The sequence below is a fragment of the Vulpes vulpes genome, chromosome 13, assembly GCF_048418805.1.
Source record: "Vulpes vulpes isolate BD-2025 chromosome 13, VulVul3, whole genome shotgun sequence".
NCBI classification, from domain to species: Eukaryota; Metazoa; Chordata; class Mammalia; order Carnivora; family Canidae; genus Vulpes; species Vulpes vulpes.
The window spans coordinates 47625552-47686499 of NC_132792.1; the positions used below are offsets into that span (position 1 = coordinate 47625552).

The following is a 60948-nucleotide window of genomic DNA, read 5'->3' on the forward strand; positions in this document are numbered from 1 at the left end:
GCTGAGTGAAGTAAGTCAATCGGAGAAGGACAAACATTATATGGTCTCATTCATCTGGGGAATATAAAAATTGGTGAAAGGGAATAAAGGGGAAAGGAGAGAAAATGAGTGAAAATATCAGTGAGGGAGACAGAACATGAAAGACTCCTAAGTCTGGGAAACGGACTAGGGGTGGTGGAAGGGGATGTGGGCGGGGGGATGGCGTGACTGGGTGACGGGCACTGAGGGGGGCACTTCACGGGATGAGCACTGGGTGTTATTCTATATGTTGGCAAATTGAACACCAATAAAAAATAAATTTATAAAAACAATAAAATAAAACATTTGTAAGCAAAACAAAACAAAATAATGACAATGGCCGGAGCCACACACACACCCCAAAAAAAGTAATTGGAAAAAAAAAAAAAGTAATTGAGCTGTTATTCATTAAAGGCTTACCATGGCCAGTGTCTGAACTAAGACGTTTACCCACATTCAGCTATGGGATCCCCGGAATTCTTTGAGGAAGATATTTTAATTGCCCCCTGAGGCTTTAGAGAAGCTAAATAACCAGCCCCAGGTCACACAGCTAATAGGGACTTAATAATAGCTTAATAGGGACTTACTAATAGGGAAAGGATGTCCCCCCATCCTTCCCCAGCTTGGCTCCACAGGCCCATTCATCCTATCCTCTTCCTGACTCTCACCTCTGCAGGCTGCAGCTTGAGGACTGAGGGAACCCACCTGATTTTTGATTCTTGGTCCAGAAGTTCTGCTGCCCTTTGGTCCCTGCTGAGAGGAAGGTGTTCAGTCCATGTCGACTTGGAGGCATGGTAGGCTTGCTGTCCTAGGGCTGGAAGCTCAGCTGAACTGACTGCAGCCCTGGAGTGGTGGGTGTTCTGGGCTCAGAGTGAAAAATAAAGAGAATTCTGTGACCTGCCAGGATTATAAGTACTGTCCATGCTGTCCAAGGGTTTGAGTTGGGTCAATTTGAATTTTCAAATTGAACTGGGCAGTGTTGTTTATGGACAAACTAATGCAAAAAGCTTCTTAGTGGTCATGAGCCTTCCATAAAAGATGTAAGGGTGGCTGTTCAACTATCATCTTCCACTGTCTCTTGCCATCCACACAGCAGCTGCATAATGTAGTAACTGCAAGTCCCAGGAGGTACCTCTTTGGGTAACCACTGTATTGTTTAGGAACCACTAAATACAGATAAACTTGAACTATTCTTCGTTAGGCCTGACCTAAATACCCCATAGTGCAGCCTGCACCTCCTTCTGCCTCTATAAATTCTTAATGAGGTTAGAATGCAACAGAAGAAAATTTTATACAACAGTAAGTACAATCAACTTTATGCTCCTCGGGATGCCTGGGTGGCTCAGCAGTTGAGCATCTATCTGCCTTTGGCTAAGGTCCTGATCACAGGGTCCTGGGATTGAGCTCTGCATCAGCCGCCCTGCATCAGGCTCCTTGCTCAGTGGGGAATCTGCTTCTCCCTCTCCCCCTGCTCCTGTGCTTTCTCTCTCTCTCAAATAAATAAAATATTTTTAAAAACTGGATTAGGGGGGATCCCTGGATGGCTCAGATCTCAGGATGGTGCCTGCCTTTGGCCCAGGGCATGGTCCTGGGGTCCCAGGATCAAGTCCCACATTAGGCTCCCTGCATGGAGCCTGCTTCTCTCTCTGCCTGTGTCCCTGCCTCTCTCTCTCTCTCTCTCTCTCTGTGTGTGTCTCTCATGAATAAATAAGTAAAATCTTTAAAAAATAAAATAAAAAACTGGATTAATTTATGTTGATATAATTAGTGGCCAAACTTTTAGTAAAAGTTCTATCTATATTCACTTCACTACACAAAACAATATACATATATGTATGTATTTATATACAAACATATAATGAAGTACTGATATCCAAAATGTACAAAAAAATTCTTGAAACTCAACAATAAAAAAACAGTCTGATGAAAACAAAATGACCCCAAGACTTTAACAGACATCTTACCAGAGAACATATACGGATTGCAAGTATGCACATGAAAGATGCTCCACATCATATGTCATCAGGAAAATAGAAATAAAGACAATAATGCAATACTACTACATACTTCTGGGAATAGTGAAAATCCAGAACACTGACAAACATCAAATTCTGCCAAGGCTGCAGAACAACAGGAACTCTCATTCATTTATGTTGGGAATGCAAAATGGGGCAGCTACTTTAGAAGATAGTTTGGCAGTTTCTTATACACTAAACATATTCCTACCATATGATCCAGCTATCACACTACTCAGTATGTACTCAAATGAGTTGAAAACTTATGTCCACATAAAAATCTGCTCATGGATGCTTCTAGCAGCTTTATTTAGGATTGCCAAAACTTGAAAGCAACCAAAATGTCCTTCAGTAGGTGAATGGATAATTAGACTATGAATGTTATTTAGTACTGATAAGAAATGAGCTATCAAGCCATGAAAAGACATAGAGAAAACTTAAATTCCATATTGGTAAGTGAAAGAAGCCAGTCTGAAAAGACTACATACTGTATGATCCCAACTATATGACATACTGAAAATGGCAAAACTGTGGAGACAGTACAGAGATCAATTGTTGCCAAGAAGAGAGGGAAGCAGTAGATGGAACACAGAGGATTTTTAGGGCAATGAAAATACTCTGTATGAGGGGCACCTGGGTGGCTCAGTGAGTTAAGCACCCAACTCTTGATTTCAACTCAGGTCATGATCTCAGTGTTGTGAGATGGAGCTCTGCATTAGGCTCCGTGCTGGGCATGGAGCCTGCTTAAGATTCTCTCTCTGCTCCTTCCCACACCTCCTCCCTCTATAAAAACAAAATAAAACCAAACAAAACTCTGTATGATATTACAATGATGAATACATGCCATTATACATTTGCCCAAACCTATAGAATATAAAACACCAAGAATGAACCTAAGGTAAACCATGAACTTTAGATGATAAGGATGTGCCAATTGAAGTTCATCATTTGTAATAAACATAGCCTCTGATGGATCAAGTTGATAATGGAGGAGGCTAAGCATTGTTGGGAGCAGAGATTAGAGATTATACGGGAACTTTCTGTAACCTTCCTCTCGATTTTGTTGTGAACCCAAAATTGCTCTAATAAACTGTCTCTTTATTTTTTAAAAAGATTGTATTTGACAAAATTGCTCTAATAGTCTTTTTCTTTTATTTTTTTAAAAAAGAGTTTATTTATTTATTTTGACAAAGAGAGAGATCACACGCAGGGGGAGCAACAGAAGGAGAGGGAGAAGTAGACTTTCCATTGAGCAGGGAACCCAATACGGGGCTCAATCTCAGGACTCTGGGATCATGACCTAAGCCAAAAGCAGATGTTTAACTGACTGAGCCACCCAGATGTCCCATAAACAGTCTTTTTTTAAAAAGAGCAAAATAAATCCACAAGATACTAATGGAGTCGTGTAACACACACACATACACACACACACACACACAGAGGAGGTAGCATGTAGGAGGTCTCACTACCAAATTTGGGACATTTTGGCATCAAAAAGAATAATAATAGTAATAGATTCCACTCCCCCAAAATATCCATGAGTCCATAGTAACTGAAAGAAAGAGAACGAAGAAAATGCTTCTTTATGAGAAAATGCAAGCTACTAAGTACAGATAAAGTGATAGAATTGTAAAATAATCCTTTTTGTAAGCCCAGTGTAATATTTTAGGCAAGCATCCGCAATGGGAGCTAAAACTTCTGGGTCAATAGGATAGTGACTCAGCCTGGGATTAAGAGACAAAATACATGTAATAAGCAAACATAATGTGTGACCCTCAATCAGATCCTAGATTGGAAAAAAAAATTCTTTGGAGAGCATATAGGTGATATTATTGAATTGATGTTAATTTTCATAGGTATGGTGATGACACTGGCAATACTTTAGGAGATGAACGCCAAAGCCATAGGGCTGAAGTACCTTCGTGTCTGCAACTGACTCTCAGAGGCCTCAGTCAATAATTTGTGAATCTTGCTGAAGGATGTTTGGGTGCTCATGTTACTACACTCACAATTTTTTGTAGGTTTTAATTTTTTCCAAAAAAAATCTGGGGTGACAGAAATCTTCTACTTCCTCCAGTCAGTGAACCATTAGCTTGCTAAATAACCTTTTATAGGGGCACCTGGGTGGCTCAGTTGGTTGAGCATCTGCCTTCGGCTCAGGTCATGATCCTAGGGTCCTGGGATTGAGCCCCATGTTGGGCTCCTTGCTCAGCAGGGAATCTGCTTCTCCCTCTCTCCCTGCCTCTCCCCCTGCTTGTGTTCTCTCTCTCTCTCTCTCTCTCTCTCTCTCTCTCTCTCTCTCTCATAAATAAATAAATAAAATATTTAGAAGAAAATAAACCTTTTATAACTAGGTGTGGGTTTTCTCCTTAACAAAGAGCCTCTGTCTCCAGGTTCATAACCATGAAGTGTAAACAAGTAGAGGAAGATTAACACTCACCAGAGGACCCAGAAATCCTGACCGGACATATGATCATACTCTCCACTTCACTCTTGATTCAAACAGATCTAGTTTAAGCTTCCTTTGTAACCAAGCATGCTTAAGTCACTCTTATTATAAATAAATAAATCTTTAAAAAAAGGAGAGTCCTCTTCAGTGATCACTTTGATCAGACACTGTGTGTCATGAGCAGCCCTTGTACATTATAACTCTTAGCCATAGGAAGATTTCATTTAGGATGGTAACATATTAAGAAAATACCAAAGTATGAGTTAATATTGTTCTATTAGGGCATATATACAGACTTTTCCTCTGAGATGCACATTTTTTAAGGATCCCTTTTTTTTTTTTAATTATTTATTTATTTATGATAGTCACAGAGAGAGAGAGAGGCAGAGACATAGGCAGAGGGAGAAGCAGGCTCCATGCACCGGGAGCCCGACGTGGGATTCGATCCCGGGTCTCCAGGATCACGCCCTGGGCCAAAGGCAGGCGCCAAACCGCTGCGCCACCCAGGGAAGGATCCCTTTTTTTTTTACGATTTATTTATTTGACAGAGAGAAGAGAGCACATAAGCAGGAAGAGCAGGGAGCCCAATATCCCAGGGAGTCCTGGGATCATGACCTGCACTGAAGGTAGATGCTCAACCAACTGAGCAACCCAGGCACCCCCAAAAGATTCTTTTTAGAAACTCTGAATGTGAAACCAAGTGGCTATTATATCTGACTTTTCTTGAGCAGTAAACTGAGATGAGCAAGGTTTTTCAGTTACCTAGAGAGGCAGGCCACACAGCTGGGGACAGAGCACCAATCTGCAGAGTTCCAAGTCCAAGGCTCTCCAGTCTGTGCCCATTTCCTTCATTCAAGTCCTCGGATTTGCACACCTGGAACTTATTAACCACAGGAACGTCTTATCATTTGATATCTTATGGAGAGTGTTGGTTTTATGGAGTTGACACTATATGGGGGTTTCGATTTCCTTAATTTCCCACTCCTAAGGTTATCCTAAGGTTAGGATTGCATAATGCCATCTCCTATAGGGGTTACAGGATTGGCCCAGGTGACCCAGGTTTCATGCCAAGATGGGACTACTCAGACCAGAACTGAAAAAGTAGCTTCAATGAAACACCTCTCAAGCTACTTTGCAGATTATAACTTTCAAAAATGGGAGCTAAACATTTTGTCCCATATTGTCAGACAAGAACCTACATTGCCAAAACCCTACCTCCTATATTTTTGGTCTTTTGTTTAATCTCATACAGTCTTCTAACAGGAATTTATCACACCCTATTTTATAGTGTTTCACATCTTATTTGAGCATATCATAAAAGTAGATAAAGCAGGAAAGATAAAAAGAGAGAGCTGAGATTGTTTAAAAGGAAATACATTTGTATAGATATCAGATCAATGTTGAAAAGTATAGACAGGGGTGCCTGGGTGGCCCAGGCAGTTAAGCATCTGCCTTCAGTTCAGGTCATGATCCCCGGGTCCTGGAATGGAGCCCCCAGTCAAGCTCGCTCCTCGGTGGGGGGCCTGCTTCTCCCTTTCCCTCTGCCTGCCTGCTGTTCCCCCCACTTGTGTTTTCTCTCTCTCTCTCTTTCTCTCTGTCAAATAAATAAATAAATCTTTTTTAAAAAGAAGAAGAGAAGAAAAGCCTAGATAATTCAGGGCAAAATAGATCAACTGTCAAAAGAATTAGTTGTTATTAGCTTGGAATAAGCTAATTTGGAAATAAGTCAATTTCACTCTATTGCTGTCAACTCTTTGAAATATAATGACAGAATTAGATGTGTTAACAGGCATTCTGTCATTGGCACTTATAAGGTTTACCTACCTTCTTCTGTCGTTTAGGGAAGGGTGGTTTGTTCTCTCAACAGCAATACCCCAATCCCCATCTCACCATCAAGCTAGGTTTGATAGACCTCCATTCCAAGAAGTTCTCTACCTGGGGATCCCTGGGTGGCTCAGCTGTTTGGCACCCCCTTTGGCCCAGGGTGTGATCCTGGGGTCCCGGGATCGAGTCCCACATCGGGCTCCCTGCATGGAGCTTGCTTCTCCCTCTGCCTGTCTCTCACGAATAAATAAATAAAACCTTTAAAAAAAAAAAAAGAAGTTCTCTACCTGCATACCATTTTGCCACCAAAGATTTGATGCATTAGCCCAACCTAGCAAAACCCCCAACTCACACCAGACATGTACCATCATATCTTTTATAACCTGTGTTACCAACTCTTCTTCCTCTTGATCATTGCCATCAGCATAGTAATATGTTTCTCTCTGTGTGTGTGTGTGTGTGTGTGTGTGTGTGTGTGTGTGTGTGTGTGTAAAAGAGATTTAGTATAAGGGATTGGCTCACACAGTTACAGAAACTGACAAGTCCTGAGATTTACAAGATGAGTTGGCAAGCTGGAAACTTGGGAGAGCCAATGGTGCAGTGTCAGTCTGAAGGCTGGCAGGCTCAAGAACCTGGAAGAGCCAATGTTTAAGGTCAAGTCTGAGGGCAGGAAAAAGCCCATGTCCCAGTTCAGAAGCAGTCAAGTGGGAGGAATTCTGCTTTACTCTGGTTAGCCTTTTTATTCTATTCAGACCTTCAACTGGTTGAATAAGGCCCACCCGCATTAAGGAGAGCAATCTGCTTTACTCTGTCTGCTCGTTTAAATGCTCATTTCATTCAAAAAACACCCTCACAGGGACGCCTGGGTGGCTTGGCGGTTAAGCGCATCTGCCTTTGGGCTCAGGGAGTGATACTGGAGTACTGGGATCGAGTCCTTCATCGGGCTCCTTGTGGGGAGCCTGCTTCTCCCTCTGCTCATATCTCTGCCTCTCTCCGTGTCTCTCATGAATAAATAAATAAAATCTTAAAAAGAGGAAAGAAAAACACCCTCACAGATATACCCAGATAATGGCTGACCAAGTATCTGAGCATCCTGTGGCCCATAATCAAGTTGAGACATAACATCAGCCCTCATGCCAACCTTTAAATTTTAGGGGTTTGGGACTTTCTACTAGGATCTCTTCTGTCTACATACTCTCATCTTAGGTAACTCCACTGTCTGTGGACATAGTCTATCTAGTTTAGAAATCTATTCCAGCACTATCCAAGAGAAATATAACATGAGTCACAAATGCAAGCTATATATATAACTTTAAATTTTCAACCAGTTACATTAAAAATAAGTGTTAAAGTTTTGAATTTTTTTAAGATTTTATTTATTTATTCATGAGAGACACACACACACAGAGGCAGAGAGATAGGCAGAGGGAAAAGCAGGCTCCATGCAGAGAGCCCGATGTGGGACTCAATCCCTGGACCCTGGGATCACACCCTGAGCTGAAGGCAGGGGCTCAACTACTAAGCCACTCAGGCATCCCTGAAATTTGTTGTAATGATTTATTTAACTACATATACCCAATATATTACTGTTTTAATATGAATCTATAAAAAAACATTAATGGGTGTGTGATTTATCAATGCATTCTCTCTCAGCTCTAAATTCACCATATATTATCTTCTCTCTGATAATGGAGCTTCAAGAATGTCTTCTTTGCAGCAAGCACAATGCTAACCTTTTCTCAGTAGAAGGATGTTACTGGAGAGGGACTGGTTTCCTGGTTCTGGCGTGCTGCATTTTGTTTTCTTCTTGCTCCTGCTGGGCTTCTGGCAGAGATGTGTGGGCCGACATGCAGGGATACTGTGGCTCAGCCTCATACCAAGAGTGTGCGGCCCTAGCCCCAACCCAGTAATCCTCTCCTCATAACTCTCCAAGAAACCACCACACATACCAGCTCTCATGCCGCCCTGATGGAAAGTAGATGCCTCAACGCCCTCTACACACCTGCCCACCAGCCTCAGTCAGCCTGCACATGGATGCTGTTTTCCGTAGTGCTTCTGACACAGGCACTGCCCTCTGGGTTTTGTATCACCCTGCTGGACAGGAGGTTCCCAGTGCTCTGAGTCTCTTTGCATACCAGACTTGGCCCACTGTAGTGGGTGTCTCCTGCTCACCTGGCAACCATGGACCAGCTCTGGCGTGGACCACCGCATGAACTTCTCTGCCATCTGGTGGGCTGCTACTATGCTCCTCCAGTGATCTGAATCCCAACCTTGCGGGGGAAGCCAACTTCCAAGTTCATCCTTCCTTGGAAACTCTCCCTTAGCCTAAGGATATTCTTTATAGTTCTTTTAACATCTTAGTGCTTGTTATAGTTAACAATTCTTTTTGTCAACTTTCCATGTTCAAACTATTGTAGGATTTTTGTCTCCTGGTTGGACCTTAACTGATACAATTATACCTTTCACTTTTTTTTTTTTTATCTTACTAGGTCTTCTAAATCTGATGCATAATTTACTCTTCTGAATATCTCAGTTCAGGGGCATCTGGGTGGTTCAGTAGTTGAGCATCTGCCTTTGGCTCAGGGCATGATCCTGGTGTCCTGGGATTGAGTCCCACATCAGGCTCCCCGTAGGGAACCTACTTCTCCTTCTGCCTATGTCTCTGCCTCTCTCTGTGTGTCTTTCATGAATAAATAAATAAAATCTTTTTTTTTTAAAGAATATATCAGTTCAGGCTAGCCCATTACAAATGATTGATAGCCACATGTGGTGAGAGGCTACTATATTGGGCAGCATATCTCTGGGTCCACTGGATTGCATCTATCTGCTGCAATTTATAGTACCTAAAATAGAATTATTTATTTCCTCCCCATCAGTTTCCTTCCCACAGTTTCCTCTATCTTATTAAATGGTGCCACCATCCACCAAATTGCACAAGTCAGAAACTTAATAATGATACCAATTCCGGCTATTCTCTTTCTCCCTTCCCCTCTAAATTTTGTCTATTTTAGCCCTTAACCAGTTGATAAGACAAAAGAAAACTAAACTATAAACATGAAACAAAACTCAAAAGATGAGTAATTTTTAAGAAGACCTCATGTTATTTCTTCCTAATCAAAATCTCAGCTTCTTAAAATGTATCAAGACTCCGTGTCAATAAAGATGTGGTGAATTTGGCATGCTAAAACATTATTGGTAGAATTATAAAATATATAGTCTTTCTGAAAACAATTTGGTAATTTAAATCAAGTATTTTAAGTGTTCATAACCTTTAGATCTCTTTCCTAGGCATGCTCTCCAAGAAAATATTAGGAGATCCTCTCACAGGTTTATGTACAAAGATGTTCACTACATGTGTATCATATCTCAAAATAACAAAACCTTCATTTTTTAAAAGATTTTATTTATTAATTCATGAGAGACACTAAGAGAGTGAGGCAGAGACACAGGCAGAGGGACAAGCAGGCTCCACGCAGGGAGCTCGATGCGAGACCCGATCCCGGACCTGCAGGATCACACCCTGGGCTGAAGCAGGCACTAAACTGCTGAGCCACCCAAGGATCCCCCAAACCCTCATTTTAAAGTGAAGGCTGGTAGCTTCTGTCACAGTAACAGGGGAAATTGTCTCAATTTCTACTATCTGTAATTATTGTAATTTTTGTAAATAAACTCACTTTTGTTTGGAAAAAAAATAGATGTTCACCACAATGTATTTATAATAGAAAAAATATCTAGAGACAACAGAAATGTCAGTGATAAGAAGAGAGTGGAAAAAAATTTATTGTATATCAGAAAGATGCAATTTCAAAAAGACATTAATTTATTTTCAATATACTTATTAAGTATATGTGTTTACATTTACAGATTATTTTATAGATTACAAATTTTTATCTAGACAGAAATTCCAATTCCAATAAATAACATAGTATAATTGCTTAGGGAAAAAGCTGCAAAGAAAAATACTTTTGAAAACCTGCATGGTGGAATTTATTCATTGTTCAAAACATTTATTAGATTACCCTTAGATGCTGGCAGTTTTGGGGTGTCTGGGTAGTGCTGTTGGTTAAGTGTCTGACTCTTGGTTTCAGCTCAGGTTGTGATCTCAAGGTTGTGATCTCAGGGTCATGAGATGGAGCCTGTGTCAGGCTCTGCACTCAGTGTAGAGTCTGCTTAAGATTCTTTCTGCCTCTTCCCCTCCCCTCCTCTAAAATAAATAAATAAATAAAATCTTTAAAAAAAAAAAAAAAAAACAGGTTCTTGCCGGAAGTGGAGAGCAGCTGATCGCAGTCGGGAGGTGGTACATTATGGCTGACATGCAAAATCCGGTGGAAAGATTGGAGAGGGCACCGGGCCTCCTGGAGGCAGTATCCCATGCCTCTGACATGCACTGTGGGTATGGAGACAGTGCTCCAAAAGCAGAAGCAGCTCCATGTGTGCAAGCATTTGCCTCACTCCTTGCTGGTCCTATGGCCAAGTACCTGAAGGTCAATAAAGATACTGGGGGAGATGTGCAGAAACATGCGGAGATGGTCCACAGAGGTCTGAAGTTGGAGCGAGCTCTCTTGGTTACAGCCTCTCGGTGTCAGCAGCCGGCACACAATAAGCTTTCTGACTTGTTAGCACCCAAATCAGGGCAGATCCAAGAAGTGATAACCTTCTGGGAGAATAACTGAGGCAGCAAGTTGTTGTCAGTGAAAGTATCCAGGCCCTGGGTTGGGTGGCTGTGGCTCCCAAGCCTGATCTTTATGTGAAATAAATGAATGATGCTGCCCTGTTTTACACAAACTGAGTCCTCAAGGAGTACAAAGCTGTTGATAAGAAGCATGTGGATTGGGTCAAAGCTTATGTGAGTATATGGACAGAGCTACAGGCTTACGTTAAGCAGTTCCATACCACCGGACTGGCCTGGAGCAAAACGGGGCCTGTGGCACAACAACTGAGTGGACTGCTATCTGGACCCTCTGCTGGATCGGGTTCTCCTCCCCACCCACACCAGGCCCACCTCCCACACCAGACCCCACCAGTTCAGGCTCAGATGAGTCTGCTTCCCGCTCAGCACTGTTTGCGCAGATTAATCAGGGGGAGAGCATCACACATGCCCTGAAATATGTATCTGATGACATGAAGACTCACAAGAATCCCTCCCTAAGGCCCAGAGTGGTCCAGTACCAAGCGGTCCCAGACCATTCTCTGCACCTAAGCCAGGAGTTAGCCCATCCCCCAAGCCAACCACAAAGAAGGAGCCAGCTGTACTTGGAACTGGAGGGCAAGAAGTGGAGAGTGGGAAATCAGGAGAATGTTTCCAACCTGGTGATTGATGACAGAGCTGCAACAGGTGGCTTACATATACAAATGTGTCAACACAACACAGCAAATCAAGGGCAAAATAAACTCCATTATGGTAGATAACTGTAAGAAACTCGGTCTGGTGTTCGATGATGTGGTGGGCATTGTGGAGATAACCAATAGTAGGGATGTCAAGGTTCAGGTAATGGGTAAAGTGCCAACCATTTCCATCAACAAAACAGCTGGCTGCCATGTTGACCTGAGCAAGAATTCCCTGGATTGCGAGATAGGGCCAAATCTTCTGAGATGAATGTCATCATTCCTACTGAAGGCGGCGACTATAATGAATTCCCAGCCCTGAGCAGTTCAAGACCCTATGGAATGGGGAGAAGTTGGTCACCACAGTGACAGAAATTGCTGGATAAGAGAAGTGCCACTGGGTTCTTTGCCCTCCCCCTCACACCATGGGATAAATCTGTATCAGGACGGTTCTTTTCTAGATTTACTTTACCTTTCTGCTCTTAAACTGCTTCTCTGCTCTGAGAAACACAGCTCCCTGCCTTCACTGAAATATACCTCAGGCTGAGATTTGGGGCGGGAGAGCAGGTCAGCTGGTCTTCTGTAGGAAGGTACGGCTTCTCCCTATCACCCCAACCACACCGCCAGTCCATTCTCTGGGAACCACACACCAGGACTGGTGTGTTTTAGGTTTCAGCCTTTGGGGGTTATTTGACCAACAGTCTTTCCAGAAGAATAAAGCAGTCCCCATGGATTAACAGATGAGAATGTTCACACAAGGTCATCTTTTTCTAACAATGAGCGTGAAGGTAGCAGAGGCTGGGGGAGATCCTAGCCAGTTCTTCTAACCAAACTAATTTTTCACTGCTGACCAGCGAGGCAGGGCTTGCACTGGACCAAAGGCTGAAGCTTGGCCATCTAGCATTCCAAGCATCATTGTTTCCTGTAAGCATTCCTTTTATTCTGCATTCCATCCTGGCTTGGCCTGAACCTGGGTGCAGGTTCTCCTGTATCAGCTGCTGGCAGTGCCCTGCATCCAGGCCATTTAAAAGAGTCTTGGCCCCTTCCTTTCACTGGGGTCCCTGCCCAGCACCTTCCTATAGAGACAACTTAGACAAAAAAAGACAAAAAAAAAAAAAAAAAAAAAAAGAGGAAAGCACACCATTCCGAGGAGTCTGAAATTCCTTCCTCCTTCTGTACTAGGTTCCTGTCCACCTTCATTGCCTCCTTTGCCCTGTCATGCTCAACTGTTTTTGGTTTCTGTCCGGGCATCTGATCAAAGGACTAACGTCTCCACTGCAGCCTGGTTTTAGGTCTTATATAAAAATCTTGCACAGCACTGCTGATGTAAATTACAGTTTTTCTCTCTAGGACACTTACTAAAATATGCAACTTTTTTGGTGGGAAGTGAGATTGTCCTGTTGACTTCTACACATTTCCTGAGGCCTGTGGAAATAAACCTTTATGTACTAAAGTTACATAAAGAAAACGGAATAAAATTAATACCAAAAAAAAAAAAACTAGAAAATGGAATAAAATTAATACCAAAAATGGAATACAGAAAATGGAATAAAATTAATACCAAAAAAAAAAACTAAACAGAACAAAAAAGACAAAAATGCTAGGCGGTTTTAAGCAAAGGGAATATAGACTAGTCAGCCTCCAGGATAGTCTTCAATGATCCTCACCTCCTGGTATTTAATTTTTTTTTGTGTAGTCGCCTTCCTTACTGAATAGGATGAGCATATATGAATAATAAACAGAGTGGAAGTGACAGTGTATGGTTTCTGAGTTTAAGTCATAAAAGACACTGCAATTTCTCCCTTGCTCTCTTGGATCCTCAGCCTGGAGGTAGCCAGCTTCCACATCGTGAGAATACTCAAACAGCCCCAGGGAGAGGTCCTCCCAGAGAGGGTTTCTGGCATCCTGGCACTAGTCAGTACCAACCTATAGCCATGTGAGTGAGTGGCTTTGCAAGTAGATCCCCTCAGCCCCAATCAAGGCTTCAGATGACTGCTGCCCCGGCCAATACCTAATTGAACCTCAGGAAAGACCCTGAGCCAGAACCATCAAGCCAAACCGCAAGCCAAATTCCACATCCACTAAAATTATGAGATAATAAATGAGGACTGTTGTTGTGAGTGACTAAATTTTGGGGTGATTTGTTACATGTTAGAAAATGAATACAGAAGCAAGCAAACAAAACCAGATAGAAAGCTCTGCCTTTACGGAGCTGACATTCCAGCAGGAGGAGACAGATAAAAAACAAAATGAATAAATATATGGTATGCTATGGAATAATAATGGGATAGCAGAGAAGGAATGTAGGTGGACTTGGAATTTTACAGAAGTAGTCAGTGAAGCCCTTCACTGAAAAAGACATCTCAGAGAAGATCTGAAGGACATGAGAAAGGAGCCTTGCAGATATTTAGGAGGAGAGAGCTCCAGGCAGAAGGGTTGAGGAGTTACATGCTTGGCATGGATTACAGAACAGTAAGAAAGCAGTGGGACCAAGGGGGCAGGGGAGGGGGTCACATATGGCTTCACAGGCTAGAGTAAGCACTTTGGCTTTTACTCTGAATGACGTGGGAACGTTGGGGATTTTGAGCTGAGGAACGACATGATCTGATTAACATTTTAACAGGATTCCTGTGGCTGCTGGGTTTGCATAGAGATTAAAGCAGGGGAACCAGTCAGGAAGCTATCATAATAATCCAAATGAGCAACAATCCAATCATGAAATGGGCAAAAGACATGAAGAGGAATCTCACAGAGGAAGACATAGACATGGCCAACATGCACAGGAGAAAATGCTCTGCATCACTTGCCATCAGGGAAATACAAATCAAAACCACAATGAGATACCACCTCACACCAGTGAGAATGGGGAAAATTAACAAGGCAGGAAACAACAAATGTTGGAGAGGATGCGGAGAAAAGGCAACCCTCTTACACTGTTGGTGGGAATGTGAACTGGTGCAGCCACTCTGGAAAACTGTGTGGAGGTTCCTCAAAGAGATAAAAATAGACCTGCCCTACGACCCAGCAATTGCACTGTTGGGGATTTACCCCAAAGATTCAGATGCAATGAAACACCGGGACACCTGCACCCTGATGTGTATAGCAGCAATGTCCACAATAGCCAAACTGTGGAAGGAGCCTCGGTGTCCATCAAAAGATGAATGGATAAAGAAGAGGTGGTCTATGTATACAATGGAATATTACTCAGCCATTAGAAACGACAAATACCCACCATTTGCTGCTACGTGGATGGAACTGGAGGGTATTATGCTGAGTGAAGTAAGTCAATCGGAGAAGGACAAACAGTGTATGTTCTCATTCATTTGGGGAATATAAATAACAGTGAAAGGGAATATAAAGGAAGGGAGAAGAAAAAGACTCCTAACTCGGGGAAATGAACTAGGGGTGGTGGAAGGGGAGGAGGGCGGGGGGTGGGGGTGACTGGGTGACAGGCACTGAGGGGGGCACTTGACGGGTGCCCTGGATGAGCACTGGGTGTTATTCTGTATGTTGGTAAATTGAACACCAATAAAAAATTAATTTATATATAAAAAAATAATAATCCAAATGAGAGGAAGGTGATGGAGAATAAAATCAGAATATAATCATGGCTGGTTATTTGTTTTCTTCTTTATATTTTTCTGAATTTTCCATTTTAACAATGACTCTTAATGGCCTTCCCGATCCAAAAGAAAAACAAGTCTTCAAGGAGGCAAATGTTTGTGAGAACTTTTAGTCCTCTGTATTTTCTGGTTATATTTATGAAAATATAGATGCCCATGTAATTCTTAGTAGGATTTCAGCAAAACAGGGGTTGCTACAAAACGACACAAAGAAAAAAAGTTAAAAACTGTCGACTTTAGTCTGTGCAGACTCAACATAACCATTTCAAATGAAAAACAAAATTATTGTTGAGCTTTAGACAGCTTGAGTGTTTGCATTATCAACTAAACTTGATAATTACAAAGCCCAGCATCCTTTCATTTTTTACTTTGAAATACCGTTCAAATTTAGAGGTCAAATTGCAATTAAACAGCACACTGCCTTCTTTGCCGTTGCCAATTTTAAACATGAGTTTTAAACATGCATCTGTTAAATATTCCACAATGCCTGTAATTTTTAACCATTACTCGCATTTTAACCAAGCATCATAGAAAAATGTGCCCTGGAGCACCTGGGTGGCTCAGCTCATTAAGTGTCTGCCTTTGGCTCGGGTCTTGATCCTAGAGTCCTGATGGGAGTCCTGCCTCCAGCTCCCTGCTTGCTCCCTGCTCGGTGGGGAGCCTGCTTCTCCCTCACCCTCTGCTGCTCTCCCTACTTGTGCTCTCTCACTCGTGCTCTCTCTCAAATGAATAAATAAAATTTTTTAAAAAATAATGTGCCCTTGGAATGCCTGGGTGGCTCAGCGGTTGGGTGCCTGCCTTCGGATAGTGAACCGGGATTCGGGATCGAGTCCGGCATCGGGCTCCCTGCGAGGAGCCTGCTTCTCCCTCTGCCTGTGTCTCTGCCTCTCTCTCTCAGTCTGTTTCTCTCATGAATAAATAAACAAATCTTTTAAAAAGTGCCCTGTGAATATTTTCATTGCCTTTGTGCTATGTATTTGAGCATTCTTAATCTTCAAATATTTCATATACAAGCTCTCCTTTGTGACTATACTTAGTTTAGTTCCAGGGTTTCTAGGCACTTGGCCAGGATATTACTCTGGATAAAAATCTGTTCAAATAAGTTAAAAATATATATGTTGAGCACCTAACATTCCGGAGGAACAGTGCTACAAGAAGATAAAAATAAGTGTTCTTCTAGGCATTTTTAGTCACGGGAAAGGTGACAGAGCTCTAAAGTCAGTTCTGTATATTGGCTACAATACCTTGCTTGCTTTTTTATACTTCAGGGCATTTTATTTCATTTAGCAAGTGTTTATGCCACACCTCCCCTGTGCTGGAAATACGGAATCCTACGTGGGGACACAAGGGCAACTGAGTCAGAGACTGGCCCTTGAAGAGCACACGGACTAGTCGAGAGACAAACATGCATACAAGTAATATGATATTTGAATTACAGAAAACATATAGTGAAACGCTAAAGCCTGTGACCTACCTCCTGCAGCTTAATAATAACCCATAGAAGTGAATCATTTTTCCTTCCCCCAAAAGGGCTAATCGTCTCTTTTCATTTACAGGTTCTAACCCTCCAGATATTTCCAGGAATTTGGCCTAGTTAGAAAGGTGGGGGGTCCTGTCCATTCTGCTCCACTTTATTATACAGACTGTGTTACAGATATGTTTATTCTCAGTCTAAAATTAAATGCTCTGTCACTGAGGAGTCAGAAGGAAACTATTTCCATAATTAATCATGAAAATTTTCATGATCTAATTGGCCCCTCACAAGATATGCAGATTCATTGGAAGATAGCTTTCCTATTTACTTGGCCCACAAAGAAACTATACAGTAAGGCAAAATGCATATCATTTCTATTGACTGTTCTTGCACTGATACTCAGGGGAGCCATAGCAGGTGCGCCATCATCCAGGCTCTCTGTCAGCCATTTCCTGAACCCCTGCCTCCTTGCTTGCCATCATTCCTTCTTCCAATCTACTTTCATGCCGCCAACTAAATTTATTCCCTGTAACGAGCCATAGCATCTGTGGGGGGGAGGGGTGTGGAGAAAAGGGAGTCCTTCATTGCATATAGAATAAAAATCCAAACTTTGTTATCTGCTTGTCCGTTCTTTCTCCTTTCCCCTTTCTTTTCCTTTCTCTCTTTCTCTTTCTTTCTTCTTCCTTCCTTTCTTCCTCCCATCTTCCTTCTTTCTTCCTTCCTTCTTCTCTTCCCTCTTTCCATCATAATTAAGGCTAAAAGACGTTAGGTTTTAGTAAGGGAGGGGAGATAGCAGCATCCTAGGGAAAGTCAGAGCCTGAGAAGGGTAAGGGAACCATTTCTGCAGGTGGCAGTAGCCAGAGTGGATGATTCAACAGATGGTGTGAGCCCAATGGGGGTGAGGAGCGTATCTTCATGAAGTCAGGATGAAAGAGGTGGCAACAGTGAAGGAAGATTGGTTACTAAGAGGAAGATAATCAAATGAGTGATTAGTATATATATTTAGAATAATGGGAGCCAGGTTTCTTACTTGATGGAGAAAGAAATTACAAATATGAAAAGGTAGAAAGCTAAAATAAATCCTATGGTTTCAACTGGAATTGGAGATACTGACATAAACTCATGGTTTTATAGATAGAAATAAACACAGTTGGTGAGGTGTGGGAACATGTATAGACAGGTAGATAGACAGGCAAATAGTATGTACATCCATGCACGTATTGCCTAGATCTGCCCACTGAGGCCTAGAACCATCAATATTCCAGGGCTTGGCTTCTAAATATTATACTCCACTAAAAGGAACCAGGGCTTCATGGAGAAATGACTAATTCTGGGACTTGGAATACATAGGCCCAAAATGAACCTGAAGTGCTTTGCTGTGACAGAAAGTAAGAAGGTGGCCAATGATCGATGGGAGCAAGTGAAAAGGATATATGTGGGGGAGCACTCACTGGCCAAATCTCAGGCTATGTAAACATCAAAAAGAATTATGATAATAAAAGGCTATAATCCATTGAATAAAATAGCAACCCGTGGGCCTGTATTAATATAAACAAATGAATAAATGAACAAAGAACAAAGTTTTTATTTACAATGGAATGTCAACTGATGACTATAGAAGGAATGACAAAAGTATAAAAATTACAATTTGGGGGCAGCCCGGGTGACTCAGCGGTTTAGTGCCACCTTCAGCCCAGGGCGTGATCCTGGAAACCTAGCATCGAGTCCCACATCGGGCTCCCTGCATGGAGCCTGCATCTCCCTCTGCCTGTGTCTCTGCCTCTCTCTCTGTTTCTTATGAATAAATAAAATCTTTTTAAAATTACAATTTGGGAATCAACACAGTAATAATTAAATTATCCAAGAAACATCAGCGACTACCAAAACCAGCATGAAAGTTTGATGAGGAATAAAATAGTGGCATAGTCTCAAATAGCTCCTCACAAAATACTCATTGATTAAAAGAGGAAAGGAGTAAATCTGTGGGAAGAGTTGAGAAAAAAAATCTTAAGCAACCAAAGTTAACATCCACATAATGGGACAAATTTCAGTCATGAACCACCTGATGGGATGCAATGAGACCACAGCACCACTTCTGTGGTATTTCTGTTTACGTCCTTTCCCAAAAGTATATCCTGAATCAAGTTATGAGGAAACAGAAAAACTCCCAATTATGAAATGTTCTACAAAACAGACTATTATTTTTTAAAGTGTCAAGCTGGGAAAGCCAAAGCAAGATTGAATCACAATTCCAAGTAAGAGTTGATTAAAGAGAGGGGTGCCAGGGTGGCTCAGTCAGTTAAGTGTCCAACTCTTGATTTCAGCTCAAGCCATGATCTTAGGGCCATGGATGGAGCCCTAGGTCAAGCCCTGCATAGAGCCCCAAGTCAAGCCCCAAGTTGAGCACCATTACCCCCCCCCACCCCCAGACTCAGCACTGAGTCTGCTTGTCCCTCTCCCTCCCCTGCTGCTCACTACTCACTCGAGCAGCTAGCTCCCATGCAAGGCACACAGGAGCATTATGTGAGCTAGCCATAGAGCCAGAAACCGACCAACATGCATGCCATGCTTGTAGGGGTGAAAGGAGTCCAGTATGGCTGAGGAAGTGGGAGTACGCAGGTATCTTTGAAGATGACGCTAGTATAATGAGCTAAAGAAGGGCCTTGACAACCAAGAAGGATTTATTTTATTTATTTTGAAAGAGTTTCAAACTGACAGAAAAATAATAATACAAGGTTTTCCTTTTCTGAACCATTTGAGACTAAGTTACTGATAAAATATTCTCATTTCCCCAAACACTTTTCATGCGTATTTCCTACAAATAAGAATATTCTCCACATAACAAAATAGTCACCCAAAATAAGGAATCTAATCATCCTACTACCTACTCACCCTACAAGTACGGCATGCATGTCCATTTCTGGCTCTAGGGCTCGCTCACGTCATGTTCCATTCCTAGGCTTCGTAGCTCCATTTGCCTGTAAAAAGTTTGAGTATAAGAAACATTATAACCCTTAAGTGCCTGAGCGTAAGTATCTCAGAAACAGCATAAAACTTAAATTTTTAAATCAAATTAAATCTGGCTCCAAACTTTCACTCTTTAATTTGGCATAAAAATTCCATCTCAGTCTCAAGTACATATGAAGTAAGTGCCTTACCCCATACCCAGAAAATGGAAACTTTCTTTGGTCTTCAGTCCATCACAGTGGCTGCTACAATGCTCAATATTAATGGCTAGATTTCATTCGCAGGCAGAAAGCTCCATCCTTTCTGCAACCCTTGTTTGCGTAAGGATCCTATGCTACTACTCTTCAGGCCATGGTGGTATGTGCCACAAGGACAAAAGCCTCAGACACTTGCAGAAAACTGTTAACCACCCTCTCCCCCAAATATTTCCTCAATTTCCAGAAACTCATCTTCTCCCCTAGGATTAAGCCATTTCCCTTTTCCATTTCCTAAGGAACACCCAGGTGGGAATGTCTGAAACATTTCTAGAAACTTCCATCTTCTGTCCAGAAACATGAAAATGCTTGATAACCATTAGAGACAAAGAAACTCAGACTCGTTATATAAAGCTTTAGCTACCTGAGAATGCTGGTAGAAAAAGTGTCTCTCATTCTTCTAAGACTTCTATTGCTTTGAGTATAAAGTACTAATACTAGTAAAACCAATTATACCCCCTTGCTGCTCATCCTCTAAAGTGAGTTGGTAAAGTTTTTAAGTTTTTTTTTTTTTAAGATTTTATTTATTTATTCATGAGAGACATGGAGAGAGAGACAGAGAGAAATCCTGCGGGAAGTCTAATGCAGGACTCAATCCCAGGACCCCAGGATCATCACCTGAGCCGAAGGCAAATATTCAACCACTGAGCCACTGAGGTACCCCAAGTATTTAAATTTTAAAGTTGGTAAGGGCAGATATATTTTAGGCTTTGCGGGCTATACAATCTCTGTTACAACTATCCAATTCTGCTGTTATAGCATGAAAGTAGTCATATATAATATGTAAACAAATAAGGCTGTGTTCCAAACTCTACTATGGACACTGAAATATGAATTTAATAGAACGTGCATGTGTCTCAATAATTGTTCTTATCATGATTTTTCCTCCCATTTTAAAATGTAAAACCATCCTTAGCTCATGGCTTGTACAAAAATAAGCAGTGGGCTACAGCTGGGCTTTGGACTGTAGTTTGATTTCTACTCTAAGATAATCAGATGAGAACTTTATTTTTTTTTAAGATTTTATTTATTTACTTGAAAGAGAGTAGGAGAGCATAGAGGGAGAGTGAGAAGGAGAAGCAGACTCCCCACTGAGCAGGGAGCCCAATACGAGCTCAAACCCAGGGCCCTGAGATCATGATCCAAGCCGAAGGCAGATGCTTAACCAACTGAGCCACCCAGGAGCCCCCATATAAAAACTTTAACATGAATGTTTCCAGAATTCAAAATTATTTTCTTCCTTAAATAGCACATTTTAAAAATATTTATCATTTTGCATTTATTACAGTCCTTCAACTTTCTGTCACGAATGATTACTGCATGTGCCCACATCTCTCTCTCCCAGATGACTGTGACCCCTTTATGAGAAAGAAATGGTCAGGTACTTTTTTGAGCTACCACAGAGCTTAGGTGTTCAAACTACTGTGATTGAATGAAACTGAGCAGTGGGGAGAATGAAGTCAAATCAGTGAAACAAGTTTATCACAAAGTATCATCTATACAAGGCTGGCTTTGTTCCAAATAAGGGCTATGAGATTTGTTACGAATGATTTGCAATTATTAATTATATGTGCTCTCATTTTCCGCTTCTCCCTAATTATCCCTGTGTACTTGTTGAATCGCTCACTTTCAAGACAGTCCTTCGCGATCTGTATACAGAACTCTGTATTGCTGAGTTTCACCAGGAAAACTGAGGTTTCTGAAAACTGCTTTTTCCACTTACGCATTTATTCATCATCAAGGTTGTTAGAAAAACTGGAAATAAATTTGCATGTATTTTTACAGATTAGAAAACTTGAAGCTATTTTTTCCTTATATAATGATTCCTTTGGTTCGTAACTAAATGGCTTTTAGAAAATTGACATTTTCTAAAATGGGCAGCCTGGGCAGCCCCGGTGGCACAGCGGTTTAGCGCCCCCTGCAGCCAAGGGTGTGATCCTGGAAACCCGGGATTAAGTCCTGCGTTGGGCTCCCTGCATGGAGTCTACTTCTCCCTGTCTGTCTCTCTGTCTCTATGAATAAATAAACAAACAAATAAATAAATAAATAAATAAATAAATAATCTTTAAAAAAAGAAAATTGACAAGATACTTTCTTTTGTCCTAGTAATATCTTATGCCCTCATGCTTTGTATTTTGTTAACTCTGCACAATACTCCTGTGAAGTAGGTGGGACAGAAGTAAAGACTCTTTCCAAAAAAAAAAAAAGACTTTCCAGTACAAAGGATTAAAAATAATAATAACAACCCAAGACAGGGCAGCCCGGGCGGTTCAGCGGTTTAGCGCTGCCTTCAGCCCAGGGCCTGATCCTGGAGACCGGGGATCGAGTCCCACATCAGGCTCCCTGCATGGAGCCTGCTTCTCCCTCCGCCTGTGTCTCTGCCTCTCTCTCTCTCTCTTTGTCTCTCATGAATAAATAAATAAAATCTTAAAAAAAAAAAAGACAATTTAAGCCAAAAAAAAAAAAAAACAGTGTTTTTCCTTAGGTAACAGAAGTCAAGGGAGAGATCTTTCTTCAATCTATGGCTGAATCCAAAGACTCAGATGACATCATCAGGGTCCTGTGTTATATCGTTCGGGTCTGTCTTCTTTTATATGTTGCCCTCTCCCCCTGCAGACAGGTCTCTAGCAAGTTGCCGGAAAAGATGGCTAATAGTAGCCTTAATTTCACATCATCCCAATACCAAGACACGAAGTGCAGGAGATAGCATTTTTCACCAGCTCTACGTGGAACATCTTCAGAGGAGGGCTGTAATTATCAGCTCAACCAGGACCACCCAATGGCAGAAGAATGGTTCCCCAGAAAGGATGCTGAGCAGATAATGGATGCTCTCTGCAGTGGGCATATCCTATGAATAGTCATCTACAGGAAAGGAAGCACAGAGAAATGATCCCACTACTGGTTGGTGAGAAAGGTAAACCAGAAATCCAGGACTCCTCACTCACACCTCAGCTCTTACCTGCATAACCATGCTATTTCTTTTGGGGGGGGGGCGTATATCTTTATCTCACTATTTTACACTAAGAAGCCAGGCCCATAAGTTTCCAGAAACACTATGACGTCATTTCATTACATCTATTTCTTTGTCTCCCATATATATATATATATACACACACACATATATATATATCAGTAACTTCACATTCAAGGAACCATAATTAGAGCTGCCTTGTTTGTTTCAATATTCTGAGGATTTTCTGTAACTTTGGTTTGGTTTTGGTTGTGCCCCCCCGCCCCGACACACACATTATGGGCATTTTACATACAAGCATGTTAAGGTGGTTGTTTTTTTTTTTAAATTTTTATTTATTTATGATAGTCACAGAGAGAGAGAGAGAGAGAGAGAGAGAGAGAGACGCAGAGACACAGGCAGAGGGAGAAGCAGGCTCCATGCACCGGGAGCCCGACGTGGGATTCGATCCCGGGTCTCCAGGATCGCGCCCTGCGCCACCCAGGGATCCCGGTTGTTTTTGTTTTTTAAAGTCGCTCTTAGAACACAACATTTGAATAAACGCACACTGACAGGTAATTTATTCCTCTTTCCTCAGTATATTCCCTAATTTGTTGTGTGTGATGACCATACACATACTGACAGGATTTACTGTAAAAGTGGCTCCTCAAAAAAAGTTAATATAAAAAAATAAATAAAAGTGGTTCCTCTTCCTATAACAGGCAAGTGGCTGATGCAGCGGAAAGAAAATTCTCGGCGAGGCCGGCGAGGCCCGACGCCGTGAGCGCAGGTGCGCAGCGAGGGCGGGTGCGCAGCGCCCCCTCCCGGGTCCGCGGGTGCGCAGGTGCGCAGCGCCCCCTCCCGGGAGCGCGGGCAGAGCCGGCCGGGAGTCTGCGGCTGAGGGCGGACGTGCGGACGTGCGGACGTGCGGACGGACTTCCCGGCTCCGAGCCTCGGAAACGCCTCAGTGCGCTCCGCACACATACCTCCCCGCGAGGGAAGTCCAGGCTTGGCTGCATCTCCAACGCCCTGAGCTCGCCGGGGCCGGGGCCGAAGGCCGCTCCTCCATCCCGCCGCAGGTAAGGGATGCTCTTGGGACCCGGCCTCCCATGCCGGGGGGCGGACACTTCGCCCCAGGGGCGGGGCCACGTTACGAGGGTGGGACCCCGCCCCGAGCGGAATGACGTAAGGTGGGCGGGGCTTCGTCTGGGCTGGACCGAGCGCTGTGGGCGGGACTGTGCTCGGTGGGCGGGGCTTCGTCTGGGCTGGACCGCGCTGTGGGTGGGGCTTCGTGTGGGCTGGACCTGCGCTGTGGGTGGTGCTTCGCCCGGTGGGCGGGGCTTCGTCTGGGCTGGACCTGCGCTGTGGGCGGGGCTCCGCCCGGTGGGCGGGACCACGGCCTGCGGGAGGAGTTTTTGACTGGCTGCTTCTCCCCCGGAACTTCCGGAAGCTCCTGCGCGTGCAGATGGCGTCGCCTGGGTCGTGAGCTGCTGCACGAGGGTATTGAAGGTGTGGTGAAGGTGGGTTTTCTGGCAGACTGGCGGGAAGTTTTCGGGGTTTGGGGCAGGACTGATGGGTCTCGTGTCAGTGAGGCCTGGAGGCCGGGCTCGGTCGCGGGCTGCCTCCGGCAACCCCAGTGGGCAGCGGGCTCGCGGGCGGAGGCCCGAAACCCCGGCGCCTTGTGGGCCGTAAGCCCCTGTCCGGGTGCCAGTTTTTCGTTGCGTCCCGTCATCCCAATATTCACGTTGTTGTCAGAGAACTTCAGTATTGCCCCACCCCCAGGGTATTCCCGGGGTCCTCGTGAACCTTCCTCAAGCCCACAGTTCCAGTGGACTTCTCCCTCTTGCGCCCATGTGTATGCTGCTGCTGGCAAAGCCATATCCCGCGTCTGTCTGTATCACGCACGTATATGCGTATATCGCTTTTTGTTATGTCTGTCGCTTTTAAACCACCCCTGGCACATAGTAAGTTACGAATACTAGATGAGTGATTGGATTTGGGCTATTATTGGAAGGATTTTAGAGTGTGTCTGATTGGTGGGGATAGGATGTGTATCTTCTTCCCGTGTCGGAATCATGAATTTCCTACTGTGTTCCTGTTTGTTTGGAGTCGGAGGACGGTTGGCGTTTGAAAGCATTGCTGCCCCCTAGTAGTTTATTGAAGCTAGTCACTGAAGGAGGATATAAATTTCAGTTGAGAGAGAGAGAGAAGTCGAGCAAAGGCAAGAAAGGAACATTCAGTGTCTTCAGAGAGCAAGTAGTAAACTAGGAGGGGTGTGTATAGAGAAGTGGCAGGAGGTATGTTGGGTGTGTTTAAGCTAGATCTGGGGCTCCGACGTTATACCAGGACAAAGCGCACTGCCCCTAGTGCACTGGAAGAGTGATTCAAAGTTTTTAATATTGGGGAGGTTCATCACATAGACTTGAATGCGGATGACTTAAGCCAGAGGTTGGCAATCTTTCTGCAAAGGGCCAGATGATAAATTATTTAGGCTTTTTTGGCCACCGTTGTAGCAGGAAGGTGGCCATAAACATAGCTGTGTGCTACCAACACTTGAGTTTGGTCCATTGATACAGTTTGCCCATCTGTGGTCTAACCAAATGGACCTAACGACCGTAGCAGTAATCCAGTCCTGAACCAGTCAGTATTACATTATGTTTCTGTATTGGCTTTATTTTTACATGAGACCATATCTAGTCTCCCTGGCTTTGAATCGTATCATTTCTTCATTACTAACTGTGACATTGGTCAAATTGACCTCTTTGCATCAGTTTTACCTGTAAAATGGGGATAATAAACAGTACCTCCCACAAAGTCTTGTGTAAATTAAAGCACCTATAATATTCACATAGTGCGTAAACACATATTATACACGTAATACTACAAGCTCAATAAATCTTAGTATATTTTTTTAAGATTTTATTTATTTATTCATGAGAGGCACACAGAGAGAGGCAGAGACACAGGCAGAGGGAGAAGCAGGCTCCATGCTGGGAGCCTGTCACAGGACTCGATCCTGGGTCTCCAGGATCACAGCCCCGGCTGCAGGCGTCGCTAAACCGCTGCACCACTGGTGCTGCCCTTAACTTAATATTTTTAAAATTTTCCTCTATGCATTGTTAAAGCAAACGTGAGACATGTAAGATTTATAAGGCTAGTGCTCTGTAGAACAAAGAAAATATGTAAAGTTTCAAGCTAAGAGCCATTCAGATAGAGGTGATATGGAAGTTGTGAAAGTAATTTAAGGTAGGAAGTTAAGATTAAGGACTGATTTTGAGGAAGTGTACATAAGTGAGAAAGTGAGGCAAGTAAAAAGGAATGAGAAAGGAGACAGGAGTCCATCCTAAAGTATGATGGGAACCAGAATAGCATAGTAGTGTATATAAACTAGCAGGATGGCTGGTGATGGTTAACATGATCAGATGCTGCAGAGAGCTGAGAAAGCAATTGTGTTGGTATTAATGACTTAAACTAGCAGAAATTAACATGGTACTTCCGATGGGCCAGGTATTAGAGATACTGGAAAGAATAAGATATACTCTGCACTCAAACAGCAGAAAACCTAGTAACGATGAAAGACATGAAAATAATTTAATATATGCAGCAACTTTAAAAATAATCAAGAATAAAATGCAATTTCTTAAATTAGTATCTTTACTTTAAAAACTTAAATTGATTTATAGTTTATAAATGTGGGCAGTTAATTGAGCTCCTTTTTTTTTTTTCCCCCTTAGACAATGGCCAAGAACAAACTAAGAGGACAGAAGTCCAGGAGTGTATTTCATATAGCCAGCCAAAAAAACTTTAAGTCTAAAAACAAAGCAAAACCAGTTACCACTAATCTTAAGAAGGTGAGTACGCATTTTAACTTTATTGTTTACTAGCAAAGCATAGTTGTAAAGCCACTGGGAAACCAAATGCTATTATATAATACAGGTTCTTTTCTCACAAAGGCAGGATAATTTTCAACATTTTTTTTAAATGAAAAAACTTACCTCCCTTTTTTGATGTAGATGTGTGAAAAAAGAAAAGACACTATAAATGCATGAGGCTCCAAAGAATGGATTTAAAAGCTTTATCAGTCATTCAAAGAACTGTTTTTAAAAGCTTTATCTGTCAAAAACCATAGTATGGGAAACAGTTCTTATCTCTGAACTCAAATATAATCAAGAACCTCTTAACAAAGCAAGACATAAAATGCTGGTCAGCACCCCCCATTCTTTTTCTCCTCACTAATTCTGGTCTCCCTGAAGGTATCTACAACTCAAACAAAAACCTATAAAATAAGATCTTTTCTTTCTTAAAATGCAAAATTTGAAAATAAAGATGTTTGTTTTTGTGCTTTTTTTTTTCCCCCAAAATATTTGGGAAATGGGAAATTTCTTTGAGCCTACGTAGATTTTCGAAGAAAATTCTTCAAAGGAATATTTTCAAGTTTAAGTAGTAGGTGGAGTCAGCTCTCAGGACTGAGTAATTGTCATAATAGTCATAGAAATGTAACATTTTATCTTTCAGTTTTTATCAACTATCTAAATTGAGCTTTTTGATCAAGCATTTTATTACTTATAAGTGCTATAAAGAAAATAAAGCTAGGTGATATGATATGGGTAGGGAGTGACAATTTTATATAGGGTTATCTTCAAAGTTGACAATGAAGCTGAGATCCAAATAAGGAGCAGTTAGTCTAAAGTTAAGTGTTGGGAGCAGCATATTCTAGGTAGAGAATAGCAAATGCAAAGGCCTCAAGCTAGGGAAAAACTTGGTGTATTTGACTGACAGGAGGTCATACTAGAAGCTTTATATATACTAATAGATCTAAAAGAGGGAAATCTGGATAAGCAGGCTGGTTAGAGAAATTATCAAATAGTTTTTTCAGAAAGTAGCCTAACTTAACTAAGTGGAGGTTGTAAGATTGCTGGGCTTACCATTATCTATGTGGTAAATTTATGTTTGTACACGAACTCAAAGTGAAGCAAGCCAGTCAATCATCATTTCCTCCAGATTCATTTTTAGTCTCAGAAAAAGCTGTCAGTTGGATTTGACTAGGTTGCCCAGCAGGTTTGATTAAGGGAGAAAAGAGAAGGAAAGTTAAGAAAGAAATGGTTGATTAAATAACGTCATGGAATCTGCTGGCTAAAGGAAAAGTGAGGATATGAAAATGTGAAAAATAGTGAAACTTGTGGGAGACGATTTCAGTAAGACTTACAAATGGTTAATGTTAGTAAACTAAATCAACTAGAACAGGAGGTAGTCCAGTCACAAGCAATGAGGCAGCCAAAGGTGATCCCTTGGGAGTGTGTGGCTGAAGGTAGGTGGTGGGAAAGAACCCTGCAGTTGAGGACCTGAAAAGATGAAGAAACCATAGGATTCAATTTCTGTTGGAAGCCCATCACCAGGCATAAGAGAGGTCAGTGAGCCAAGGTTTGAGATCCTGCATGAGGGAGCAAATAAATGTGTTGACAAGTGACATAGTGAGGGAAGAAGTATCAGAATGTTCTGATGCATTAGGTGCAAAGGAGCTGAGTTTTTAAGGAGAAATGGTTTGAGAGCAGCAGTCAAGAACAAGAATATCACCTCACCTCTTAGATTTAAGAGAGGAGTGCTGCAAGGGAAATTGTCCTCCAGTGACTGGAAGGGACATCCAATAAGATCAAGGAAGGATTCAGAGATGGACTGTTAGAAGGAGTGTAAATCATCAATCCAGGTTCCTTGTTTTAAAATGAGAGAGGATACTACCATAGCCTAAAAGGAGTGTGGTTGTGTATTTCAGTGCCTAAACCAACTCTATATCTGAGGTATGTCCACATAATTTTTATTTTTAAAAAACCAGAACCTTTTGTCCAAAATTTCCCGGTAAGACCATAAGAAATTTTGTGTGACTTTTCCCCAAAAATGGGTAGGGTTAATGAATTTTTAGATTTTTAGGTTTAACAAAGTTGAATTAAAGTTGGATATATTTTATCATTAATGGCCTTTTTTCTTTTTTAAAAGATAAACATTGTGAATGATGAAAAAGTTAACAGAGTGAATAAAGCTTTTGTAGATATACAAAAGGAACTTGCAAATTTCTCAAAAGGCCTTTCCCTTGAACCTCTGCAGAAACAGCTGGTGAGTAGGAATCCTTTGCTTTTGTTATGGCTAATAAGTTAAACTCCCAACTTTTTAAAGCCAGTAAGTTGAGTGTAATTTTTAGTATTTGGCTCTCTACTATTCTTGGCCCTATAATATATATATAGCATATTGAATCATATTCAGACTCTAAAACATTGAGTCCAAATATGAGAATTTATTACTCTACTTCCAAAGGTATGCCTGGAAGAAATTAGATAATCAATTATATACAAGTCATTTTTGTTCACTGTTGTTATCTACATTTTAAAATATAACATTTTTCTCCCTTCAGATTCCTCAGCAGTGTCATGAAAATGAACCAGTTAATGTTGATGAAGCAACAAGATTAATGGCTCAGTTGTAATACACTGGAGATACATCAACCCCCGCAAAAGATCAATAAATTAAATGTTTTATACAGTTTTATTTTTAAAAATCTTGTTAATGTACAGGCATTGGCACATTTTTAAAACAAACTACATAAACAGATCTTTCCTATAATCTAGGAAAGTGGAATGTCAGAAGTCAACAAAATGTGATAAACTTAAAGTGCTAAAACAGAAGGCACTTCACAAAATCCGTTCACTGAAACAGTTAATATATCCTACTTTACATCCTTCACTTTATAAGTGGCAGTGAATGTGTGTTTGGATTGGAGGACACACAGAAACATGGACAGTTTCGTGGCAGTAAAAAAATATAAGACAAACAAGTGATGAGCTGTTGGCCAACTTTTTTGTTTTCAATGGCCTTAAGTCTACTTTAACTTTCCTCTCATAAGAGGGAAAAACAAGGATTCAGAATTGGAAGAAAAGTGGAAATCTCAGGATGTAATTACTTGAGGGTGGGGGGAGATTTATGGGTATTAAATCAACTTTTCCCTTGAAAAAACCCTTTGTTCTTGGTTGAAAAGAGCCCTTTGTTTTTATGAAGTTTTGTGAAGTAAAAAAGAAAGTATTAGAGAACACTTCAGAATCAGTGAACTAAAAAGGTGTTACATTCATTATTTTAAATACTTAGGTTATTAAGTCTAAAATGTTACAGTTAGAGGTAGATAACAGTCCCAAGTTTCCATGGAATCTAATAATTTAGTATCTGGACATCAAACAGATCACAAACTCCTTCATTATCATCTAAATTAAAGTTGTAGTCATCTGCCGGGGTAGGAGAAAGCCGTAAGAGAGGAAACACTATAAGCAAAAAAAAATACAGTGTTAAACCCAGGTTTTACATACAGTTAATGATGTTTAACAAACCTGTTCAAATTCATCTACCCAAATTATGTATAAGAATTTTTTAACTATATAATAGAAAAAGTAATCAAATTAATGACTTGTAAGATACTGTATATTTTGAAGGATTCTCATTTAAAGATAATTTATGGATTGGTATGCATAGGTAAAGCTTGAGAAAAAGAGGTTAAAATTTTTATGGCTTGAACTTGTCACACTAAAATATGTGCTTCAGAAACATTGGTCAAAGTATATCCTCTGATATGCTAAATAAGTTACTACTTTGTTTTGGTTTCTAAGATTTTATTTATTCATAGAGACAGAGAGAGGCAGAGACACAGGCAGAGGGAGAAGCAGGCATCATACAGAGAGCCTGACGTGGGACCCAATCCAGGGTCTCCAGGATCATGCCCTGGGCTGCAGGTGGCGCTAAACCGCTGCGCCACCGGGGCTGCCCAAGTTACTACTTTGAAAACAAAAGTAGGAACTCCACTTAATCGGCTGATGTTCTGTTTTTACAGAAATGTGTAATCTCTAATGGTTACTGTACCATTTGCCTCTTTAATAGTTACAATTTCCTAGGTTTGGCTATATTTGTTAGGAACCAGGACTGAACCTAAGAACTTACAAAAAGGTGAAGCCAAGAGTTATTATTAAAATAATTAAAAATTATTTTTTTGTATTTTTAAGAATTAATTCAGATTAGATGACGACTTGGCTAATGTTAATATCAATAGTTCATGGAGGGGCACCTGGGTGGCTCAGTCGATTAAGTTTCTGCCTTCAGCTCAGGTCATGATCCCAGGGTCCTGGGATTGAGCCCCTGCATTGGGCTCCCTGCTCAGTGAAGAGTCTGCTTCTCCTTCTCCCTCTGCCTTTCCTTCCGTTTGCTTATACTCTCTCTCTCTCAAATAAATAAAATATTTTAAAATAATAATAGTTCAGGGACTTCACACTGGTTGCTTGAAATGGTCTTAGTTGGATTATTTACAAAACTGGATTTTGAGATTACCTATAATAATTTTACTCTTCTTGGCCACATTCTTTAGATATGAAAAGAGCTAGTTTACTAACTAGAAATTTATTCAGTGACAATAATAAGTATCCCCTTATGGGCTCTTTTTTTCTCATAATGCAGAAAAGTAAAAATTCTGAAGGATGCCTATGATTTACTATTAAGTGGGAGATTTTTCATAAATCATCATAGGATGTTAAGCAGTTAAAAAACATAGGTTCTGCATTTCTTTTAAATCTTATGCCACTTACAAATTCTAGAAAAGCATTCTTGATAAATAGTAAAACTTTGAACTGCTTACCATCAGAAGACATTAACTCATCAATGATATCTCCACTAATAGATCCTGCTGGAAACAAATGTGATAAAGTTGTCACATGTCTATTTATATAGTTTAGTAGTAAAAAGCAATTTTATTTAAATGCAGCATATATTTAACACAGTATATATTTAAACAGCATAAAACAGTTAAACAGCAGCTTGATTAACAGCACAGTGTTAAGGTCATAGAACTTTATGAAAAAGATACCATTTTCATGAGCACCTACTCTGTGCTTGGCATTACTTTAAAGCTTCCAAACTCAAGATGTAGATCAAAAGACTTGTCATTCGCCCAAAACTGACTCCTCCGTTTTACAAAGTCAGTGGTACTGTAATTCTCCCAGTCACCCAACCTTAAAACTTCAGCATCACTTTCCATTCCTCCTGTTAAATTTATCTCCAGATCTCACATATTTTATTTTGCCTAAACAATATTTCTCAAATCCTCTTTCTCTCTCCAATCCTATTATCACCCATTTTAGTGTTAATGTTCTCTCCTTGTTGCATAACTGCAGACATCAAATCTTTAGTCTCCATTGCCTCTAATCTCTTCAGTTTCCCAAAAGCATCCTCTTTGCTAATTGTGTTACTCCTGTGCTCACCAGTACACAGCTCTAAGTATGCTACTTCCCTTCTTGGGGAATCTTCATTGGCTTATGAGCTAAAGTCCCAACTCAGCAAAGTTCTCCCTCACTGAACCCAAATTACTCTTCCCTACTATTTCCAAATACAAAACCATATACAGAAATTTAATGCTTTGTGGAGGCTGATGTACTAATTGTGTCTAAGTTAAACCACATAAAACTTGCCTGCCTTTATACATCTCCCACTAGATTATGATTAGATCATAAACTTTTTAAGAAGAACGCTTTCTGCTGTGCACCTCATTCTATATCTGTATCGGAATAGTTATAGAGGAAAGAAAGGAGGAGGCTGGAAAGTATTTTGTGTCCAGTTAGATCTTTATAGCCTTATTCTTAACTATTGTGAACCCCCAGAGTAGTAAGCCTCATGCCACATTCCATGACACATGAGATGTGTGCCAAAGGTGAAAATAAACATGGGATTGTATACAATATCATTTTTTTTGTTTTTTGGTTTTTTAAAGATTTTGTTTATTCATGAGACACACACACACACACACACACACACACACGCAGAGAGAGAGAGAGGCAGAGACACAGGCAGAAGGAGAAGCAGGCTCCCTGCAGGGAACCCGATAGGGGACTCCAGGATCACGCTCTGGGCTGAAGGTGGCACTAAACCGCTGAGCCACCCGGGCTGTCCTACAGTGTCGTTTTTAATAGTCTGCAATATTACATCTAGACTGGCATGACTAAGTCTAAGTCAATCATTCAATAACTATTCAGAGAATAGCTGCCATGGACCCTTTATTTGGGATCTGTAAGGAGTGGCTAAATACCTGGCCATGTAACCACAGAAAAAAAATTGAGTGCCAAGGAAGTTTCTATAATTTAGATCTGGACCCCTCCTAATGCCCAGTTTTTAGAGTTTTAATTACTTTCATTTCAGATTAAACGACTTAGGAAGGCAAGATATCCTAAATTGGAATTGAGACCTTTTTTCAAATACATAAAACTAAGCCTTCCAAATAAAAAGTATGACAATAAGAGTATGAAGAAAGGAGGCAAGTGTCACTATACATCAGTTTTGATTTTTTTAAAGGTAATTGGAACGCATTTAACTCCCTTAATACTAGAGTGATTTAAGAGATAAAAGAACCTTACCCAAGTAAGCCTCTGATTTAAAAAAAAAAAAAAAAGAAAAGAAAAACCTGACATATGTACATAGTAAAAGTGGGGGGAAATGAACAAATTTCGATTAATTCCAAACATGGAATCCTATGGAACACTGCATACTTAGGCCCATTAACTATCTTTTCCTTGGTCTCTGTTTAAAAGTCTACAGTCCTAACCACATTATCCTGTATCCAATTGTCTGTGTGTCTGAACATATAATCAGATTGTACGTCTACGTTACCTCAGAAACAAATCTGTAGTAATATAATTAAAGGCAGGGTCCATTTTAAAATTTTCCTCATCACACCTATCCCAGTGCTGGGCACACAGGGGACACTAAATATTAAGCTTACCATTTTGCCTCCTGTGTTTGGTAAGAGAATAACCATAGCTGACATTCAGAACAGCTCACCAACTTGTTTAATACAGTATTCATATTCTCCCTTCTTGACTTTTTAAAACAAAGGCCCTAGACCCACCTGATGATAAGTCTGTGGCTGGTGTCTGTTGAAGATTTTGGCTTCTTTCGGAGACATGTTGTTCAGGCAGATTCTGGGTTGCTATGTTGGATTTCTGTGCAGTCACTGGAGTGGAGGGCTGAGAGGAGGGTTGTGTGAGGTCATCAGGTGGGGGGACAGGAAAAACCACAGGCTTAGACGAACTGGACTCTTTATTTATAAGCAGCACGTGGATAGGTCCTGAATGACTCTTTAGATTGATCTGGTATTTCTTTTGTCCATTCTGACCCTTTAAAGTTATTGGTTATAAACAAATGAATAAATATTAACATTTCTAAGTACCTTGGAACATTAAAAACTAAAATAAGCAAAGCTATTAGGCACTAATTATACATATAGCATAGAATTATATATAGCAGAGTCAATAAATCGACTTTGACTCAAAGCAATCTATTATTGTTATTATTGTTGTTATTGTTGATATTCAAGTTGAACTTTCTCCGTAGTCAGGACTGTTATATCAGTTATAGTCATTTTAATTGATTCTTCAAACATTACTGACTGTATCATTACCCATTCCTTCATGTCTTCTAGCTCAAAATCAAATTTGATAAAACTGGTAATCAGAATGTTAAATGGGGGACACCAGGGTGGCTCAGTGGTTGAGCATCTGCCTTTGGCTCAGGGCATGACCCCGGAGCCCCAGGATCGAGTCCCATGTCAGGCTTCCTGCATGGAACCTGCTTCTCCCTCTGCCTGTGTCTCTGCCTCTCTCTCTCTCTGTGTCTCTCATGAATAAATAAATAAATAAAATCTTTAAAAACCAAAAAATGTTAAATGAATTGGTCACTTCTGTAATTTTACTAAAGTCATCCAAATTCAGATATCAATACTTTGAGATAAAAAACTTAAGAAGCAGTAATTGAAAGTGTTTACACACAGTTTGCTCTTGTACAGCTAAAGAGAAAACACTTGTCCCTCTTAAAGACAGTAGGTCAATTTTAAGAAAAGTTCTCCTACATGGGATCCCTGGGTGGCGCAGCGGTTTGGCGCCTGCCTTTGGCCCAGGGCGCGATCCTGGAGACCCGGGATCAAATCCCATGTCAGCCTCCCGGTGCATGGAGTCTGCTTCTCCCTCTGCCTATGTCTCTGCCTCTCTCTCTCTCTGTGTGACTATCATAAATAAATAAAAATTAAAAAAAAAAAAGTTCTCCTACATACCATTTCTGGGATAGGTACCTCCAGCTGAGTACCAGAAGGTGCTTGAATGGCCAAAAGTGTATCACCTGGTGAAAAAAATATTTTTAAATTTTAGAAGATACAATGATCTTGGAATACAGTGGCAAGAGTATGGACTCTGGAGTCAGAATGCTTGGGTTTGAATCCCAGGTTAGGTGACCTTGGTTCCTAATTCTGTAAAATGAGGGAAATATAACTTACTGCATTGGCTTGTTTAGGGTTTAGATGAGGTAATACATGTAGACCTTAGAAGAGGGTAAATATTCAGCATTAGCTCTATTCTCATTAACAGTCAGCTCGTTAATTTTATCTTCTGTCTTGTGTAAAATCTGAGGTTCTTGAAATCTTTAGCCTCAAATAACACTGTTTACTTGAGATTTTTAAATTACTGAAGTGTCTAGGGATTCTAGAGATTAGGTATGATACTGTGAAATCTTGAGCTTAAGTGAACTTAATTTTAAAAGCTAAATTCAAAGCAGACTCTGTTGAATTGAAAATTAAAAATACTTTCCCCAAACTTTCTTAGAATGCTCAGAACAGGGATGCCTGGGTGGCTCAGTTGGTTAAGCAGCTGCCTTCGGCTCAGGTCATGATCCCAGGATCCTGGGATCAAGCCTGCATGGGGCTCCCTGCTGCTTGGGGAGTCGGCTTCTCCCACTCTCTCTGCCCCTCCCCTAACCTGTCCTCTGTGCACTCTCTCTCTCAAATAAATAAATCTTTAAAGAAAAAGAAAAGAAAGAAAGCTCAGGACATAAGGTGGCAGAGTAAAGCAGTAACTCCACACATATCGTCAACATAGCCTTGGAAAGTCAGACTTCCCCTGGCAAGGTGCCTGGCAGATCTTTTTTTTTATGTGCATAATGCACAAGACTGTCCTTTTAATAAGCCAGCATAACTAAATGTAAACATGTACGCAAAATTTCATACTTGCAATATAAATATGGGAATATAGCCCCTTTCCCGCTATAGTTATTAATACACTGTATTGTCCTTTCAGGGGGAAAACATGGAGGCAGGGCTAGGAATCATTGTCCTGGTAATATAATGGATTCACCTAACTCTGCCCTCACGTTTTCTTTGAAGTGCACTGTGACCAGCACATTTGCTCCATACAGTTTCATAAACAGTGCCAGTGAGAACCATGTTTTGTTCAAATTTGGTCACTGACAGACACTCCAGTTCTGGGACTTTGAGATTGCTGTTTAATCTCTGACTTAGCTGCCCCGCCCACACCCAGTTTACACCTACCAATACAGTCAATGAGGTGAAAACCGGAAAGCAGTTATAGTCATGAGAACAGAAACAAAAGCACCTATAACTACAGAGGCTCTGCAGAGGGACACAGAATGTCCTTAGTTCCTGAAAATAAGGACTTAGGGTGAGTGCCTGGGGAATTTCGAATCACTCTTTGCTAAACAGGTGGATCAGAAGAAGAATGTTAGAACAAATTGACTAAAAGTACTTACCATTAAAGCAATTACAGATGTCTTCATGAGTTACATAGGAAAATGTACTGTCATGAGAGTTAAGGAACAATGTGTATACCAAGGTCTAGGCATTTAAATTAATAAATCTGCAGGCCAAAACAAAATGACCAATGCATGAAGGTGCTGCCACACAGGATAAGATTTAAAAAATAAATTTTTAAAAAAGGTATTTAGTCTAAAAGGCAAAGACAGAGGTCCATAAGGATGGGTCCAAAAGCCCATCCTTTGCTCTGAGAAGTCATTTTTGATTTCTGTGACATCTAAGGACCTTTGAGAGGGAGATGAAAAACAGTGCATATTGCTCACAGAGCAGAGCTTCTGGAAGGGAAAATATTGGTGGGGAAAAGGATGTTATTAGCAGGAGTGGACAGTGACCAGATAGACCTCCAAATCGAGAATCTTCCTGAGTCATGGTTTAGGGAATTGGGAATGGCCAAAATCTTGGAAAGCAGTGCAGCAAAGTCCAAGATCAACTAGTTCAATGGTTTTTGTATCTTGGGGCACCACAAGGCACAGCTTGAAAACCCCATTGTTATCAAACTGTTAAGGAGCTTTGATTCATAGAAAGGAAATAGCAAATGAGATCGTGGACTTATTCAACAGATTACAAAACAACATAAAAAATTAGTTGTAAAAAAAAAAATTAGTTGTATACATTAGTCAAAATTCATGAGAAGTGGTAGGAGATAAAGGCCATTAAAAAATTCCATAAGAGTACACATAAGTTTACAAATCAAGAGAATCATTGGTATTTAAGAGAACAGTGATTTTTAAGAAACACGTGAAGTAAACACTAATTTTTTCCCCCAACGTAATATCATAAATACATAAGCCTTGGTCCCCAAACTCAAGCAGGTACTATCTTTGAGTTAATATTAGGCAGAAAATATCCTGGATTGATTGCAGGCTCATGATATTTTATTTTCAAGCAAAAATTAATTTTTCAAAACTACTGAATTTTTAACCACTTCAGAACACTGAGCATAATTATTTAAATATATCTATACATTTAACAATGACTTCTAGTATTCAGAAACCCCCATGCACACTTTAGCTAGCATACTGCATCCTATCAATGATAGATTGAAAGTAGATGAATTTTTTTTCTCAATGCAACACAAGAATAATGTTAATAGATGTATTATGTACTTTAAAAAGTAAAAACTTTTCAAATGTTAGTATAAATTACTAGAATATAAAATTAAAATATATTCACTTATAAAACTTTTTTAAAAAACAATAAAGTAACTGATCTTCAGACTGGAAAATATTTAAATACAAATTCTACAGCTATATGTGTAACTTATTTAAAAGGATATCTATTATTAATGGAGTCGTCCATCACATTTTTGATGCTTTGCTGTAGCCACAACTTCTGCTGATCAAGTTCTCTTTCCTTCAGTTCTAGATCTTCAATTTCAGCTTTAAGATATCTTAATCTATCTATGACTTCTTTAGTATTACAGCCAGCACCTACACCTCTTAAAAACATACAAGAATTAGTATTCCCAGTATCAGGCCCAGGTTAACATCATTTACTTTTTATAGTAATAATAAAAACTGACTTAATTAGTAATTTATTCAAAACAAAAATCTTTGTAATTTTCTAAAAATGAAGCATTAAAATCCTTAGAAAATTTAAACATCGTACCTCTGAATATATTTGCTTAGAAAATGTATCCGCAAGAACAATTAGATTATCAAAATTCTCAATGTTTTTGCCATACAGAGAATGAAAATTTTTGTAAAGTCAAAAAAAAAAAAGTTTTCAGTATGTCCTAGAATGGTGCTTGTCCTCTGAAAGGCCAGGCTAGTGACTGGCACCAAAGGGGTATCAGAGCTAAACAGTCACACCTGGAAGTGTCATGATGTAGACTGAGATGCTGGTAAAATAAATTACAACCTTTTAATATTTTGGTGAGATTCTGGCTTTAAAACAAAACAAAACACAAAACTAAGGCCAAAGGGGACAAATCTGCAGAACAGAAAGGATTTTTTACATTCAAACATACAACCATACAACAGTTAACAAATGACAACATGCATTTCAATCAACTTACTATATATATGGTACACATTCCTACATATAGCATGTAGTTCCTGTTCTTAAGGAGTTTATGTTAGCTGGGCAGCTAAACACTTAGGCAGAGAGGGATTAGTAATACAAAGCAGCATGCAGTGTGTGCCAAATGAGCATCCTGAGGGAGAAAATAAGTTGTGAATGTTCAGACTGTAAATCAACAGTGGACAGAGCAAGGCAACATGCCAACACAGGAGTGACACATACAGAGGCCCAGAGCGGTGTGCAGGGAAGGACAAGGCAGGTGCCCGGTGAGACCAGGGGGCCAAGAGAGAGGATTTAGGAGAGCTAAACAGGTCAAATCTTACAGAGCATAGGAAGAAAAATAAAGGTTTTAGACTAGGGTGCTGGTTTGTGACTTACTTCCATTGTATACTGTTTTTTGACTTTTTTTCAATCAGGTCAATTCCCTCCAAGACATTGGTGATATCATAAATTCTTCTCTTTTGTCTCACAGCCAGAGTATCTGCAGCCTGTTTTTTAAAAGGGGGTGGGGGGGGGGGGGAGGAGGCGGCAAAGAACAATGAAATAAAGGACAATTCATATTTTAAAGCCAAAAAAGATTAATTATTAAGTTGACAGCATGAGAGCCCAATCCCAAATTTGACCTGGTCAGTTGCTTGGGAACAATAGCTCTGAAACATGGCAAATACCAAATAAATTATTCCATTTAAAAGCCAGCAGATGTTAGAGTGGGGAAAAAAATATATGAAATATGAAAGGTCATGACACGAAGCCCGCAAAAATAAAAGAACACAGTAAGAATACTTCATGTCATCTTATGGACTAATCTCAAGGAGGAGCTACTAATTGTCTACCCGTGTCACTTCCTATTTTATTTCTCTGTTCATAAACAGTCTCGTCTAAAAATAGCCTTGTTTTTTGCAACTTTGGAAAACTACATCTCAGCAACCTGTTAAATAATTAAGTCTAGATACTTGGCAGGGGGGTGGATTCTATATTATACATACATTTGTAGAACCTTGAAATGTACTATCTACATTTTTTAAATTCACAGTGAAAATGGAGGAGTGAATCATGCCATCCCAACACAAAGCATAAAATCAACAAGAAATCAGAATCTATGGCACAAAGTCATGGTCCCAGCAGATACAATACAAAAGCTTGGTAGTTTGACTCAACAAAAGTTAGGTCAAGAAGAATATTTCATGCTATCTAATGATACGAATAAAATGCAGGAATATCATACTGTTTCTCTAACTGGTTCCCACTCATACTTGGGAGCTTCATTCTGCCTAATGGAATAGACAAAACCTTAAAAAAGAGGTTATCCTACAGCTCTTTTTCAGGGTGAGTTAGACAATAACCTATCTTGAATGTGGAGTCACATAATAAGAGTCATGGTAGTAATGAAAAACACATTTATGTCCTTACTGGCAAAGCTCAGCACGTTACCCAAATTAATGAACAGAATTTAGCTTCATATAATGGGTTATCACTCTCCCAAGGCATTACTACATTCTCAATTCTTTAAAAACATAGGCCACACACACGCATACAAAATCCAGGACCTTCTTTCTACAGGAGCGGGTGTGACCAACTCACAGGCATTTAATGTCGATTCTATCAGTCCCTTTATTGTGCTACCAAAAGGCCAAGCTACCACTGTCTGATTAATCATTCATGTCTTTGGGACGCCTGGGGGGCTCAGAGGTTGAGCATCTGCCTTTGGTCAAGGCATGATCCTGGGGTCCCGGGATCGATTCCCATATCAGGCTCCCTGCGAAGAGCCTGCTTCTCCCTCTGCCTATGTCTCTGCCTCTCTCTTTCTGTGTCTCTCGTGAATAAATAAATAAAATCTTAAAAAAAAATCATTCAGGTCTTCAGGAAGGGGACTCATGCTTCAATCAGTGGCCCAAGAGAATAAATAACATGTGGCAGAAAGAATGAAGAACCAGAAACCGAGGCTCTGAGCCCCAAAGTCTGACTAATTTGATCCCATCTCTTCTAGGAAACCAGAAAATCGAAAGTAGGACTAGACATGGTCTCGTTGATCTCCTCTTCCCTTGCACTTAACCATTTCCTTCCTGTTTTATCGACCTTCACAAAGTTCCTTGAGTTTAAGGCTGTGTCCCTAAAGAGCAATAATCTCCTGCAAAGTCAAACTGTCAAAATCTGAAGTTGAGGATTCATCTCTCACTTTCCTCTGAAAAGGCCCTCTTGAGAAGTAACCCAGGGCACTTCAAAGCCAGCTCTACATTATCCGTGTACTCACGCACAAAAGCCTTCACACCCATAGCAACGGCTCACCGGTTGGGGTATTAGGACATGTTTGTAAGAACCAGACTGCAAGAGCTATCCAAGGTCACCAGGCACAGAGCCATCAGAGCTCACTTTTAGCTCCAAATTTTTTAAAGTCTATAATCTATCTAGTTTATTATTAATTCATTATTAACTAACAATTACAAATTTTTGTCCTTTATTTCCCAAACTAAATACTCTTCTACTTAAGCATATAAACACATGAACGACCAGCACGTACAGAACATATCACTTAAAAAGGATCTCCAGGAAGCTTTTATTTCAGCAGCCCCGTCATTCTTTCGACATTAGGTTCTGGAGTTAGGCACACAGAGATCCAGTCACAGCAACTGGTGACTTCCTATCTTCAGCTGGTCTCAAACGCATTAGGCCTCATTTTCTTCTTTGTAAAATGTAACCTATCTGAATTGTGAAGATTAAACTAGATAATAGCACAACGTCTGCTGCATAATGAATACTTCAATGCTGGAAAGTAACAGCCTCATCATCAAAATACAGGTTGAAGCAGGGGATCGTGGATGAGATTTAGAGTTTGTGTGTATACGGACCTATCACGTTTTATGTAGTGTTTGGAAAAAGTTGTGTGAATTATTGAAGTTTTATGAAGTAATTCAAGACATCATACTCAATAGAATCATACAATGAAGTCACCACCACCACCACCTTCATTCATTTCCACCTATGATGTGCCAGGCTTGTTCCATGTCTTGGATAGAGTAGTAACAGAACAAAAGTCCCTGCCCTCAGAAAGGGGAAAGGAGTTAACAATATGCAATTAATTAGGAGGAATGCATGTAGGGGCTATATTTAACAGAATTTTAGAGCTCCCTGAATAAGGTGGCATTTGAATTGAAAGGAGACAGGGACCCTTGAGAACCTGTGACAGGAAGCAGCAAGTGCAAAGGCTCTGAAGTGGGAATATGCTTACTTCCCTCAAGGAAAGACAGGCAAGCCATTATGGCCAGAACAGTGAGGGAGAGGGAGAACAATGAGAGAAAAGGGGAAAAAAGGAAAGGAGCAGGAGGGAGGGAGAGTAGGAAAGTGAGAGACAGATAAAGATGATTAACACTGGATATCAAGGGGCCGGATCACTGTGGTCTTGCAAGCCACTGTGAAGACTTCAGGTCTTATTCCCAGTGAAATGGAAAGCCACCGGAAGGCTTTTAAAGCACATGCTGATTTGATGCCATGCTTTAAAAGGTTCTTTCCTGCTGCTCTGGGTAGGGAAAAAAAGAGGCTAGTGAGAAGGCAATGACAATAATCCATTCAAGAGATGGTAGTGGCTTGGGTGAAGGGGTAGCTCTGGAGGTTGTGAGAAATGGGGAGGTTCAGGATAGATTTTGAAGCTATAGCAAGCAGCAGATCCAGAGCAGTCAAGAGTCATTCCCACAGTTTTTGACATGAGCCACTGGAGATGAGGAAGACTGTAGAAGAACAGGTTTGAGGCACCAGAAATCAGGAACTTGGCTTTGGATAATTTGACCTCCAAGGGGAGATGTTCAGAAGACCACCAGAGACAAGAGTGTGTGATTAGCAGAGAAGTCCAAGCTAGAGATACAACTTCAGTAATCATTAGTATATGGACATTTTAGGTCCCAGGATAGAACCTACTGGATTCACCTAAGGAGGTGACCATAGAAAGAGATGTCCAAGGGCTGACCTCAGGGTGCTCCAGTGTTTAAGATCTGGGAAGCGAGAGGAACCCCTGGGTGGCTCAAGGATTTAGCTCCTCCCTTCAGCCCAGGGTGTGATCCTGGAGTCCTGGGATCGAGTCCCACATCAGGCTCCCTTGCATGGAGCCTGCTTCTCCCTCTGCCTGTGTCTCTGCCTCTCTCTCTGTGTATCTCTCATGAGTAAATAAATGAAATCTTTAAAAAAAAAAAAAGATCTGGGAAGTGAGGAGAGACCTGCCACTGAAGAAAGAGAAATACAGAGTGGGGTCTTGGATGCCAAGGGAAGAGTGTAAGAGTGACCAGGTCAAGTACCGTGTCAGGGTGAGTCAGATGAGCAGTGAGACCTGATCACAGATATGACTTTGGCAAGGTCACTGGTGACCTTGGTCAGAGCTTTCTTGGCAGAGTAATGGAGTCAAAGCCTTAATGGAGAGATTCCAACAAAGAGTGGAAGGAAAGTGGCCACAGACAACTCTTCTGAAGAGTTCTGAGGCAAAGAGGAACAGAAGAATGGGGCAGTAGGTGTCAGGAGTTGTGGGGTCCCTCCAGGAAGTTTTTTCCCCTTCCTTTCTCGTCTCCTTTAAAGATGGGAGCTAATTCAGCCAGTAAGTTACGCTGATAAGAACTGTCCAGTGACGAGGGAAGAGGGATAATTAACCATGCAGGAGAGACAAGGGCCAGCTGTAGGTGGGCAAGGGGGAATGTGAATCAGATGAGCTGAGGATTAGCCTATAAATATAATAACAAGCATTTTAATAACTGCAGTCCAGCCGAGTGGCCGGTGCAGATAGAGGTTGGATAGTGAGCAAGGTAGGGGGACGGGCTAGACATTTCCTTCTGGTTGCTTTCTATTTTCTCCTAAGTGGAGGCTGGTGAGAGGGGGGTGTGGACGGGAGAGGATGCTTAATGGTTTAGAAGATAGAAGAAAGTTGAAATATTCCTCTAGGAGAGTAAGAGAGTAAGCAGCGTAGAAGAAATGCTGGACCCAGTACTAGTCCTCCTGACGTGGTTGTGAATTTAAACTGAGACCCATGAGCATCAGTGTGCACTCTTCCCCAGGCCTGAGGGTCAACCTGGATACTGATAAGGGGCAGGCAGACAGCAAAATGGGTACATCCTCATCCCATGTTGCCACAGAACTATTGAATTAGATGCACATGTGCATGTATCGAATTTACTTTTAAAAATTACATTTGCTATTATAGATTTGACCTAGAAGACATTAAGGAAGCCTCTATTTGTACCAAACCAACTCAACTTGAGGGCGGGGTTGGGGGGGTGGGGAAGGAGGGGAATAAACCACCCTCTGAAAGAAATACATCTCCCCTCCAAATATTATTATTATTTTTTTAAATTTTTATTTATTTATGATAGTCACAGAGAGAGAGAGAGAGGCAGAGACACAGGCAGAGGAAGAAGCAGGCTCCATGCACCGGGAGCCTGATGTGGGATTCGATCCCGGGTCTCCAGGATCGCGCCCTGGGCCAAAGGCAGGCGCCAAACCGCTGCGCCACCCAGGGATCCCTCCCCTCCAAATATTAAATCCGTTCCTACAAATACTGCGAACAAGGTGGCTTCTATATGTGGGACAAACTTAAAGCCTGTGATGCTTTGTAGAGGTGGGCAGGATAAATCAGGAGAACCGAGAGAGGTCGCATGTAAGGGCTAAAAGGGCCTTAAGAATTTCCTGGACCCACTCCCTCACTTTAACTAAGACCCGATGTTAACTCTGGAGGAGGGAGAGAGATTATGTGGTAGATTTATTTGAGTTAAGATTATTTGCAGCTCATTTGTTCAACAATGTTCTTCTGATGGAGCCTGATGTATTGCATTCAAAAGCGCTAATATGCAAACAATAACTATGGGAAACATCCCGTCTTTCAGGTTCTGCATCTGCAAATCAGGTACTTTACTCTCTTCCAGGCCGTAACTGTCGATCCATGTGTATTCAATGTTTTAGCTACCGTGCTTCGTAAACACTTCAGTAAGTGGGGCCGGAATCCAAAAGTAAAAAATGTGCCATGGAAGCACTCCCGAAAATCAATTAGTTATATACACATGTGCACAGGAGAGGATAGGATGCTGAGAATAAGGTGAAGAGAATCCAACTGACGCATGCAGAGTGCCCATAAAATATTTCTTAAAATTTTAAAAAACTGAGTGAACTCACTTTCGACAGCACCACGGTGGTATTTTCTGTTGCTCTGCCTTACAATAAAGTTTGGACTGATTATTAGCTAATTTTGAATACTGTTAAAGGGAATTACCACGTCAAATGTCTGATTTCAAATCACAGTTAAGAAGAACCCTTTATAAGCCAGTAATGGGATAACTGTAATAGGATCTTCCAAAGATGCTATCTGATTTAATGCTCACACCCTTTGGTAAAGTAGGTACCATTCTCCTGATTTTATAGGATAGAGACTCATCAAGCTAATGGATAATCAAATGCCTTTTGACATTAATTATAAATTCATGAAATAAATTCGTGGCAAAACCTTTTCAAATGGGCTCTAGGGTTTCAAGATTTTAAAGAAGTGTGGTGTGCCGTCAAAATTCCCACGCTAAGAACATTGCACTGAATAAGCAGTTTAAGCACCGCTGGTACTTGTAACAAAAGAATTATATACATACCTAAGGCTGTGGGTAACACCTGGTGTTAGAGAGTGAGGTATAAAAAATGGAAACAGTCCCGTACTGTAGAGATAAAGTGTTGTAAGGGGTTGAAAAAAAAGAGATTACTTAAGGAAAGTTGCCGGGAAGCGGTTGCCATGGGTTTTCAATGGGTCTGCAGGAGACATTAAATCAATAAGGAAATTAAATACCAAAAATATAAAGAACTTACTTTCCGGATGCAAAGGCGCTCCCTCAAGAAGCAGCACTAAGCACATAGTATTTTAATTAGTACTCAGTGTCCTGCCCCAAAGGAATTCCTCCTAAAGCAATCCACAGAGCTTTTGCTACCCCTGTTATCCGTAAATACGACACTGTTATATATGTACCAATGTTTTTGAAATGCACATGCTTTAAATTTGTTCTAAGTTTTCTTTTTAAATTGTTTTTATTGCAGTATAGTTGACATACAATAACTTACTAGTTTCCAGTGTACGACCTAGTGATTCAACATTCATATACATTGTCATCACCGTGTTAAACCTAGCTGCCACCTATCACCACACGAAGTTGTTACATATTATTATATGTATAACTATATTCCTGAAGTATGTATAACTATATTCCTTATGTTATACTTCGGATTCCTGTCTTAGTATAACCTTTTAACAAGCTCTGCATAAGCTTTTATAAAGAAACTTGTTTTATTATTTTACCCAAATCACCAAAGAAAAAGATATTTGGTCAACTATCTATTTAAGTAGGAAAAACCTGCTGAAACTCTGGTACCTGTGGATTGCAAACTCTGGATTGCTTGTCTAAGTCTTCGACTGCTTTGGAAATTCTCTTCGTAGAAGTACTTTTTAAAATGAGCAAAATTAAGTGTACGTCTGCTATTTTACCTCTTTGATTTACCTCTGCACATTTTAGATCATCCTACTGGTGGCAGGCACAGAAGTGAGAGGCACGGGTTCTGGGATAGGCCTGACTTTCTAACTTTATGATCCTGGGTAAGTTACTTAGCCTCACTGTGCCTCAATTTCCTGATCTGTATGCCTGTTAAGATGTTGTTACTGTGAGGACCAAAGGAGCATATGTGAAACACTTAGAAGAGTGCCTGGCACATGCCTTAGAAGGCATGACGGTTGTGTTAGCTATTATTACTATTATTGATCCAATTTCTCCCCTAAAGTAATAAGAAAATTTTGTTCTTAGAAAGGTCTATCATGGAACAAAATGGAACACCCTTACCTCCCTCACTAACTCACTAACTTTAACACTTTGGAAGGCAGTCAAGTGCAATGAAGTAGGAAAAAAGGATTCTGAAGAGCAAAAAAATAGATATAAAATGGTGTATTTCACTACTGAAAACATTCACTCCACGTGGATTCTACTTAGTCCTTCTTTTATAGGATTCCTAACAGTTGGGCTTATTTAATTTCATTGTCCATGGGAGAACTGGAAGTGCCATCTGGGACAGTAGGGAGGCACCTCAGAGCAGTCAAGGGATGAGAGAGAAACTACAGAAAGGACAAAAACTCACAAAGCAGACAAAGCTGAGGCCACTGGAGAAAATGGCAATCCAACATAGAAAAGCCTCGAGGCGGGGAGGCTGGGTGGCTCAGTTGGTTAAGCATTTGCCTTCGGCTCGGGTTGTGATCCCGAGGAACTGGGGAAAGGGGAACTGGGATCCAGCCCTATGTTGGGCTCCTCAGCAGAGTCTGCTTCTTCTCCCTCTCTTCCTCTGTGTGCTCTCTCTCTCTCTCTCAAATAAACAAACCTAAAAAAGAAAATTAATCTAAAAAAAAATCTTAGTGACTTATAACAACAAATACTTTAAAAAAAAAAAAAGAAAAGAAAAAGAGGGGCAGCCCCGGTGGCACAGCGGTTTAGTGCCACCTACAGCCTGGGGCGTGGTCCTGGAGACCCTGGATGGAGTCCCATGTCAGGCTGCATGGAGCCTGCTTCTCCCTCTGCCTGTGTCTCTGCCTCTCATTCTCTCTCTGTGTCTCTATGAATAAATAAATAAAATCTTTAAAAAAAAAAAAAGAATGTTATTAATTGATACAAATTCTCAGTTAATCAGAAAACTCAGCCAGGGACAAAATCTTATTCATTACCTATAGGATAAACAATGGTTTCAGGATGCTTGAATTTGTCATATTCAAGAAGAATATTTGAGTCAGACGTGGACTTTTAAATAAATCTAAAAAAAACTTAAGGGATTATAGTGAAGATCAATTCTGACTGAATTACATACAACTTTCGTGTTAGCTTTCTTCATGACCGTGACCAACAGCTTATTCCGAAAACTGATTAAAATCCTTCAAACTTACTGAGGAATCTCTATCTTAAACACACACAAACACACACACATACACACACACTCATACACATGTATATACATCAAAATGTCATAAATTTCCATCACTGGCTACTTCTAAATGTTGACTCTATAGAATAAATAAAAACGAAAAATGGTTTGACTATCTCAACAATTAAAACTCAGATAAGCAGGAAGAACACAAATTAAAACATGGACAAGGGCAGCCCAGGTGGCTCAGCGGTTTAGCGACACCTTCGGCCCAGGGCCTGATCCTGGAGTCCCAGGATCGAGTCCCACATCGGGCTCCCTGAGTGGAGCCTGCTTCTCCCTCTACCTGTGTCTCTGCCTCTCTCTCTCTTTCTCTCTGTGTCTTTCAAGAATAAATAAATAAAATCTTTAAAAAATAAAAATAAATAATAAAAAATAAATGGACAAAAAATGAAATCACACCAAGAAAATTGTTAACATTCTTGAAAAAGTTTTCAGGGATCCCTGAGTGCGCAGTGGTTTAGCGCCTGCCTTTGGCCCAGGGCGCGATCCTGGAGACCTGGGATCGAATCCCACGTTGGGCTCCCGGTGCATGGAGCCTGCTTCTCCCTCTGCCTGTGTCTCTGCCTCTCTCTCTCTCTCTCTGTGTGACTATCATAAAAATTAAAAAAAAAAAAAACAAGTTTTCAAACTTTTAAGGAGTTATGCAAGGAATAATCAAATGAATGCAAACTAAAACAAGGAAAAAATATATCTACACAAAGACTTGTACCCTGTCATAACAGCCCCAGGTTGGAAGTAGCAGGCGAACGGATAGGCGAAGTGCAGTGTAGCTATAAAATGAGACAAAGGAATGACTACTGCTACATGCAACAATGCAGGTGAATCCCCCAAACGCCATACTGAGTGAGAGAGAAGCTAAACACCGAGTACACACTCAGTTCACTGACATGAAAAGACCTACAAAGACCATTTTAATCCAAAAGAACAGCAGAGAGGTCGGTTACTTAGGGCTGAAGGTGAGGCTGAGGAGCGGCTGGAAGGAGGCCTGAGAACTGCAACTGTTGGCGGTAATGGTGAGGGTTTCCATCTGGCAGTGGTGGTTACAGATATAAGCATTTGTCAAGACCACTGAACCACTGCACATAGAACATGACCATTTTGGTGTACGTACAGAAAGGGACGCCAGGGTGGCTCAGTGGTTGAGCGTGATCCCGGGGTCCCAGGATCAAGTCCTGCATCGGGCTCCCTGCATGGAGCCTGCTTCTCCCTCTGCCTGTGTCTCTGCCTCTCTCTCTCTCTCTCTGTGTCTCTCATGAATAAATACATTAATTTTTTAAAAAGTCAACAAAAAATATTATTTATCACCATTCGAATTCTCAAAATATGAAAACACCCGAATACCCAGTATCCATCCTTCCTTTTCTACCTATTGCCTAATGAACACTGGTTCTGGTTCAACACTTACTTGTACCAAGCACCGTTTTCATGCTTTAAACTCACTTTTAGCAGCTCCTATACTAACTACATGAGGTAGATATTACTGTTTGCACTTCTGCAAGAGAAAGTGAGCCTTGGGAACTTGCTCAAGTCCACAGAACATGGTAAAATCAGGATACAGACCCAGGGTGCGTGTTTAACCACTAGGCTAGGCTACTCTGATGTGCTAAGGTGGCTGGTCATTGATTGCATGCTGCTAGTGGAGGGTAAAGTAGTAGCTTTTTGTAAAGCGATTAGGCAATGTTCATCAAAGGCCTTAAAAAGGCTTATTATCCTTTGACCTGGTAATTCTTTAGTGCAGATTATGAGAAGTAGAAATAATTCAAAATGCCTAAATGCCAAAAATGTTTTCTGGACCTCTGTTGCTAAACCCAACAGATACCACAAAGTCTGGAATCCTCTGCAACTCAAGACACCAATTGGTGGGGCGGGGGTGATTATTCCACCTACTACAACATCCAAAATGAGAAAATATTTAAACTGAGACCAGAGCGTTTAGGGAAATGGCCACATGACTGTGTATTTGTGTAGCAATGTGCTCCAGGCAGAAGGAAAAGCCTGTGCAACAGCCTGAAGGCAGAGAGGAGAGCGCATGTGAGCCTGCTACAACAGTGAGCATGCTAGGACCAGGAGCATGCTAGGACCGTGGGCCTGGACCTTGTCAGAGGAGGCAAGGTCTAGTGGGTGTTTGGATGCTTTTCTAGGTAAAGGAGCAAGAGAGTCTTAAAATGTACAATTTTTACAGAGCAATGCCATCTGACTTGCCCAGCTTGGCTCCCAGCTGTTCCCTGCCTCGATGGCTCTCACGTCAGGGATCTCCAAGGCTTAGGAGGGGCTTCCATACCCGCCCGTAAGAGCATAAGAAGTATGCAACTGCCTGCTTCCCGGACTTCCGGCTCCAACTATAAGCTGCAATCTACTAAAGGAAGGGACTGAGGCAAGTTATTTGTTGAACGAGATGGGAAAAAACTAGAAACAACTGCTACACCTATCTATGAGAAAGGTTAATTCTGCCTGATGTGATGGATGTCAATTGTGAGGCCACCCAAATTATGTTTATAACTTGGAAAGATAAAAGTTTGATCTCAGCTATAAAAAGGTGTAACAAATTGAAGCAATACTGAAAATTGAAGATAGTGGTTCTCTTTGGGTGATGGCATACTGGGTAATTTTTATTCCAGATGCTATTAATCTATTTCCTAGCTTTCTATTTATAGGTCAACTCCATACTCATACTTTAAGTTTAAAAAAGTGAATCAGAGGGACACCTGGGTGGCTCAGCGGTTGAGCGCCTGCCTTTGGCCCAGGGCATGATCCAGGGATGCTGGATCAAGTCCCACATCAGGCTCCCTGCATGGAGCCTGCTTCTCCCTCTGCTTGGGTCTCTGCCTCTCTCTCTCTCTCTCTCTGTCTCTCATGAATAAATAAGTAAAATCTTAAAAAAAAAATAGTGAATCCTGGGATCCCTGGGTGGCGCAGCGGTTTGGCGCCTGCCTTTGGCCCAGGGCGCGATCCTGGAGACCCGGGATCGAATCCCATGTCCGGCTCCCGGTGCATGGAGCCTGCTTCTCCCTCTGCCTGTGTCTCTGCCTCTCTCTCTCTCTCTGTGTGACTATCATAAATAGTAAATAAAAATTAAAAAAAAAAAGTGAATCCGAAAAAAAAATCCTTTCACAAATATATTGATTTTAATATATAAAGAGAGAATAATTGGGAAAATTCAGTTTTAACTGGCAAAATCTAAAAAACAACGTATTAATAAAAATATTTATTAAAGAAACAGCATTCTATTAAAGAAACACATTTCACACACCCAAAATACATGATCCATACCAACAGGCAACCCTATTCAAACATTTCATTACTTTAGTCTGCTAATGAAAGTACTTGACTTCTGTAATTCATCCTTGGGAGGTGATATTATTCTTAAAAACACCCATTTATACCATTTAGTACTATTGATATTAAAGTAAACTTTCTCTGAAAATTATTACTTTCTTTTTTTTTTTTTTTTTTTTATTTATGATAGTCACAGAGAGATAGAGAGAGGCAGAGACACAGGCAGAGGGAGAAGCAGGCTCCATGCACCGGGAGCCCGATGTGGGATTCGATCCCGGGTCTCCAGGATCGCGCCCTGGGCCAAAGGCAGGCGCCAAACCGCTGCGCCACCCAGGGATCCCCTGAAAATTATTACTTTCATTCCTAACTTCTTTTCTCGTTCTTTTTGCCTGATACATACCATATAAACTTTTTGGGCCTTTTGTTGGAGAGCTTCTTGTAAACAACAGATGCCTGAATTCTTTTTCATCTAAACAGCTTTATTAAAGAGGCGCCTGGTTAGTTCCGTCAGTCAAGTGTCTGACTGATTTTGGCTCAGGTCACGGTGTCAGGGTCGTGAGATCAAGCCCTGCGTCAAGCTCTGAGCTGGGCACGGGGGCCTGCTTGGGATGCTCTCCCTCTCCCTCTGCCCCTCCTCCCCACCCACTGGCACTCTCTCTCTAAATAAATAAATACATAATAAAATAAAACAACTATTAAAAAGAAAAAGGATCTGAATACATTCACATATAGAAACAGGTTTCAAATATTACTCATTTGATTTTGTGTCTTATACTTTCATGATGTTACTTTTTGTTCTTTTCACGGACTTGTTAAGCTGTTTTACGCTGTCACATGCGCCACTGAAAGAGCCAGCCAGGCACCCCTAAAACTTTTCCTTTTTAAAAAATAAGCTCTATGCCCAATGTGGGGCTTGAATACTGTGGATAGTGACTATCACTTAACCTCCTTACACCTCACTTTCCTATCATCAAAGTGGAGATATAATCTGTCCCTTATACTTTTGTTGCAAGGATGAAATGAGCTCATACAAGTAAAGTGTCTGGCCAATTATTTATTTTTTTATTTTTAAAAAATATTTTATTTATTTATTCATGAGACACAGAGAGAAGCAGAGACACAGGCAGAGGGAGAAGCAGGCCCCATCAGGGAACCTGATGCGGGACCTGATGCCCTGAGCCGAAGGCAGATGCGCTTAACCACTGAGCCACCCAGGTGTCCCTGGTCAATTATTTAGTACTAGCTACCAGTAATAATTTTTATTAGTGTTGTAGAGCCTTAGTCTCCTGAGAATTTTTTCCATTAAGCTAAGCATCTTGTATTGATGTTTAATAATCAGACACCAGAACAGATATAACCAGATCAGCTATCTACATGCATATTTAATAATTTTATTTTTTAGAGCCGTTTTAGGTTCACGGCAAAAGTGAGCAGGAAGTAGAGTTCCCATGTACCCCTGCTGCCACACGTGCATAGCCACCCCCACTATCAACATCCCTCACCAGGATGGGACATTGGTTAAAGTTGATGAACCTACCCTGACAGGTTATTATCACTCAAAGTCCATAGTTTCCAGTAGGGCTCATGCTCAGTGTTGTTGTACACTCTATGGGTGTTAATAAATGTGTAATGACATGTATCCACTATTACAGTGTCAAACACAATAGCTTGCTTCACTGCACTAGAAATTCTCTGCGCCCTCTCACTTCTGGCGACCACTGATCTTTTACTGCCTCCATACTTTTGCCTCTTCCAGAACGTTATATAGTCAGAATTATACAGTAGGTAGCCTTTTCTTTCTTTCTTTTTTTTTTTTTTTTAAGATTTTATTTATTTATTCATGGGAGACACAGAGAGAGAGAGGCAGAGACACAGGCGGAGGGAGAAGCAGGCTCCATGCAGGAAGCCCGATGTGGGACTCGATCCCGGGTCTCCAGGATCATGCCCTGGGCCGAAGGCAGGCGCCAAACCGCTGAGCCACCCAGGGATCCCAGTAGGTAGCCTTTTCATATCAGCTTCTCTCACTTAGTAATATACATTTTTAATTCCTCCATGGCTCACTGGCTTTTTTTTTTTTTTTTTAAGCATTCCACTGTCTGAATGTGCCAGTTTATTTATCCCCTCAGCTACCAAAGAACGTCTTGGTTGCTTCCAAGCTTTGGCAATTGTAAGTGAAGTTCCTACACATATTCATGTACAAGTGGACAAGTTTCCAACTCATTGGCGTAAATACCAAGTAGTGTGATTGCTGAATCATATGGCAAGAATATGTTCAGTTTTTTAGAAACTGCCAGTCTTCCAAGGTGGCTGTTCCATTCTAACATTCCCAGCAGTAATGAATGAGAGTTTCTGTTGCTCCACGTTCTCACCAGCATTCAGTATTGCTAGTGTTTTGTGTTCTTTTGCCATTCGAATAGGTATGTTGTAGTAGCTTGTGTTGCTGTTTTATGTTTCTTTAACTTTGGTAAAATACACAGGACATAAAATTTACCATCTTAACCATTTTTAAGTGTACAGTTCAGTAGTTTTAAGCACATTCACACGGACGTGCAACCAACATTGGTTGCACGCTGACACTATAACACTTCTCATCTAGCAAATTCTATATCCGTAGTATTAGTTTAGTATTAGTAGTTGCCATAACAAAAGACCACAGACTGGGCGGCTTAAACCAGCAGAAATTTATTTTCTTACAGTTTTGGAGGCTGAGATTCCAAGATCGAGGTGTTGGCAAGTTTGGTTTCTTGTGAAGCCTCTCTCCTTGACTTGCAGATGGTCACCTTTTCCTTGTGTCCTCACACGGGCTTTTCTCTGGAGGCATGCATCCTGGCGTGCGTCTGTGTGTCTAAATTCCCCTTCTTCCCTCTAAGGACACCAGTCTGATTAGATTAGTGCCTATCCCAATGACTTCATTTTATCTTCATCATCTCTTTAAAGGCCCTATCTCCAAATATAGTCACATTCTGAGGTACCCATGGATTTTGAGGGGACACAGTCCAGTCCATTATGTGTTGACCCATTAAACAACTCCCCACTCTCCCCTTCCCCATAGTCCCTGGCTATTACTCTTCTATTTTGTCTCTGTGAACTTGCGCACTCTAGTTACTTCATGTAAGTAGAATTGCTATTTTTTGTAAGCAGCATAACGTCTTCGAGGTTCATCTATGTTGTAGCCTGTGTGAAAATTTCCTTTCTTTTTAAGGCTGAATAATCTTCCATTGTATATCCATATCACATTTTATTTATTCATCTGTCGATAGAAACTTGTAATGCTTCTTTCTACCTTTTGGTTATTGGGAATAATGCTGCTATGAACATCGGATATATAATTATCTATTTATGACTCTCTTTTCTCTTTCGGGTATACACTCAGAAGTGAAACTGTCCTCAGAATTTTTTTTTTTTTTTTAATTTTACTTATTTATGATAGGCACATAGTGAGAGAGAGAGAAGCAGAGACACAGGCAGAGGGAGAAGCAGGCTCCATGCACCGGGAGCCCGACGTGGGATTCGATCCCGGGTCTCCAGGATCGCGCCCCGGGCCAAAGGCAGGCGCCAAACCGCTGCGCCACCCAGGGATCCCTGTCCTCAGAATTTTTAAGCACGTGCTAAAGTTCTGGCTGTCTGAATCAAATATCTTTCCTTAGGCTAATCCTATCTTTATCTTGTGACACAAATCCTTTGCTTTATGTCACAAACTAAGGCCTTAAAGTATTTATTTATTCAAGGACATGTATTAATTAGCTAATTATAAATGATTAGGAATCAGGGACCTGTGAGATAAGGAACATCATAACTCCTTTATCAGGGCAGCCCGGGTGGCTCAGTGGTTTAGCGCCGCCTTGAGCCCAGGGCCTGATCCTGGAGACCCGGAATCAAGTCCCACATTGGGCTCCCTGCATGGAGCCTGCTTCTCCCTCTGCCTGTGTCTCTGCCTCTGTGTGTGTGCGTGTGTGTGTCTCATTAATAAATAAATAAAACCTTAAAAAAAAGTACTTTATCATTTTAACCTAAGTATCATGCAGGCAATTTGTAACATCAACAATTATAATACAATCTTAATCATGCTTTTAAAAAGTTCAAAGTGGCATCAAAATGACAAATAAATAAAATATAGAAACTCAGAAATTATATTTAATAGGAATTTCCAAAACAATATATAGATAGTTGTGACTATCTTAACAGTTCTTTAAATTCTTACTTCTGGAAAAGTAGAACCATAGTTTAATTTGTGAAATAATGTAGAATTTGCTATCAATATCCTCATTTTTAAAAAAGATTTTATTTGTTTTTTCATGAGAGACACAGAGAGAGGGGCAGAGACACAGGCAGAGGGAGAAGCAGGCTCCACGCAGGGAGCTCAGTGTGGGACTCGATCCCAGGACCCCAGGATCACGCCCTGGGCTGAAGGCAGGAGCTCAACTGCTGAGCCACCCAGGTTCCCAACATATCCTCATTTTTAAAGGAGGAACTCAGGGCACCTGCGTGGCTCAGTCAGTTGGGCTTCCAGCTCTCAATTTCAGCTCAGGTCATGAGCACAGGGTTATGAGATTGAGCCCCAAGTTGGTGTGCTTACTGTGGAATCTGCTTGGGATTCTCTCTCTCCCTCTCCAATAAATAAACAGAATCTTTTTAAAAAGAAAGTAGGACCTCAATACTTTGCGCTTCTGTCATGAATAGAGGGATAAAAATAATCACATGTTTTTCTTTAGAGGAAATATTGCTTGTTCTTACATAGATGAAAAAACTTAAATGAAAGAATTTGTTTTTTGTTTTTTTGGGTTTTTTTTTAAGGAATAGTAAAAGGCAGTACAGCATAAACAATAGAAAAATGGTCTACTTTCAAATCCTACTCTGTCACTTTCTACTGAGTGACACTGGGCAAGTTACTTAATGTACCAGTTTTCTCATCTGTGAAACAGGGATGTTAGGCCCCAATTTCCAAGTTGTTAAGAGCATAAAATTAGTTAATATGTGTAAAAAGTCTGGAACAAACTCTCAACAAATGCTAGTTATTAGCAGCATAAATTGGCAAACCAGATAGTGAGAGGAGTCAGAGATAATGTGTCATCTCACTGGAATCAAAAGATATAACTACTGAACCCCACATCTGTAAATAAGACCGTACGGTGTGGGTGCGGGAGCAGGAGGGAGATTCTATATAAGTTTCTCAAATCACTTCCAAGGTGTTTCTAATCCCTAACTGTTAAATTATACTCGAACAGCTTTATTAGAATTTATCTGCTTTATTAAGCTATGTCCTCGATTAGGTATATTTTGAAGAAGAAACGCATCACCGAGATATAGCATTATGTTCTTACTTTTCAGTAGTATATGTCAAGGTTCACAATAAAAAACATCATTGGAAAGATTTCCTTGTAACATTTTTACCTGCATAAGATTTTACACATACATGCAAATAAATGAAAAATATATGTAAATAGAGAAATACGTACAATGATACTCAAAGTGCTCTTTAGGAGTAAAAAATCATTAATATAAAGAGACATAATGGTACAGCAGAAAACTCTGAAACTAAGAAAAATTTCAGGATGAATTAAAGTCCACTTCCTACTCACTTTCTCTGTGACTACTGGAGAACAACTATATAGCCTTAGATGAAACAGGACGGAGTCAAAGAATTTAAAGGCAAGTAATGCAAAGTTCCATTCTATTCCCAGGTGAGTTGAGAAAGAAGCCCTCAAAGCTAAACCCTGAGTTTGGTTCTATCTGGGAAACCCCAAACTTCCATGATTCCCAATTCTGAAACCACAGTATGTTTACACGGTAAATTCAGGATACAACTCACTGTCTAGATTTTGAATAGCAGTTCGCAAGTCATGTTTTGTGACATCTCTGGCTTTCTGTGATGGCCTCATGACTTCCTTTGAAACTCTTTAAACCGAATCCTTTTTAGTTCTTGACAATCTAAATGCTATATATGCTATAAAGCACTTTCAGGGAGGAAGCAAGGAAAAGGCTGTGGAAAGCACAAGGAATTTCCAGAGTTGGGGGAAATTCCAGGAATAAAAAAGAAGATAGTAGAGACTATTTCCCAAAATGCAAAATGCACACATTATGCCTCATTCCAATTAGGGTAATTCAATCCAACAATCACTTAATGAACACCTACTGTGCTCAGGGTAAGGAAAGGGCATTCAAAGACAAACCTCACCCTTGGGCTACACTCCAGAGGAGGGCCTGCAGTAGAAACCTTCCCGGTGACCCCAGTGGTCCTCGCCACCTTGAGGGATTACTACAGAATGCTCTCCTGCTCAAACGCTCTTTCCCTTGCTCTTGGCACAACCTTAATGATGATCTGGGTCACACTTTCAAAGCCAAGTAAGGTGGCCCCACTGGCAACTCCCCCGGGGTGCTGGGACCAATCAATGGTGTAAAATCAGACCTCAGGTATGGGGAAATGCCTAGGAGGATAGGTCTACGGTGATTAATGACTTGTTAGTAATTTTTATTTGTTTTTAAAGCTTTGGTCTTTACTTAAACTTGGTGCACTGGTTGAATTTTAATTCATGTAATCACATTCTGTTCCTCCGCATTGTGGAATCCTTCCAAATCCTGCCTGGAAACGGTTAAGTCATTTTGTTTAACCCAACAGCTTCTGATGCACGTTATTGTTTGAAAAGCCATAGTAAAAAAGATGAGGGACCCGTTCTCAGGGCACAGGAGAGTTTCCCGAGCACTTCCACCTCCTGGAATGAAAGTCCTAAACCATCCCCTTCCCGTGTGGCGGCACATCTCACTTCTAGAAATCTGCATCAGATACCAAATTAAAGGGGAAAATATCTAATACCCCTCCCAGTCATCAAGATGATGAAATGGGAGTGCACAGGGACGTGGGATTTTTTTTTTTTTAGATGGCTATTAGTAGTTCAACGAGGAACGATTATGGAAAGTTCACTTCTTTTTTTCTTTCATTCCCAGAGTGGGGGCAAAATCGTGTTTTGTTTTGTTTTGTTTTGTTTCGTTCTGTTTCGAACAACAGGGACACGGGCTCGACTAGAAGAGCCCATCAGGACCATCGATTCCCAACAGCACAACCACCCCCAGGCCAAGCGAGCGCCCGGTGCCCCCTGCTCCGCCGCCACACGTGGGCGCCCAGCTGCAAGGCCGCCCCCCAGCCCCCCGGGGGCCTGCGCCCCCGCCCCCGGGGTCTAGGGGTTCCTGCGCCCTGAGCCACGCGAGGTCCTGCGCCTGCCCCCCGGGTCCCAAGCCCCCCCCCCGAGCCCCCCGGGTCCTAAGCCCCACGCTCCCCGGGGTCCTGCTACTCCCGGGTCCTGCGCCCCCCGCCCCTCCAGGTCCTCCTCCCCCGCCCCAAGTCCCCCCGGGTCCCGCTCCCCGCGGCCCCGGGTCCTGCGCCCCCACGGCCGCCCAGGTGCTGCACCCCCCGCCCCCTGAGTCCTGCTCCCGAGCCCCCCGGGTACGGCTCCCCGCTCCCCCCCGGGCCCTACGCCCCGGGCCCCCCCCCCCGAGTCCTGCGCTCCCCGCCCCCCGGGTCCTACGCCCCGAGCCCCCCAGGTCCCGCCCCCGCCCCCGGTTCTGCTCCCCCGTCACCCGGTGTCCCGCTCCCCGAGCTCCCTGAGTCCTGCGCCCCCCGCCCCCCAGGTCCCGCTCCCCCGCCCCCCAGGGTCCTGCGCTCCGAGCCCCCCAGGTCCCGCCCCCCGGTTCTGCTCCCCCGTCACCCGGTGTCCCGCTCCCCGAGCTCCCTGAGTCCTGCGCCCCCCGCCCCCCAGGTCCCGCTCCCCCGCCCCCCAGGGTCCTGCGCTCCGAGCCCCCCAGGTCCCGCCCCCCGGTTCTGCTCCCCAGTCCCCCGGGGTCCCGCTCCCCGAGCTCCCTGAGTCCTGCCCCCCCCCGCCCCCCGGGTCCCGCTCCCCCACCCCCAGGGTCCCGCTCCCCCGCCCCTCGGGTCCTGCGCCCCCCCCACCCCCCAGGGTCCTGCGCTCCGAGCCCCCCAGGTCCTGCTCCCCCGCCCCCCCGGGTCCTGCGCCCCCCCGCCCCCCAGGGTCCTGCGCTCCGAGCTCCCCGGGGTCCCGCTCCCCCGCCCCCCAGGTCCCGCCCCCCGCCCCCCGGGTCCCGCTCCCCCACCCCCAGGGTCCTGCTCCCCCGCCCCTCGGGTCCCGCTCCCCCGCCCCTCGGGTCCTGCGCCCCCCCCCACCCCCCAGGGTCCTGCGCTCCGAGCCCCCCAGGTCCCGCTCCCCGCCCCCCCCCGGGTCCCGCGCCCCCCCGCCCCCCAGGGTCCTGCGCTCCCAGCTCCCCGGGGTCCCGCTCCCCCGCCCCCCAGGTCCCGCCCCCCGCCCCCCGGGTCCCGCTCCCCCACCCCCAGGGTCCTGCTCCCCCGCCCCTCGGGTCCCGCTCCCCCGCCCCTCGGGTCCTGCGCCCCCCCCCACCCCCCAGGGTCCTGCGCTCCGAGCCCCCCAGGTCCCGCTCCCCCGCCCCCCCCGGGTCCTGCGCCCCCCCGCCCCCCAGGGTCCTGCGCTCCCAGCTCCCCTGGGGTCCCGCTCCCCCGCCCCCCAGGTCCCGCTCCCCCGCCCCCCGGGTCCCGCCCCCACCCCCGGGTCCGGCGCCCCGCTCCCCCCCAGGTCCCGCGCCCCGAGCCACGCGGCGCGCTCCGGGTCCGGGCCCTTTGTGGAGAGGCGGGCGCGGCGCGGGGCCGCACGGGCTGCGCGTCGGTCGGGCCCCCGCGGCCCCCGGCCCTGCCCCCCAGCCCCGGCCCGCCGCATGGCCGCCGGTCCCCGCCGGTGCCCGCCGGTCCCCGCCCCCCGCGCTCACCGCTTTGAGATCCAGGACGCCGTCCTTGGCCTCCTGCAGCAGCGACACGAACTTGGTGGTGAGGAGCCCCAGGCTCTTCTCGTGCCTGCTGCTGCCGCCCGCGAGCGGAGGCGGCGGCGGCGGCGGCGGGGGCTGCGCCTGCGGGGACGGGGGCTGCGGCCGCTGGCCCTGGCCCTGGCCCGGCGGCGCCTGCTGGCCCGAGCCCGCGGGCTCCGCCGCCGCCATCGCGGCCCCGCGCGCCGCCACCTGCCGGGCCGCTGTGCCGAGGCCGCCGCCGCCGCCGCCGCCGGAGCGAGGGTCGCGCGGGTCCCGCCAGCAGGTGCGCGCGGCGCCCACGGGCCTCGCCCCTCCCCGACCCCGGGGAGCGTGGACGGAGCCCGCGACCGAGGGGAGGGGCAGCGCACGCGAGAGAAGGGGCCGCGAGGGGTGGGCACCCGTTTAAATGGCAGGAAGTGACGCCGCCGCCCGCCGTTGCCTGGAAACGCGTTTTTCTGCGGGAAGGAGGAGCGAGCAGGGCCACGCGCCCCGGCGCCCAGGGACCGGGTCGCCGCGCCCGGGGGCCCGCAGGGGCGGCCTCGGCGGCCTCTCCCACCGGAGGGCCCTGTGCCAACAGGGTCTCGGACCAAGCGCACGGTGTTCACTGCAGAGATCATCCTTTTGGGGTTGGCACGCAGAGGAGGGCAGGGGAGCTCAGGGATCCGTCCCCATCCGCAGTCATTCTGCAGGCCTTTGTACACAGAGAAACTCCAGGGTGGTGGGACAGGTTAGAGACCCCAGGTCTCAGGCAGGTTAGAGACCCTAGGTCAGCAGGCCTGAGACAGTTTAGAGACCCCAGGTCTCCAGGTCTCTGAGACAGGTTAGAGACCTCGGGTCTCCAGGTCTCTGAGACAGGTTAGAGACCTCGGGTCTCCAGGTCTCAGGCAGGTTAGAGACCCTAGGTCTGCAGGCCTGAGACAGGTTAGAGACCCCAGGTCTCAGGCAGGTTAGAGACCCTAGGTCTGCAGGCCTGAGACAGGTTAGAGTCTCCAGGTCTCCGAGACAGGTTAAAGACCTCAGGTCTCCAGGTCTCCGAGACACGTTAGAGACCCCAGGTCTCCCGGTCTCTGAGACAGGTTAGAGACCCCAGATTAGAGACCCCGGGTCTCTGAGACCTGCAGTAGTTTAGGGCGTTCCTTTTTTTTTTTTTTTCTTTAAAGATTTTATTTACTCCTGAGAGACGGAGAGGGAGAGAGTGAGAGTGAGAGAGAGAGAGAGAGAGAGAGAGAGGCAGAGACACAGGCAGAGAGAGAAGCAGGCTCCATGCAGGGAGCCTGATGTGGGACTCAATTCCGGGTCTC

The 60948-nt window shown here is 42.7% G+C and overlaps 2 protein-coding genes and 1 pseudogene across 4 annotated transcripts; 2 read left to right on the forward strand and 1 right to left on the reverse strand.

The window, feature by feature from the left end:
- The first annotated feature begins 10610 nt into the window (after nt 1-10610).
- Nucleotides 10611-12250, forward strand: LOC112931982 (adenylyl cyclase-associated protein 1-like; annotated as a pseudogene).
- Nucleotides 12251-23776: 11526 nt separating this feature from the next.
- On the forward strand, nt 23777-29430 carry RBIS (ribosomal biogenesis factor). 2 transcript variants are annotated; one of them, XM_026013144.2, is made up of 4 exons: nt 23777-23978; nt 26634-26750; nt 28891-29007; nt 29303-29430. In XM_026013144.2, the coding sequence occupies exons 2-4, from the start codon at nt 26637-26639 to the stop codon at nt 29372-29374; spliced, it is 303 nt and encodes a 100-aa protein (XP_025868929.2). In that variant the 5' UTR covers nt 23777-23978; nt 26634-26636; the 3' UTR covers nt 29375-29430. The 2 variants fall into 2 exon arrangements, with proteins under 2 accessions (XP_025868929.2, XP_025868921.2); XM_026013136.2 differs by lacking the exon at nt 23777-23978 and adding an exon at nt 24274-24419.
- E2F5 (E2F transcription factor 5) lies at nt 29415-59972 on the reverse strand. 2 transcript variants are annotated; one of them, XM_072734382.1, is made up of 8 exons: nt 59612-59972; nt 38966-39075; nt 37842-38003; nt 36502-36545; nt 35018-35082; nt 33818-34085; nt 31559-31603; nt 29415-30200 (listed from the first exon to the last, which is right to left on the reverse strand). In XM_072734382.1, the coding sequence occupies exons 1-8, from the start codon at nt 59834-59836 to the stop codon at nt 30091-30093; spliced, it is 1029 nt and encodes a 342-aa protein (XP_072590483.1). In that variant the 5' UTR covers nt 59837-59972; the 3' UTR covers nt 29415-30090. The 2 variants fall into 2 exon arrangements, with proteins under 2 accessions (XP_072590483.1, XP_072590481.1); XM_072734380.1 differs by having other exon boundaries at nt 31559-31606; nt 59612-59971.
- Nucleotides 59973-60948: the final 976 nt, after the last annotated feature.

What these genes read in the sequence shown, in the direction of transcription:
- RBIS (XM_026013144.2), top strand. Translation starts at nt 26,637, where the DNA reads ATGGCCAAGAACAAACTAAGAGGACAGAAGTCCAGGAGTGTATTTCAT. An exon ending in TTACCACTAATCTTAAGAAG is followed by an intron (nt 26,751 to 28,890) that starts GTGAGTACGCAT and finishes CTTTTTTAAAAG; the next exon opens with ATAAACATTGTGAATGATGA. An exon ending in AACCTCTGCAGAAACAGCTG is followed by an intron (nt 29,008 to 29,302) that starts GTGAGTAGGAAT and finishes TTCTCCCTTCAG; the next exon opens with ATTCCTCAGCAGTGTCATGA.
- E2F5 (XM_072734380.1), bottom strand. Translation starts at nt 59,836, where the DNA reads ATGGCGGCGGCGGAGCCCGCGGGCTCGGGCCAGCAGGCGCCGCCGGGC. An exon ending in GACGACTCCATTAATAATAG is followed by an intron (nt 36,546 to 37,841) that starts ATATCCTTTTAA and finishes TCATGACAGTAC; the next exon opens with ATTTTCCTATGTAACTCATG. An exon ending in AGCCACAGACTTATCATCAG is followed by an intron (nt 31,607 to 33,817) that starts GTGGGTCTAGGG and finishes ATTTGTTTCCAG; the next exon opens with CAGGATCTATTAGTGGAGAT.